The sequence below is a fragment of the Chelonoidis abingdonii genome, chromosome 4, assembly GCF_003597395.2.
Source record: "Chelonoidis abingdonii isolate Lonesome George chromosome 4, CheloAbing_2.0, whole genome shotgun sequence".
Classification (NCBI taxonomy): domain Eukaryota; kingdom Metazoa; phylum Chordata; order Testudines; family Testudinidae; genus Chelonoidis; species Chelonoidis abingdonii.
The window spans coordinates 111,151,414-111,222,645 of NC_133772.1; the positions used below are offsets into that span (position 1 = coordinate 111,151,414).

Here is a 71,232-nt window from a genome sequence, read left to right on the forward strand (position 1 = left end):
AGTTTAGTTGATAAAGGTAATAGTGTTGATGTAATTCTTAGACTTCTGTAAAGCATTTGACTTGGTACTGCTTGAGAATTTGGTTAAGAAACAAGAACAATACAAAATTAACATGGCATGCAATAAATGAATTGAAATCAGGCTAATTCAGATGTGATATTACACATGGATTTTTAACAGTGTGGATAATTAACCATTCCAACATTTTACCAAGAATCAGGGTTAGAACTGAGTCAATAATGCATTTTTTGGTTTGGGAGCCAAACCAAAAAATCCCAGAACACATTTTAGTTTGATATGAATGGAACAATTTTTAAAAATTTTTCATAAAATAGAAACATTCTAAAACGTTCATTTAAAAAATCAACTGAAATGTTTTGAGTCACCTTGAAACAAATGTTTTGTTTTTCAATTTGTGTTGACTCTTTGGAATATTTTTCAACCAAAACCATTTGTCAACTTGGACCCAAATTCAAAGATTAGTTTTGGGTCCCCCACAATGGCTTCATGTCTAGTTGGCAGCCGGTTTCAAGCAGAGTGCCCCAAGGGTTGGTCCTGGGGCCGGTTTTGTTCAATATCTTCATTAATGATCTGGAGGATGGCGTGGACTGCACTCTCAGCAAGTTTGCAGATGACATTAAACTGGGAGGAGTGGTAGGGATAGGATACAGAGGGTCCTAAACAAATTAGAAGATTGGGCCAAAAGAAACCTGATGAGGTTCAACAAGGACAAGGCGGAACAATCCCATTCACTGTTACAGTCTAGGGTCCAAATGGCTAGGAAGCAGTTCTGAAGAAAAGGACCTAGAGGTTACAGTGGATGAGAAGCTGGATATGAGTCAACAGTGTGCCCTTGTTGCCAAGAAGGCTAACAGCATTTGGGGCAGTATAAGTAGAGGCATTGCCAGCAGATTGAGGGATGTGATCATTCCCCTCTATTCAAAATTGGTGAGGCCTCATCTGGAGGAAATTGGAAAGAGCCTAGTGGAGGGCAACAAAAATTATTAGGGGGCTAAGCACATGACTTATGAGGAGAGGCTGAGGGAACTGGGATTGTTTAGTCTGCAGAAGAGAAGAACGAGGGGGGATTTGATAGCTGCTTTCAACTACCTGAAAGGGGGTTCCAAAGAGGATGGTTTTATACTGTTCTCAGTGGTACCCGATGACAGAACAAGGAGTAATGGTCTCAAGTTGCAGTGGGGGAGGTTTAGGTTGGATATTAGGAAAACTTTTTCACTAGGAGAGTGGTGAAGCACTGGAATGGGTTACCTAGGGAGGTGGTGGAATCTCCTTCCTTAGAGGTTTTTAAGGTCAGGCTTGACAAAGCCCTGGCTGGGATGATTTAGTTGGGAATTGGTTCTGCTTTGAGCAGGGGGTTGGACTAGATGACCTCCTGAGGTCCTTCCAACCCTAATATCTATGATTCTATGAAATGCATCTTTTGACAAAAAATCGTTTGATAAAAAAAATGTTGCCCAGCTTTAGTTATGACAAATTCTCTATACTAGCAATTTTTAAATCAAAGCTGGAGGTTTTCTAAATGCTGAAACAGACATTAATCAGGGAAGTTCTATGGCATGTATATATACATGGTCAGACTAGATCGGGATAGGCAACCTATGATACGCGTGACAAAAGTGCACACGAGCTGATTTTCAGTGGCACTCACACTGCTTGGATCCTGGCCACAGGTCCGGGGGGCTCTGCATTTTAATTTAATTTTAAATGAAGCTTCTTAAACATTTTAAAAACCTTATTTACTGTACATACAACAATAGTTTAGTTATAGATTTATAGAGAGAGACCTTCTAAAAATGTTAAAATGTATTACTGGCATGTGAAACCTTAAATTAGAATGAATAAATGAAGACTTGGCACACCACTTCTGAAAGGTTGCTGACCCCTGGATTACATGATGACAGTCCTCCCTTTCTGGCCTTATAGTCTATGAATCTGTGATTCCTTACACGTACATCACTGTTTTGCGTCTCAGATGAAAATCATGGAAGCAGAAAATATCACTTTTTTTCACAAGAGGCTTAGCTGCCAACTTTGGAGCCACTCCTCTGGTGACATTTGTCGCAGGAGTGAGTTCTCTTAAGGGCTGCAGTGCAGGGATGCCTCCCCGTCAGAAAATTGTGATTTTTCTCTCCTCCCTATCCCTCTTCTAATCTTCCCGTAGCGAAGTACACTGCAGAAGCCAGTGTCTGCCACTCCCTCCTCTTCCATTACTACTAGCTCTTCAGTCCTGTCAGCTAGGGAGCAGAGGAAGGCAGCAGGAACCAGTGACATGGATGCTCATCATCCCCATAATCTCTAGAGGAATCCAGCTGCCCCAAGCATCCACCACAGGTACCCCACCACCCTTCCACCCAGTTGCCCCAGGTATTCTAGAACTCACCCAACATCCTATCTCCAGATTGGATCCAGAAGAGTAATTCCTACAGTCAAATGCTCAAATGGTTACTAATCCAATGTTTCTGATGGTGACCAAAGAGTTTGCAGTTAAATGTGGGTGGTGGACAATTCTGGGTGGGAGTGGGACTCTTAAGGATTGAGGAGACTGAGGATTTGGAGCTCAGCAGGAATGGGCCCTTGGGAATCAGGGAAGGGGGTAAACAGACCCTTGAGAACTGAGGGAGAGGAGCCCTTGGGAACTGGGTAATGACAGGCCCTTGGGAGCAATGGGTCCGGCTTTGGGAGAGAGGACAAGGAGTTACCCAGAAGAAAAGGCTTGTGTGTCATGGGAGTGGGATGGGTGCAGTAGATGTGGTGATGAGCAGTTAGGTGGGGCTAAGCAGGAGCGAGAGGGGGACTGGGAACCCCCAAGAGGAGATGGGCTTACAGGAACCTGGGGGGAAGTATCAGAGGGGTAGCCGTGTTAGTCTGGATCTGTAAAAAGCAACAAAGAGTCCTGTGGCACCTTATAGACTAACAGACGTATTGGAGCATAAGCTTTCTTGGGTGAACACCCACTTCATTGAATGCATGTAGTGGAAATTTCCAGAGGCAGGAATAAATATGCAGGCAAGAATCAGAATAGAGATAACGAGGTTAGTTCAATAGGAGGATGAGGCTCTCTTCTAGCAGCTGAGGTGTGAACATCAAGGAAGGAGAAACTGCTTTTGTAGTTGGCAAGCCATTCACAGTCTTTGTTTAATCCTGAGCTGATGGTGTCAAATTTGCAAATGAACTGAAGTTCAGCAGTTTCTCTTTGAAGTCTGGTCCTGAAGCTTTTTTGTCCCAGGATGGCTACCTTTAAATCTGCTATTGTGTGTCCAGGGAGACTGACGTTCTCTCTTACAGGTTTCTGTATACGGCAGTGCCTGATAACAGCACCACAGAGAACACGGGCGGGCGAGATGGGGAGGCCAGTGCGGTGCCGAGGGAGGCTGGCGGCCCTGGAAAGCCCCTCCCCGGGGAGTCAGGCGTCCCCCCCGCGCGGGAGGTGTCTGGGCATCTGAAGGGCAGAAGCCTCACCCCAGTGGCGCAGTCTTCGCCCCTACTCGCCGCGGCGGCCCCTTTAAGGGTGGGCGGGGTTTGGTTGTTAAGGACGCTGGAGGCGGGCCCGGCCTAGCTCGAGCGAGGCCCAGTTGCGCGATGGAGGCCGAGCTGGGGCTGGGCGAGGAGCCGCGCAGGGGGGCAGCCGGGGTAAGAGGGACCCGTCCCCGGGAGGGCAGCCGGCAGAGAGCGTTCAGCCCGCCCCGGGCCCGCGCGGTGGTGCCGTCGCCGGCACAGCGGGGCGCTGGGGATCTCTCCGCGCTTCCCGGGGGGGCAGGGCTGCTCCGCGCTGCTGGCCAGGGCGGGCTGCGAGCGGCTGGGCCCCGCCGAGCCCCGCCCCCATCCGCCGCCCTCTCTCCTCCCGCCGCTCCTTCCCGCCTGCCGGGGGCTCTGCCCCCCCCTTGCCGCCCCCTCCCCCTGCCGGGGGTCTGCCCGTCGCCCGTTCCCTCGCCGGGGATTTTTTCCCTTACTCCGGGGCTCTCCTGTTCCGCCCTGTGTGACCCCACCTGGGGCGTCACTAACCACGTGAGAAGACCCAGTCCCTGTTTGTAATCCCATACAGTCAAAGACGACCGACCCATGGCATCCAAAAGGCTTGGGAGAGAGAAATACAATCCTCTCGTGTACAGCGTTCGTCTACATCTGATTTATCTTGTCCTTATACAAATAAATCTAAGTGTTGGCTCTCCCCAGTTGCCCCCCAGGCTGTTGCCAATTGGCTGTTTTTTTAAATGCCCCTTGCTGCTGAGGTGAGTCTGGAGAAGGGACTTCCAGGAGAGTTTGCTGGCCTTGTAGATCAGTTCAGGGAGTGTGTGCCGTGTAAAGGGGGCCACTTGGAAAATGGTCCAGAGATAGCTGTGAGAGCAGTGAACAAATAATGGTCTTAGTGCTTATATTGTTTTTGTCCTGTTTGTGATTCTTACAGTACAGTGCTAATGTTGCATTAGGGAAATTATTTGGATTCTATTTCTCTCTCTCCGTCATCATGTACTTGCTGCCCTGAAGTTGCTACTGTCAGTAACGGTGCTTTCTGCCCCTCCTCCTCCCCCCACCAGATGGCCAAGATGGGCCGACGAGCCCGAGCTCGCCAGGATTCGTTTCCTGAGGAGAATCGTCTCAGCAGGAAGAATTCCTCTGCCACTTCTACTGGAGAGGTGGGTACCATGGACAGGATAACATTCCTGCAACCCAAGGTGCCACTTAAATCCGACATTGCCCATTACAGAGGATTCTGCATGTCTTGTGGGGTCCTGCTTCACCAGTGTAGGTCTACCCCTGACTAAGTCTTGTTCTTATTGCTGGGGCCCACAATGCCATTCTGTATTTCCCATTACTGTGCTGCTGAATGTCTGAGTGCAGTCCTAGTGTTTTCAACATGTGTAACTGTACTGGGGTGGGGGAGGGCAGACATGGTCTATGATGATTTTCCATGGGAGAGATGTGCATGGTGATATGGAATATGCTGGTATGGGGGAATCTGAGGATCTGCACTGGAGTGCCTCACAAAAAGCAGTGTGATGAATGTAGCTGCTTTCTTTGAGTAATCTTTTTCCACATGGATTCTACTCTTGTTGCTCATGTGCCCCATGCTCACAAGATCAGATTTTTGGCCAGCTGTGTCTGTTGGTCTTGTGTCCTAGTTGCCATCGTGTTCCACCCCAGGACATAAAGGTCTGATGGGTCTCAACTATCCTTCTTTAATCCTTCTTACCATCCATGGCAGTGAGATGGAACCCTTGCAGTGTCTGCCCTTTCTCTGTGCACAGTGCTGGTGTTAGTTAAAAGAAGAGGTAGTGACTTAATATGTTTTTAGTTAGTAAAAGCTATATATAATTTTTTCCTTAAATTTGTTAGACTTGAGTTCCCTCCCCTACCCAGGGTACTAGCATAATAGTAGAAGCTTAAAATCACCAGACTTTAAAACCCATCCTTCATGTGGCACTTGGATGCCTATTAATAATGGACATTCCCAGTACCTACTCTGCTGTTGTATTAATTTTGATGGCCGATATGGGCACAAAGAGTTAAAGGTGTTAACATGATTCTGTCACTGTCCAGCATTAAACAGTTTTACACAAAGTCTGTTGTACAGAGACCTCCGCCTGCTTAGAACCATGGCAAATACACCATTAAAAATCTTTGAAACCTTTTATTAAAGATACTGAAAAGAAGGAAAAACACTTAAAGCCTTTGAAATATAAAGTGTTAAATAAAAATCTTATTTTAACAACATCTCTTGTTCCCTTTCCATTTAGCTGGAGACAGTTTGTGGAAGAAAACTCCCTGCCAGCCCCTTTGACGGTCTTTTAGATGGTATTAAACATAGTAATAACTATTCTTTTTGGGGGGGGAAAGAGAAGTTAGTTGAGATGGGCTGGAGCTCTTGGTGTTAAAGTCCAGTCCTGTTTCCTAGAAGACAAAACAAGACAAACCCACTCAATAGGGGAGAGAAAAGAACAGCAATGATAGAAAATGCAGCTTCTGTCTGTGGCATTGACTTTCACTTGCAACCTCACAGCTAGAAAAACACAGGCACAGCACACAATCTTATCTGAGACCTGGCAACCTTGTACCAGCTTTAGGCTGCTTAGGGCATTGAATTTAGCTGCCTCTTTTTGGTCACATGCTCACAGCAGTTATGCAGAATATACAGCCTTGGCTGGCTAAATCAGACTCTTCTATGAGATAGAAGGCCAAAAGAGAAGAACAGGAAAAAGAAGAAATAAGATGGGGAAGAAAAAGGACATGTGGGAAGGTGACAGTCTCACATCCCAGGTGGTGGTTGGGATTTAGCCAGACCCAGTGGAGGAGATTGTCATCTGGGTCCTTTTCTCTGGCTAGGTCTGGTCAGGACATTTTTCAGGATCAGAACAATGAAGGCCTAATGGGTGATAGCGAATCCTGGGGTCCCAGGAGACAATGCAGGTGGCAGCCATGATGGTGAAGTTCATTCCTTCTGGTCCATCCATCCCTCACCCAGCCACTGTTGTCAGACAGCTTCTGATTTTCTCCACAAAGTCTTCTATTTTAAGGACCCCCAAAGGGGAGTGATGGCCTATCCTTTCATTATTTTGTTTACCAATTAGGCTTAATTTCTGACACGCTAATTTGGGTCCACTGATTTCCAGTACAACACTTTTCATGTTTACCAGGTGTGGTCTTAACACTGTCCTTGAATTGTATTAGTAAGCCTTTTGGTTTGGATTAATTCAGTCTGTCTTGTCTCACTTTTGCACATATTTTTCATTCACATTTGTTATAGGTTATGATGATATTTTATGAACTTTCACTCTTTGTGCTCGCAATGAGGGTAGATTTGTAGGCTCAGTTATTTTAGTACTGCCCTGGAGAAGTGTCCATCCCAGAGCAATGTTCCATTTGTCACTTTTTTTCCAGGTGCAATCTGTGTGAGGGAAGCCAGCCTGAAGCTGTTCCTCCTTGAGAATTCGATGCAAGTCTCCTTGCATACTGAGGAGAAGGCTTCAGCCAGACCTCAGCCATCTGCTAGTGCCTCTCTCTTAGTGCCTCTCTTACTTAGTGCCCTGGTGGGCTGAGATTCCACCCCAAGCTCCTGGGTAACATCTGCTCAGAGCCTCATTTGTCCACTTCTACATCAGTGTTCACAACTTCTGATCAGCAGAAAGGAGCACTGCTCCAGAGATGAGCCAAGATACTGGTCACCATCCCTGGCACCTGAGTCACTAGACTCATATCTTGGGCTCACTTGTTTAAGGGCCATAATCTTAGAAAGGCTTCTTCTGGTGTCCTGGTGCTGACCTCCAAAACAGCAGGTGCAGTGCCCACTCAATTGGCAGACTGGGCTGCTGTTGGTACCCACCCTGGCACTGAATGACTGAGTACCTGTAGCCTGTGGACTCAAAGCTTCAGTATTGTGGACCTCAGTACTGACTAGCTCAGTGATACCCGCTGCTTTGGCAAAGACTAAGACCTTGGCTATGCTTGCGAGTTACAGCGCAATAAAGCAGCCCTGGGTGCCCTAGCTCACTCCCTATCCACACTGGCAAGGCACGTAGAGCACTCTGACTCCACAGCTACAGCACTGTTGGTACTCCACCTTGGCAAGTGGAATAACATTTGCTGCACCTTCATTGGAGCACCGCAGCACTAGTTTGAACGAGGCGTTGCATTACTGCACTGTGATCAGCCTCTGGAAACATCCCATAATCCCCTTAAGTCAAGTGGCCACTCTTGATGTGAAATGCCCTTTCAGAGTTTTGTTTTGGAGAAGCCAGCTGTTTATCAGCTCAGAGAAACAGTAAACATTTACTGTTTGCTTTGAGTGAGTGAGGGAGGGAGAAGGGGGTCTGAACTTACAAGACAGCAGGCTGACACACACTCAGCACCCCAAAACCCACTCTCTCTCTCCTTCCACATTCGCACAACACACTCCCTGTCACACTCCACTTCCCCTACCCCCCCCATTTGAAAAGCGCATTGCTGTCACTTGCATGCTGGGATAGCTGCCCATAATACACCAGTCCCAATGCCGCTGCAAGTGCCACAAATTTGGCTACGCCAGTGCGCTCAAAGCTGTTAGTGTGGACAGACTGCAGCACTTTCCCTACTGTGCTCTATGAAGGTGGGTTTAACTCACAGCGCTCTACGTTTGCAAGTGTAGCCTTGCCCTAAGTGACTGATTGCTGGGCGTGCTAACTGGTCACTTATCCTTGAGAGATTGAAAATAGTGATATCCAAAGCATCTGCTTTGGAATTACCAGTATGCTAGGTTTAAGAGGTATGCCTCATACCAACCTCTCCTATGCTTAGACAGGGCATGTGATATAATGGCCCCTCCCTTGGAGTAGCCAGAAGTGGAATCCATGTGGACAATTGCTCAAAAAAGAAAGGTTACTTACTTTGCAGTAACTGTGGTTCTTAGATGTGATGTTCACATGTAGTCTATGACCTGCTCCCTCTTCCCATTACTATACGAGTCCTATATCACTTGGGTTCCATACTGGCAAAGAAACTGAGGGATGGTTGGGCCTGCTCAGCCTTTTATGCCCTGAGGGGAGTGGGGGGGGGGAGGGTGCAGGAGGGCACCTGGGACACAGACATGGCCCCAATGGACATTGCTAGCTGAAATAATCCAATCTCCTGTGCAGGGTGTGCATGTGTATAACCCACACACCTCCTGGGCATGGTGTTCTCTCCCCTCTAGTAGCACTGAGACCACTTAGGGTTAATGAGTCTGCTACAGCCTTAGCTAAGGGTATGTCTACACTACCTACTGGATCGGCAGGTAGTGATCGATCTATCAGGGAATGATGGTCTAGATGTGATACATTGATCCCCGAACGTGCTCCCCGTTGACTCCAGAACTCCACCAGGGCGAGAGGCGGAAGCGGAGTTGATGGGGGAGCGGCGGCCGTTGATCATGTGCCGCAAGGACGCGAACTAAATCGATCTAAGATGCGTCGACTTCAGCTATGAGAATAGCGTAGCTGAAGTTGCATATCTTAGATCAATATTTCCGCCCCACCCCCAGTGTAGACCAGGCCTAAGGGCCATGTGGCTTGTAGCTCATGCAGTAGAGGCTCATGCATTTAGCTCCAGAAATCCCAGGTTTGATCCCACCTGCCGATGATTGGGGTCTGTCAGTGTTACATGTGCACCAAGAATGAAATCTGTGTGGGTAATATATCATGCAGATCCACAGTTACTGTAGGGGATCTGATCATACTCAGGCTCTAAGATACATAGCTGCAGCCTCCTGCATATATAAATCAGTTGTGTGACTGGGGACCCGCTCTGGTGCTCTTGCAGGTGTATTTATTCTCTAAAACCCCCTTTTCACCACTCTAACCTGCACCTATGTGTGGTTTGGAACCTTTCATTCTTTAGGGAGAAATGACTTTATCTACTCTCTGTTGGCCTTGTTTGTAACTTGGCTTCCTTCTTAGGCAGTCCCTGGACAAGCATCTGGTTTGCGGCAGCCTTCTGCTGTCTTTGCAGTTGAACATGCATGGCCAAACTCTCTCCTGTCTTGGATTGTTGTTCACTGACACCCACACAAAGCAAATGTAAAATATCGCCATTGTGAATGATGGGAGTTGACACACACTCTCTCCGGGTGTGAATGGTTACACGAGGTGTGTGGCAGGGGAGAATCAAGTGCACAGGGTCCTTTAGGTGTTGCTTGTATTCGTTCCAAGCTGAAATTCAGAGACTCGTGTTGGGGGCCTTTAACGGTTTTTCTTTTTTTATAATTTTTCTTTCTCTTTTCCCCCTGCTGATCCTTCTAGGATGAAGACACTGAGGAAAAGGTAGACCTTGTAGGACTAGAGGCTACTGGGTAGATGCTGGCTTCTTCTAGAGAAACTGGCAGAGCTAACCTGTCAATGCAAGTGGAGATTGCCTTGAAAGGGACTTTCACACAGGAGAATAAAATATAGTAGTCTCATGCCTCAGGCTCAATGATTTGCCTGCTTTCCCTTGACTCTTACTGCTATCCTTTGCTTCATAGGGATTTCTCTTCTTCCTAGCTGATGCATCCTACACTAAGGTCACAGTCATGCGTGTTGCCACAGAAATGGTGGGGACATCCGATTCCATGTTGAAGCCAGTGAGAGTGGAGGAGCTGGGAAGGTGCTGTGCCCTCACTGAAAAACATAATATCAGCAATTAGTGACCAAGGTGTCAAACCGGAGACTGGGTTTTCATTTTATCTATGGTATGCTTGGCAGGATGCCCTAGTGTGAAAGCTCCCCTTTAAGAGTCACAGAGTCCTGCTGGTGCCCATCAGGAGGCCAGTCAATAGACAAACTGGGTTCTAGCTAGGACTGTGCCCATTCTGTGATGTTCTTCTGCCCCTGGAATTTGGTTGCACCCCTTGTATTCTCACTGCACCAACTCCTTGGGAAATGTTATCACCGGGAGGGAATCTGGTGAGTTTGGGTTTGTGCTGAGCTCCTGAGTTACATGAAGGGAGCTGCATTTTCAATAGTGCTCTTCTGTATGGATTTACCATAACTAAAAGACATTCATGAAATTTCACAGCATTCATTTAGAAAAGGGAGTCCTGACTGCTGTTCAGGATGTGCTAGAAACTCATCAAATGGGCAGTTGTTTCCTGGGGGAAAGCTTGGAAATGTTTCTGAATTTTCTGGAAAGGTTCTGGGCTACGTGTCTTGTGTAGTTTCTGCCTATGGCAGGAGTTGCTGTTGCCCAGTCCTCCTGGCTAAAGCTGCTTATTGTATATATTAGATACACAAATACTTCTTTTAGCTGAAGAAAGGTAGAGAGGAGAAAGCACCATCCCAATACCCTAGTGGTGGCATGGCATGTCCTAGCTCGTCTTCACTCCCCTCACCAGAAGGAGCTGGAAGTTCTGCAACAGTTGAGCCCTGGAGGGAAGGTGGCGTGGCTCTCCTTTCTTCTCCCTCACTGCCAGCAATACTGCTGAGCTCCAAAGCTTTGAAGAAGTGCTTCCTTTTTCGATCCAAAGGTGAGGAGGAAATGGGTTGCATCCTCTCCAAACAGGAACGTCTTTTTCAGAGCAGATGCAGCTTTCCTCCCAAGGCTTCCCTGAGCTATCTGGTTAAATACGAGCTGGTAAACATGATATCTTATTGGTCTGTGTCATGTGAATCTCTTCCTAAGGCCAGTGCCTCTGGACCTGATCCTACAAGGTGCTGATTGCATTGAAGTCAGTGGGAGTTGAGGGTGTTTAGCAGCTTGGTGTCAAGCCCTCTGCATGTGATGGGAACTACTGTGCATGAGGCAGTTCAACAGAGAAATGACTGTGTCTGCCACCTACCAGGCAGAACACCACCTGTTACCAGGTCCTCAGTTGTCAATTGTCTGCTGAATCAAAGCTATGGGGGATCAGCCCTTTCGGTTTTTATTCCAATCCTATAAAGACTGTATGAGGTCCCATTGTGGAGGGGTTATTATGTGTGAAGGCTAAAGTCCAGGAAGGAGATTCTGCCTCACACCTCATTACTTCTGGCCACAGGGCGTTACTTTCAGTTGGTCTGATGCCTGATGTAGAGAGAGAAACAGCACTGCAATTCACAATTTTCTTTTCATAGTATCATAATAGTTAATGGTAAGATAGATCCACCTAGTTCACCCATTCTCCTGCCAGGTCAGATCAGGATTGTTCCCTATATTAGAAGCCCCAGGGTTGTGTCCCAAGTAGTTTTCGCTGTCTCAAGTGACGGGACTTCCCTTGGGGGATGATTCCACAGACTTTCTTCTTGCTGCTAGGAAGAGAATCAACCTAAATCTTCATCAGGTTAATTCTGTCTGGTTAGATCCAATTGCAGCTCCCTGTATCACCCTAGATCAGCAGTTCCCAAGCCAGTCCTATTGAGCACTTGCTGGGAATCTGGAGAGCTGGTTGGTCACATGGTAGTAGCTCCTCCTGGCTGCTACATTTCATTAAAATAAGCAATATTTTCCTGATGGGACTTTTCCATGTGAGCAGTTGTTGCTACGGAGATGTTGTGTGATGGGAGGGAGAGGCAGTGTCAAAGAGGCGATTGTTCTAGTGAGAAGTGATCATTACTCTGAAATACTTTAGGACCACCTGGCCTAAATCCCTGCCTTCCTCCCTAGGGTTTACACCCTTCAGATACCTGGTCATTCTTTATATTGAGGTTACATTTATAAATAATTTTATAACAGGAAAATAAATGGTTAATTGCTGTAGGGTCTGATGAATCAGTAAGTTGCTTATAATCATCTGTAATGCCTACTACTTGTGTCTATAAAATATTTATGATCTCTATTAATCATTTATTAACCCTTTATAAAACCATTATAAATGGAATCTACTATGAAGTGGGTCCACAGACTTCTGTGGCTACAATACATCCCTCCCTTAGTCATTGCTCAGCCAAGCTGAAATACTTAGCTTCTTTAATCATCTGTTTGAAGTTGGCCCCTCCATTGCCCTGATGACTCATATAGCCCTTCTCTGAACTCTCTTTGGACTGCACTGAGTGTTTATAATCTGGGCTCTTTCTGTATTAGGTATGTTCCCCACTGGGGGTTGAAGATTATTGAACCAGCAGCATTTGTGCTCTTTGTGTGAATGTGCCTGCTGAAGTCCTGCCCTCCATCCATCTGCCTGCTCCAGGATGTGTTCTGCATCCCTTGGCTTAGATTTGAATGCCTGCCAGGTTCAACCAGTCATTGGGCTGCGCTTTCCAAGGCTGCCTACGACACATAGCAAAGGGATGGAAGGGTCAATGGAATAATAAAGTGTCTATTCCTGTATCTCGGCTTTGTGGCAAGGAAGAGAACATAGTTAATCTGGAGAGGCAAAGTGTGTTGGAGTGAGAAAAGGAGTGGGAACCAAGACTCCTGGATTCTGCTCCTGCTCTGCCACAGATTTGGTGTGTGACCTTGGACAAGTTCCTTCTCCAATCTGTGCCTTAATCCCTTTCTGTTAAATGAAGATTGACTAATATTTGTAAAGCAGCTGGAAAAGTGCTATTATTTTATTTAAATTAAGCTGGTCATTTATCAGGAATGCAATCATGATTAATAATGTGAGCTGTTGTTGGAAAAACAGGTGAGGAGAATATAAAGCAAAGTACTTTACATATATAATTTAGTACAGGCCTGATCATGCAGGTGAGGATCTCCATTAAAATCAATAGCATTACTAGTGTGACTGAGGCTTGCTCACCTGGGTAAGACTTTGCCGGATCAGAGAAAGCAGAAAATGAAACAGTATTTTTTCTTCCTCAGTTCTTGTTCAAGCACCTCGCTCTGTATTTGGGTCGATAGCCCTGTTTACATAGTAAGCTCTAATCTGATTCTATTAGCCACTCCCAAACTTTCTCAGAACCTAAATACACCTCTACTCAGATATAATGCTGTCCTCAGGAACCTAAAAATCTTATCGCGTTATAGGTGAAGCCACGTTATATCGAACTTGCTTTGATCCGCTGGAGCGCAGCCCTGCCCCCGGAGCACTGCTTTACCGCGTTGTATTCAAATTTTTGTTATATCAGGTTGCGTTATGTTGGGGTACAGGTGTATTGACCCTATGGCATTCCAGTCTGAGATACAGAAGTTAGAGTAAGATGCTTTTGAGTCCACTGTTGCATATGTCCAGCAGTGGGTTTATCCCAATGGGGGATTATTTATTTATTTTGAGGAAACATCTGCTCTATGCTAGGTGCTTTCCCAGTACCCCCTGCTCTGAGTTTAGAACTGAAGGAGTCCTGTCTTGCTCCAACAAGATACTTCAATCCTTCTTATTAGTTATTATTTGTATAGTGGTAATGCCTAGGAGCCCCGGTCATGGACCAGGACTCCATTGTGCTAGGTGCTGTACAAACAGAACAAAAAACCCCTACCCCACAGATCTAACAGTCTAATTAAGATCTCTTGCTCAGTAGGGTTCTGCTGTCCCCCATGTTGCTTGACTATGGAGGAGCCCTCAGCTAAGGCTAACCCCTCTTGGTATGGGACATGCTACCAAAGCTTTGCATGGTTTGGTGTGGTGTTGGGGGTGGGAGTTAATAGCTCTCGCAGCGAGAGGCATCTCAACAGAGCCTGAGAGAAATAAGTGCCAGCTCCAAGGCTGTATTTCTTGGCGATGTTTTCAGTTGTGAATGCCATCCCAGATTTGCTTGGCAAACATGTTTGTCCTGGACTGGGCTGAACTTACCTGCCATGTCCAGGAGTTTCTGCTGGCTACATGGATCCTGTTATTCTCCTCTATTAGGGGACGCATCATCCACCAGAGGGGAGCCAGTGTTTCGGAAGTCATGGGCTGTTACACCTGTATGCTTTTGAAGTGGACTTGCTTCTCTTTCTATGTGGTTCTCTGTTGCCTGCAGACATGCTGGACTCTCAGCCATTCCTGGGCCTGCTCAGCTGGAAGTTGGCCAGATCCTCCAGGAGGAATCTGAAAAATGCAACTAAACTCATGTTCCCTAATTAGGCCAGCTTCCCCAGTGTGAGCCCCAGCATCATATGGCCTGGTGCTCCCCAAGGCCCTGTATTGCCTCTCTCCCACTCCCCCCTGGACCCCAAGTGGCCAGCCAGCAGGGCAGTTATTTTCAGCCTGTTAAGGTTATCTGTTGGCCTTTCCATGACATCTTCCTTCATTCTCACCAAAATAGCTCTTCTAATCAGCCACATTTCCCAGCCTTTTTTGTAGCATCATCCCTGTTCAGCTGGCCTAACTGTTGTGATGCTCAGCAGCTCCCTGGGTGGGGAGGAGCGACAGACACTGGGAATCACATGGGAAATAGTTTTATTAAAAGATTTTTCCACACATATATTTCATGCTTTGAATGCTTCTATCCTGAGCCCACTAAAGGAGCTGATGGAGGGGTATAGCTGGATGAGAACATTTGCTACCAGTACGTAGCCCTAGGGAGGAGCAAGCTGATTAGAAGGACCTTTTTGTATATAACCAGGATGGGTGGGAAGGGCATTACCATGTAGCCTTGGGGTGAGGAGGGACATTGTTGTGTTACCCCAGGGTTGGAAAGGATAAGCCATTGGGGGTAGTGAATTGATGTATAGGTGTGAGGAGAGAGGGAAGGATATAAGCCACAGGAGGGCAGGGCTGGGTGCCATATGCTTCAGTATATGTACTTTATTGAAAGGACAGAAACATGGGGCTGATTTACGTAGTTGTATATGACCGTTGTTTTACAGCATGAAGTCCTGACAACTGTTGTACAGCATGAGCTGCTGCTGCTTATCCCCTGTGATAGGTGGTAGAGATCTTTTGGGGCTCTAAATGAGGGTACATATACACTACCCGCCGGATCAGTGGGTAGTGATCGATGTATCGGGGATCAATTTATTGTGTCTAATGTGGGCGCAATAAAATCGATCACTCTGCTGTTAACTCCAGAACTCCACCGTGGCGAGAGGCGGAAGCAGAGTTGACGGGGGAGCAGCAGTGGTTGATTCGCCACTGTCCTCATGGCCAGGTAAATCGACCTAAGATACACCGACTTCAGCTACGCTATTCGCGTAGCTAAAGTTGTGTATCTTAGGTCAACGCCCCCTTCCCCCCGCCCCAGTGTAGACCTGAGTTCCTTGCCATCTTGATGCACCTCTGACTCAATTTTCCTAGTAAAGGGAAGTGAGCGTCTACTAGGATAAAAAGGTCCTGGAGAAGTGAAGACGCAGTCCTCCAGGGATTTAGGATACTCCTGGGAACTTCTGGGAGACTGATTTGCTAAAGGCAGCTTTACTGCTTTCTAAGAAAGGCCTGATAAAGAGAGACGGCCCCTAGGGGGTCTGGTAGTGTGGACCACTCTCCGTTATCCTAGGAAGCTAGGGGAGTTGGTTTGGGCAGATCAAGGAATCAGGCCTTCCCCATGTTTTGTTCTGTGTGATGGTTGTACAGACTGGTTTCTTTGTGTGTCTGCTCAGAGGCACTGGGGCTATTTGAGTCAGAATTCTTCTGTTTGGAGATAATTAAAACTAATTCATGAGTCCTTTCTGAGGAGGCAGCTTTTCTTAGCTGTAGAGGAGCCTTGGGTAACTTATTGTGGAGACTGAAACTGAAGCCTAGCCCTTCTTTTGCTCCATTCTGTGGTGGTTGTTAAATGAAAACAAGGCATCTACATGCAATCTCCTTCTGCCACCAGACCGCCACCCCCCAAAGCTACTGCCTGGGACAGGGAGCTGGGCCGTGTGCTTCTATCAGATGTTGGGTAGGAGGTATGAGATACATGGGATGGACCACTGTTGACCTGTCATCATGGCCTCTCAGGTTGGGATTGAGGCCCATGTGCCCTCTGACACACACTGTTGGTGTCGTTTGAGTTCATATTTCCGGCACAGAGTGCTGATGCCTTTCAAGGGGTGTCGTGATGATGAAGGAAAATGAATCCACGTCTCCAGTCCCTTCTGAGAATCTGTTTATGGGAAGGATCCAGAGCATCCATAACCTGCCTCTGTAACACTAATCATCTTCCATTGCCTGTTCCTCAAGTTCCAAAGAGAGGCAGTTGAGGTGCTTCCAGCACCCACAAAGCTCCTTTACCTCTGCTGCTGTAGAAGCACAACTTAATAGGAGTCTGGAACCTCCACCCAGTGACGTAGAGAGCAGAGGAGAAACCACCCTAGAATTACTGCCATCTGAGAAGGAAGAGGAACTAACTGAGAATAGTAGGAAGGAGCCAGTGACCACTAGTTGTTGGAATTCAGCATAGTGAGGAATAGGGGTTCACAGCTCCTAGCAAGGTATGACTAATAGGATTCAAGTAATTATGGGGGGCAATGAGCAACATGCAATGGATTGTATTTAAACTCTACTGGTGAGGAGGGAGGTCTGGGGAATCCTTAAAAGGCACCACCACAAAGACACAGCAGACTGAATCCCTGTAGGGGAAAAAAATTGGTAGTGGCTTGGTTCTTTAATGAGCAAGGGACATTTTCTAGGGACTGAAGGTAAGAGAGCTTCTGGAAATGGGTATCTGAGCAAGAATATATAATTTAGTTAAAACTTGGAAAGAGCTAAGGGCATCAAGAAAACTGAAGTAGGCTAAGTCTGTACTAGAAACGCTATGGCAGCACAGTTGCAGCTGTGCCACTATAGCGTAGACACTTAGTAGAGCAATGAAAGGGGTTCTTCTATCACTGTAGGTAAATCCCCCTGTCCAAGAGGCAGTAGCTTGGTTAATGGAAAAATTCTCCTGTTGACCTAACAGTGTTTACCCCAGGACTTAGGTCAGCTTAATTATGTTGCACAGAGTGTGAAATTTTTTGTAAACCTGGATGATAAACCTTTGTAGTGTAAACCAGCCCCTAATTAATGCAGCCAAAGAAGCTAAAGAGAATAATGCATTTTATAAGCATGCCAAGAAATGGGAAAAGCTAAACTAGAAAGTTGTCCACCAATAAACCAGGGTGACACCCATTGAGAACTACTGGGTGCTCATCATTTTGAAAGCCCATTCATTTATTTAGGCACCTAACTATGAAGTTAGGGGCACAGAGGTCTTGACCACTTTTGGTCATTAAAATCCTTCAGCCCACTCCATAAAAATCGGTTCATCTAGGCTGGAATTTGGCCAGTACACCAGAACTGTATCCCTAAATTCCATGTGAAGTTTCAACTGGACATTACATTCTTTTTAGTTTTGTCTTGAATTCTTATTTAGGGCTGCTTGGGGCAGCCACATCCATTTCAGAAGTGGCTGTATTTTGATGATGTGTGATATGACGCTTGCATTTTAATTTGTAAAACACTTTGAAATTTTTTAGATAAATGATGCTATATAATTAATTAATGATTGCAACAAGGGATATAGTGGATTCACCCTTACTGGAAAAAATTTAATCAAGATTTGATTTTTTTCCCTCTAAAAAATATGAATAATTTTGATTAGGCATTAATTCACAGAAGTCCTATGGCCTGAGTTATACTGGAAGTCAGACTAGATAATCACAGTGGTCCCTTCTGGTCTTAAAAACTTATGAATAAATGTAAATTATTATTTTTAAAAATGTATATGGTACACTAACCTAGTAATGGTACTTTACAGGCAAATAGACAAAGATAAAGCCAATGATCCTCAACTGATTCTTGGCCTGGCCATCACTGTGGCTGAATATTCCTTGTAGGTAATCCTGAAAGAATTACTGGGCTTATTGCAACAGAAATAAAGGAGCTGTGGGAATAGTGGAGGGTTAGTGTTCTGGACATTAAGAACAACATGGTCTGTGTGTTGAGTGGGGAGAGGTTGTAAAGTGGGTGAAGCAGTGGGGTTAAATCCCAATGACACAGTGAAGTCATGTCTTGGTCATAGACCAGGGCGTGTTTTCAGAAGTACCCTCTAGGGTTGGGTGCCTGAGCTCTGAAGCAACCTTGAACCTGAATGTTGACCTTAATAGTTTGGGATTAAAACCCAAGTACTCTGGGAAACACGATTTGGGGCAGAGGCTGGAGGTATTGGATCCTCCCCTTGGTTCTGTCCCCTTGACTCTTTGGCAGCATTCATGTAACTCATTAGACACATGAGGTGTTTTTGAATGTGCCTGTGCAGGGGCTGTGTGTCTGGGGGACATGGGCTGTAGGCTGTCTGTGGGATTGTGTAGAGCTATGGAGGGATCTGAGCAGGAGGGTCAAGGTTGCATGTATGGGGATGGAAGTTGTATGAGGAGATGTAGGGGTGGTGTGTGTGTGTGTGTGTGTAGGGTTTTTTGTATGTGGGCGCACCCATACGTGGTGTGGGTTTTTCCCTTTTTTTTTCTGAGCTCGGGAGCACACAAATCATCTGAATTCAAAATGCTCCTTTTTTGGCACTGCAGCCTCTTCTGTAGTTTGGCATCTTAAGAATCCGGAGGAATCATTTAAAGATCAGAAAACTCCATTCACTTGGGGCCCTGAAGGCTTTGCATTCTGTGACATGGTCATTCCAGTCGACTGAGCTCTGTCCCCTGCGGATGAACCCATATAAGGAGGCCATTTCCTGCATTTCACGTTCTCTGCCTATCCCTCTGCCCTCCCGCGCTCCCTTTGCTGAAGAAAGCCAGTATTTTGGAACTGCAGCTCCCAGCTCATTTCTGTTCCCTGTTTATTTTTAGAGAGTGCCTATTTTTGCTCCTCCCAAAGAGCTATGCAGGGTCATGCCCCCTTCTTACAGCAGGCAGCAGTTGCCCCTGACAGGCTATGTCCATTTCCCACACTCTCAAACAATACTTCTGCTTCTAGAAACAAACAGAGGAGACCCTCTGACTCAGAGTTACCAGCAGCCTTTCCTCATTGAGAAGCTGGAGACCCTTGGCCGGCCTTGTCTCAGAGTTATCCTCCTCCTGCGCCTCTCACTCTGAGACCAGGAAATCTTCAGTATTCACTCATCCCTTTCTCCTTTCTTAACTAAAGTTCAGGAGAATGTCCCCATTCTGCTAACCCTGCCTAAGGGTTGAAGCTCCCTTGGGGTTATTGTGCTGCTCTCCACATTTGGTGCTGTAGTCTTATGAATCTCTCTAGACCACCTGCTTTTGCTGGACAGCATCCTTTCGGGCTATGAAAATCTGAAATTGTTTGACCTGCCCCATCACACACACACTACTGCATGTCATGCAAACTGCTAAGGCCTCTGCTGTATCAGGTACTTCAGTACCCTAGGAAAGGAGAATTGAGCCCAAAGCTGCAGGTGGCATGGGCTGGACACACAGACCAGCGGCCTACTGGCTCCCCTTATGGTCTGGGAAATTCTTATCCCAATTCCTGAGCCACATCCCCACCTGCCTATTACCATGCCCACACAGCATGTCATAGGAAGGAGCAAGATAATAGGAATAATTATCTTCTAAAAGTCCAATTCAGTCTCCTAACGTGCCTTAGTGTGTCTTGTCCTGTCTGTCTGCCTGTCTTGAACAGAGAGCTCCTTAGGGGTAGGGAATGTGTTAATTTGTTGTGCACTTACTATATAAAACAAAAATGAGTGCAGTTTAACAACACTAAACAGCAGATGCACAGAGGGGGCAGCACCCACAGGCTGGACTGCCACCATACCCAGCATGTTTTGGCTAGGTAGCATCTGAGCTTTGTGTATGTGAACTTGAGACTCAGCTAGGTCCCTGGATACAGTGATGCATCCTACGTTGTCTCAGACACTTTAAAACCTGTCTGGCAACATTTCTGTTCCTTTGTTTTGTAAAACACTGTTTTAAAAACAGCACCTCAGTGTTGGACTCAAACTTCTTTCCAGGTAACTCTGTGCAGAGGTCAATATGAGTAAATCTAGTGTGAGGTGGTCTGGTTGGAACTGGGTATAACACATCATCTTTCTTGTGTGTCTCTCTTATTCTTAAAGGGCCCCCCACCTAAACCCCCACGCCGGCAAGGAGGCTGGGCAGATGATCCTGTAATGGCACCTTCCAAGTGAGTACCAGCTTCTTTCTTTCTCCGGGTGGGCTTAGGCATAGATTGTTTGAACATCACCTTTTAGGGCTTGCTGTCACAACCTCTAGGGTTATCTTCCTGAACCTCGTACACTGCCTCTGTCTCTAATGCTATTGTGAGCCAGCCCTCCAGACCTCCATTCTGCTGGGGGCAGCTGACTGACGCTCTTTATGTGCTACTCTACTCAGGCCTCCAGATCTGTGTGAAAACAGTGACAGCATGTCCCTTGCCTGCTGCAGTAACTGGGAAGGGGTGTGGAGATGGTTTTAGAAGCATGTCCAGGAAAATACTCTTCCTGGCTGAGCTCTTTCCACAAGAGGATCCCATTGGTGAATAGTAGAGTCACACTGGCAGCCAGGGCACTCCGCAGAAGAAATCAGGATTTTGTGTCCAGCCTTGGTGGAAGAGTGAAATTGATCAGTGTTTTGTGTGTGTTTGGTTGGGGGAGTGCAATGTCTAGGAATAAGTCCTTATGGAAGGATCCCACATTGCTGGAGGTGGTCAGGGATGGAATTCAGGGAAGAGAGAAATCAGGGAAGGAGGTGGGACTCGGTACAGCTGGAGAGTCCAGGATGGAAGATGTAGGGAATCTAGAGGAAAAGGGAGATCAGGACATGCCAAGAGACGGGGGATCTGGACTAAGGGCAGGTGGATTTGAGGTGAAAACTTCAGGCTACTCACCAAAGGCTGTAAAGTTAAGTGGGCTCTGCCTCACCTGTTGATAGACCTAAAGGGACGGGGCCATTTGTATTAGGCCCAGGTAGGATGTGGGGAGTTGCTTGTATTTCTCAGCACATACCTGAGCGTATCTGCCGGCTTGGTCACCTTACTCTGGGGGCTCTCCAATTTGTGAAAGGACTACATATGCCTCTTCCAGAAGTATGCAAGGTTCCTGGGGCCCTGAGGACAGGATGGAGCATTCAAGGATCCCCTTGGCAGGTCTATATGGCAAAAGTCCCACAAGGCCTAACTGGACCAAATGAAATAGGTGGCCCTCTCCCCAACCTACCTGGAAAAAGTAAGTTTCTGGGGAAGTTACTGGTTGTTATTAGAAGAACATAGTGAGGTAGATCTTCTGGGTTCTGTAGTTGAGGGGAGAGCAGAAGGAAAGTGCACAGCCTGAATGCACCAGCTCAGAGGAGTCTGATGCAGGACACCTGTCGTTATTTCTCTAGCATCCTGAAGTATGCTGAGCACTTCAGAGATTTGATATGACAGGTTCTTGGCCAGGGAAGTGTCCAGTCAAATTCCACACACATCTGACAAAGGAGCAGGACAGAAGATCAAGAGGGATGGCCCATCTCTGTGGGAGACCTGGTTAGCTTGGCATCTCAGGCACCTTCTGGCTTGAGTAACGCTCCAAGACTCAGTGGAAGTGGCCACTTGATGCAAGCCATTATTGATGAGCATTAAGGGCCACAGAAGAAACTTTTTGACCATTTCTGGTAACTGTCAGTTTTAGGGGCATTATTCTGATTTTTTTTAAAACCAAAGATGGGAAAGGAGGCGTTTGGATAATCCCCTGTTGTCATTTGTCTTTTCTTTGTGATTCCAGCTGTGGATTCTTCAAACACTGATTTCTCCATCTGTCTCCATCCCTTCCTTCCAAGATGCCAGTGCTACTAGGGCTGTTTCTACAGCATATCGTGTATTAAATTTTGCTTGTGAAGTGTCTGAGTCATAGGCTGATGTCACACATGTTGATGCAGCTGGGTTGTCTCTATTTTCCCAAGGCTTATCTGTGCACAGCTTTTGTACCAATTTGACTGACTTTATTGGTTTGGCAGGCCATCTAGTTAAATCAGTACAACATGCTTCCCCCCTACCTCTTCCCTCACTGTGTGGTTGCGGTTACACTGTTATTGATGTGCTTACGTTGATATAGCTACTGCCAGTATAAGCACTGATACCAGTTTAACTGTGCCCATGCTAGGAGACTGCATCCTTTAAATATATTTGTTTCTAAACTGGTGGAGTTAAATCAGTGAAAAAACAGTGTGTAGACAAACCCTCAATGACTTTTACTTAGGAAGGGAGGGTTGGAGATAGAGCTGTAGTTAGATTTTTCTCTGTCATGTGCAGGTGTATTGCAAATCAGTTAGTCTATGCATCTATTTATTCAATGGCCTTGTCGCTGTTATTCTGTCCTTTTATGCAGCCTCACCTCTTCGTTCCAGTTCTGACTATGCTGCCTGTTGCACTGGTAGCCTTGTTGATTTATCTGCAGTGGCACTTTAGACTTCTTTCCTGCTACCTTAATAGTTTTCAGAGCCTGTCAGTGTGAGCAAGTCACTTGAAATTGTCCTTCCAGTGTGTGCCCCCTGGTAGTTGTCATGGCAGAATTTCATCTGCCATTTTGTTTTCCATTGTTCCTAGTTTTGCTGGATCCTTCTGGAGCCCCTCACAACTCTCCCTGGTCTTTCTCACCTGGATAACCTTTGTCATTAGCATATATCCCATCTTACTCTTGGCTCTGTCTGACAGATCATTACTACCTCAATCTGTCGCAAGGTGGGGGTAGGTAGCCTCTGGTTCTCCCCATACTCTATTTCATTTTAAAAATACTTTGCATGAATAGGGTCTTTCATCACAAAGGTTCCAAAAGCATCTATAAATCTGTCACTTAATTTCTAGAGGCCACCAAAGTGGCATATTTTTACAAATAAGGTTACAAAGAATCAGGCATGAAAAGGTTAATTAGAACTCTCAGTAGCCCCGTGAAATAGCTATTCTTATTAGTACCTTCACTTTTATAGATGTGGAAGCTGAGACAAAAAGGCTAAGTGGCAGACCTGGGACTCTGCTGTAACCATTATAACACTCGTCACTACTATTGGCCATCATCTGTTTTTCTTCCAATAGGGTGTCCGTGAAGTTGAACTTCCTCTATATGTTTTTAATTCATCTGAAGAGAGAAGGGGAAGAAACAGTTTTTCTTAGTGTCAGCCCCAGTGCTGCTACTTCCAGCCCTAGCACTCTGGTGACAATATAAGTGCCTAGATAGATATTTGGGGCCTAATACTCTGCTATACAAATTAATAGTATATCATTGTTTTGCTGTGAATCTGCTCTTCAACCAGCAGAGGGAACCCAAGCTCTGCTGTGAGAGCTGTGCTTATGCCCTTGATGGCATCATTGCTGACACTCCTGAAAAACAGTAAATGGTTTATTGCCGTGTTGGCTCATGCGTCATAAGAGGCAAAGAGGTGGAAAAGTGTTTACCAGTGGGAAAAGTCCAGGCTTCAGGCAAAGAGAATTTGTTTTTGAGCATCCATACGGATTTTGTAAGTGGAAGTATTTATATATTTAAAAAAAAAAAAAAAACTTGCCAGGGTCCCTTTCAATCAAATAACTAGGGTGACCAGACAGCAAGTGTGAAAAATCGGGACAGGGAGTGGGGGGTAATAGGAGCCTGTAGAAGAAAAAGACCCAAAAATCGGGACTGTCCCTATAAAATCAGGACATCTGGTCACCCTACAAATAATTGCTGTCCTCACCTAAGACATTTTCTTTAAAGTCTTTTCCATTTCTGTCTGTCAGTCTGTTTCTGTCCTTGCTTTGCTGTAAGGACATTTGCATGAAACCTGGGTCTGTTTCCCTTCATTCTCATCAGCCCTTGTGGTTTAGTTCCCACAAGCCTCTCCTCAGCATCTAGTAGTGGTGGTGGTGAACAAATACAGCCACTTCAAGGTGCCTTCGCAAGCAGCTTTCATCAGGACGTCTCCCACAACATGTGCACACATGAATCTGTTGTGCTCTGGTGGACATGGAAGGTCTCTGATGGTGGCATTTTGGGAACAGGTGGCCTTAGGAATAACTGAAGCTGCTTCCTTTGGAGAAATGGTGGCATGTCCTGGAGAGTAGGTGTGGGCCTTGGAGCATGGATATGTTGAAATGTCCTGGGGCAGGAGTGGCAATATAATGCCTTGGAGAGTGCATGTGATAGTAGGGAAGCATTGGTGGACATCTGAGACAGTAGGGGCAGGTGGGATGCACCCTAGAGCATTGCAGTGGTGGTGGCATGACGTAGGTATAGAAGTTGTTTTGGGCTCTGGAGGGTGGGGAGTGGCAGCACTGGCCCCTGGAGCTGGAGGAATGTGATTTATGGGATTAAGAACTTGAATGTATTGAGGGCTCTGGAGATAAGTAAAGTTAAAGCCATCTGTTACAAGAAGATGGGACTTAAAATATGCTCTCTTGTCTGTGTGAAATGGCCCTTGAGAGCAGCTGGTTTATAGAACTCTGGCCGTCCCTGTCTAGCAAGTGGGAATAGTAAAGTGTCTGTGAGATTCTGCATTTGGGCATGGCAAGGTGGGAGGGTGTGTCATTTCTTCCACCCTCTATTCCCAATCCAGTGTTGTTGAAATAAATCTAAGTATGTGCTTCCCTGTGGTGCTGCCATGGTAGGAGCTGAGTAAGGCTCCTGGCTGTGGGGAAGCCTGTAGCAAGGTTCCGTCACCATGTCTCACTGCCACCTGTAGCTGTTCTCAGCAGCGTGGCGAGAGCAGGCAGAGGAGAGCAAGGTGGCCAAGCGAGGGAGCGGAACTTAGAAGGAGAAGGAAGGAAAGGAAGTCTGATTAAGTTTTGTCTTGAAGTGTCTGTTTTTGGGTTTGTCCCTGCATTGATCTGCAAGGGAATGAGGCAAGTAATGGCCCCTTGGGGACCTTCAGGACTTTCCTCTCAATGTCAGCCGTCATTTTCAATCACTCTCTCCCTCCCAGCCATTAATTTTGGCCCAGGATCATGGGGACTTGTCCATCTATCACTCCTAATTGACACTAAATGATCTGTCAGTTTATTGATGAACGGCAGGAGTGGAATTGTCACAATATATTTTACTTTCTAACAACTCCTCCTGACAATTTTACCTTGTCCATCTCACTCTCCTCACATAAATCTCCACAGGCCTCTCGTTCTTTCTCTTGGGCTGTTCTGGTGCCAGCCGCCTCTATGCCATCGGCACGTGTCAAGGACATCAAGATGGCGATAGAGCTGCGGTGTGCAGGCCCACGGTGTGTGTGAGGGCTGCCTTTTTTTTTTTTTTTTTTTAAATAGGCTGTATGTTCTGGGAATGCTACCTGGTTCCCGTCATCTTGTCCCTCCATGTCATTGCCAGGATAGTGTTCTCCTTGCCTCTAGCAACTGGTGGTTATGTTCAGCCCCAGTAAAAGGCAAAAAACAACGGGCAGAAGTCACCCTAAGAGACTCCTAGCAGGGCAGTAGCAAGTGGTGAGAGAAATATTTCCCATTTTAATCCAGCACAGTTCTTGGTTACAGTGGAATTGCCTGTGATGGGGTGATAACTGGACTTTTGCCCTTTTCTGCTTCTTTGCGATGGGTATTGCTGGACTGAAATGGGGTGGGGTTGGGTTTTTTTTTTTTTTTTTTTAAGTAGTGTTTTCTATTTGTGTTTTCTTTATGTTAGACAGGTAGGTCTTCTCTGACCTGTTTTTCCTGATGGACACGCTGCTTGACTGGAGAACCAGTGGGATTATGATATCAGCTAGTGGAGCTGAGAAGGGAATATCTGCAAAAGATTGAGCATCCTAATCTCTTCAACTGGGGGTAAAGAAAGCTCTCTCTCTAGTTCTCTGCTCCTCCAAGGCGTTCTCCAGCAAAACTAGGGGACACAAAGGCCAGACTTAATGTTCCCAATATAACCTCCCTGTGGCCTGCCACTTCCCACAGCTCCCATTGGCTGGGAATGGCGAACCGCAGCCACTAGAAGCCACAAGGGGCCATGCCTCTGGATAGTCAATTAAACAAAATGTCTCACGACCTGCCAGTGAATTACCCTTATGGGCCGCGTCCCGAAGGATGCCAACCCCTGGTCTAGAGTGAGGCAGTAGCATTTGTGCCCAGAAGCAGAAACACAAGTGCCAAGGGAACTTCTACTGCACAACTGTAGGTGTCGAGTACGTTCAGGCACCTACAGGTTAGGTGGCAGCTGAACAGGGCTTTTGTGGATCGTAAGGGTGCCTAAAATGGGATTTAGGTGCCTAAATCTGGGGTTGAAGTGCCGAAGTACCTTTGAGGATCTGCACTCATATCTTTTGAGGCAATCTGTGCTGGGACAAACATGTTTTCAACATTTTTGTATGGATGCAGGCCAGTTTGATTTAGAATTCTTCAGATGTAACCCTTCTCTCTTCTCCCTGTGATGAATCCACTCTCTTAAAATAAAATGTATCTTTGAACATCATGTCTTCCCCTTTTCTTCTTTTCTTTTTAATTTTTTTAGCAAGAGGGCAGCTTGAAGCAGTTTCAGTTAGAGGTGATTCATAAAAGAGAAGTGGCTTAGATGTGCCAGGAAATATGTTAATATGCAGACTGAACCCTCCCCGCAAGTCTGCAAATGCTCCTGCCCTGCATGCGCGCACACACACATCTGCCCTTGTACCTCTCCAATTGGTGAAAGTCAGGTGGAAAAATAAACTTTTTTTTCCTCATTTGGGAGGTATGCTTTCTGCAACACTTTCTCTCTCTCTTTTCCCCCTCCCCCCGAAGGCTATAAGGACTGCAGTGCCACCTGCAGAGAGACTTGGCACAGTCTGATCTGTTTGTTTCTGCAAGATGTCTGGTCCTCCCCAATAACAGCATTATTTCTGAAAGTAGCTCCTCTGAGAGAAAGGTGCCACGTGTTCATGGAGATGTATCTGATATGGTGCCATTGTGATGTTACTGTTCTCCAGGGAGGGAACTGAGCAGAGAAGAATCAAGTGTGGTTATTAGGGCAAGTACCTAAGGAAAAGAGTAGCAGCCACTTTAAAACTATGCTGGACAGAACCCTGGAGAACAGACACAGGGACCAATCCTGCTCTGGCCAGGGGTGAGAACCAGAGCCATTCCATCGGAACTGTGTTGCTTGCAGATCTGTGAGCATCTTATCTAACGTCCTTTCATGGTGGAATACCTGTCTCTTAGGCCTCTCCTTGCTTTCATCCCTGCATTGCATGCAGCTAGATGTGCTCACTGGGAGCACGGCTAGCATGATGCGCAGCCTGAGATGACACAGCTGTTGGCACTGTTGGGAACTCTGCAAGTTGCACATCTGCCTCACCCAGGTACTCGCCTTAGCAACATTCTCAGCCCAGGGTTGGGTTTGGATGCAGCTGCTCACATAAGTGGCATGTGGGGCTTCTAGATCTGTCATCATGCTAAACCATGTCACAGCCTTTTTGAAAGCAAACAATGAGAGTAAGCAAGAGCACAAACAGGAGCCTCAAGGTAAGAGAGAAGCGCATGTCCTCTCCAGACAGGTTATCATGCATTTGATTTTGCACATGCTCTCTGTCACTCTCTGTCTCCACTCTCCCTTCAATAAGCACCAGCTTACATCTCTTGTTCCGTTGTCCCATGAGCTCTCTGCTTAGAGTTTCACCTTGAGCCTGACAGGGAATGTTATTGCAGGTGTGGCCAGCAGGGGGCAAACTTTACACGGGAATAGGCACAACTTCCAGAGCAGCTTGAGTCTTGCTGGTGGAATAGAGCCTGCCAGCATTTTGAGAGGGCTGGCTCGCTTGTTCAGATCTCCTTGGAGTGCTATAGAGAATATGTACAGATAGAAGCTGAGTGCAGCATAGATGTGACATGAGTGGGGAGCAGTCTGGGGAGGGTTGTTTGCTGGGTCCCCAGTGGAGGGAGGGTTGGTCACCAGATATCTTGTTGCATAGGTGCTGCAATTTCCTTGCCCAGGAAGCACAGTCCTGTGGGTATGAGCTGAAAGGTCTGTGCTCTCAGTGCAGAAGGGGAGAAGGCAGAATTGATTTTCCAACAAAAGTGCCGCTGAGCATCAGCCTTTCAGTGTAACTTCTGCTCTTACTCACCTTCACAGCTTTGTGCCTGAGACCCACAGAGGTTACAGCATAGGGGCAATTTGGCGCCAGATCATAATGTTGATGTCTCTTCATTCCTTATCCCTGCTGCTAGCCGTTAGTGCTGATTTCACATTTGTTAAGTGATGGGAGGACAGATCTATTGGATGTTGAGGCAGCTGGGGCTCCGACCTTGCACACGGTCCAAGCCTTGCAAAATGACCACGGCAAACAAATCCGCCCAGGCCCAAGTTCTGCCTGCCCACTCTTTCCTGTAAAGCTGGTGGAAACTTCCAAACCGTATTTTACTTGCCCATCAAATATGTACCCTGGCCACCTGCCCCCAATCATCCCCAGCAGCCCTTCCCATCAGATTCAGATCCGTTCTTTCCTGAACGATGCCTTAGTATACCTGACAGGTCACCATAATCGCTTCCTTTATTCTTACTTGGTTACCCCACCTGCCTGCCTCCCCATGCTAGGGTTACAATGTCTTCCTATGGTCTCTGTGTGCAGAGAGGTCACAGGCTGACCTCTGGTGCTCAGCTGTAGCTCAGGGACATGCTGTCCTGTGGCACAGAAGTTTAACGAGGGCCCTCCATGAGCTGTGGACATTAAAAGATTTCAAGGACATTTCCCCCCATTCATCCCAGCTATGTCCCCTGCTAAAATAGGTTAACGGTGTCTAATTAACCACTGAACATTGTCATGCTGCATAAAGATAGCATCCTTGCTGTTCTCTGAGCCCTGCTACTTTATCTCCATTTAGATCTCCGTGGTATTCCATTAAATGAGAGAGAAAGTGTAACAGAGATGATGTCTACATTAGAACTGCCTTTCACCCTTCAGCACATAGCTTGTAAGAGGCTCCACGGCAACTCAGACACATTTCCATGGGGGTTGAGAGTCACCTGCTCGCCCAATCCCTTGGAGACAGAGGGGTTCTTGCCAGTGATACAGAATGGCTTGGGATAACGAGATATTTGAATAGGAGCAGATTTGGCTCCCCTTCCACAGCAGGTGATGGAACAGGAGATAGAGGGGATGCAGGAGTGTTTAATAAGGGGATCTCAGAACTGTAATGCATCCCTGCCTCCACTTTCTCTTCCATCAACTCCCCTGAAACTCAGGATTGGGATTGATAGCTGTTCTGAGCTGGAGAGACTATTCCAGGGATATTGAGTGAATGTGGGAGTAGCAGCAGCTCCTAATGTGAAGGAGTTTGAGCTGAGCTGGCCAGATGATTAAGCCAGCTCATGCCCTGGTATCCCTGGGAAGGAATTGGTTTGATCAGGAAAAGTTAGAGGGGGAGAAGATGGAGGTGCGGGTGCCCAGGTGCCACAGCATTGAGCAATGTCTAAATTTACCTAGCTGGACAGCTAGAAATGTTGGGAGCTGGTGATTTATGGTGTTTTAATACTCCTGAATGAGACCTAGTTCTGTCTAAATGTTGCCTCACTCGCATCGTTCTGAGTGTCTTTATCTGAATGGGTGAATCTATGGTTACCAATTCTGTATGTGTTTAGTGCCCTCCTTGTGCCATGCTTATTGCTGGAGTGAGGGGAGCTGGTAAGTACAGATTTCTCAGTGCAGGAATCTGCTGGAAATGTAAGATTAAAGGTATCAGAAACCTCCTTAACCATGGTTGGCATGCTTAAACCCAAAGCTTGTCACTTGTCTGCCTTAGCTCATCCATGGAAGGCTGTGTTCTTGTGGTTAATAAGGAGGATGTTGTGCACCCAGAGCATTACATTTTAAGAAGGATTAAATGCTTGTCCCAGCCTGATGCAATGCCACTGAGGAAGAGCCTGTTTTCAGGAGGAGGCACTCTACAGCACCTAAAACAGAAAGATCAAATGCAAATTGCATGTGTGGCTTCCAATGGCAGCTGGAGAGTAAAAGACAAACAGGGATAGTTTCCGTGTGTTTGCTAAGCCTCTGGTGCCAACAGGTCTGGAGGTGGGTCATCCTCTGACAAGGACCCTTGAATTGCATCCCCTACTGCTCCAGCAGAGCCTGTATGTGTTTTTTTTAATCCTCTGTAAGCCGCAGTGGAAGGCTTGTCTTTTCTCTCAGGCTTTTCCTGAGGTGGCAAATGTGTGTTATGTATTTGGGTAGATCCAGTTTTGTTTTTACACATAAATAGTAATAAAAGCATCACATTAGCACCCAGAGGGCCCATTGTATGGGCACTGTACATTGAGGAAGAGGCTTATTTTGTGTTGCCCCTATTTGTATTGTGTCTAGCCCAATGGGGCCATAATTTCTGAATGCAGTCACCAGGTGCTATCACAGTACAAGTACAAAGAATAAATAATAATGGTGCCTGGTCTCTTTCTTCTGTCAGTGTAGCAAGAGACCATTGTGATGGGCACGTTTTATATAATTTTAAAAAATGCCCTTAGATCCATTCCGAGCCCCTTCTTGACTCTTCTATGCGAGGAGGTGGTCTAGTCTTGTGCATTTTCATCCATTTAGTTTTCTTGCAGCCCTAAACCCTTGTTTGGATGTTTGGAACCCACCCTGTTATCCTGGGTATTTATTTATTTTATTGGCACCTTATGCTTTATGTATTTAGCCCTACAAGTCCCTCTCTACAAACTGTTGATTGTCTGCTTCTCCTGGCAGCTGCAAGGGTTTGTGGTGATTCAGTGATTTGATAAGAGGTTAAATGAGCTAGGTCTGTGGTGAGTGGCTGAGGGGACAGAATAGCTCTGTACAAGGATCTGAAGAGTGTAAACCCCAAGGCCATGAAATGGCTGTAACTAGGAGTAATGGGATGAAGCTAAGGAAAGTTTAGAATGAATATCCACAACATTTCCCTGCTGGCTGTGGTACTGTCTCCCACAGGCAAGAGAAAGGCCCCTTACTTGGGATGTTTAATCCTCAAGTGGGCAAAGATAGGCTGGAGGGAGCAGTCCTGCCTAGCCAGAGGAGATGGATAAAATGGGACGTAATTCACCTCTACTTTATCAGATTCTTCCCTCTGAATTCAGATCCTCTAGTCTGAGCTGCTGATGGGCCCTCTGGGCTGATTCCTTGCTCTTTTTGTGTTAGCAGGGGGATGGTTGTATGTATTGGTGCATTGTCCATCTCCATCCCTCTCCTTGTAGGCAGTCACCTCCCCACCAACAGGGCTGTCCTCTAAATGTTATAATCCTGTTGCATTGACTGGCTGCCCTTCAGGCTTGCTGCACAGAAGGGGCTTGGTAAAGACTAAGTTCAAATCTTACTTAAGTTGCTGCAACTCTGGCCACATCAATGGAATTGCACCCACTTGCTTTGGGCCCAAAGTCTCCAGTTCAGCTGCAGTTCTCTCTAATGTCTCTCCGAGTGAAAGCTCCAGCAATGGTGGTGGGGGAGCGACTCTTCCTCTCCATCTCTCTCAGACAGTAACTTTCTCTCGGCTTCCTCTTCTCAGAGATGGGAATCCTGTGTCCCCCGTTGCCTGCCCTCACAGGGGCAGATTAGAGACTCAAGGATAGAGGAGGCTCAGGACCTGTTAGAATGGAGAGCTAGCTGGTTGAAGGGAGAAGCCTTTCCCATCTTACTGACCTACTTTGATAAGGAAAGTGCGAGGGAATGGAAGTGACCGCTGCTTTGTGGTCCTTCTTGGGAGGGGGTGCATGGGAGAAGAAAGCCCCACATATCCCTTGTCACAGTGCCCTGAGCCTAGGAAGAGGGGAGAATATTTATTCCCGGCGCACACAGTTAAAACTTCATTCTGCAAAATGGCCAAAGCAATCAGCGAGTGATGGAGTAGCTGCTAAAAAGAAACCTGGCATTTAATTAACTTCTCAAAGTGCTGGTTCAGCAACCTCCATGTTTTACATTTTGAATATTGAACAAGCATCCCTAATCGGAACTGAATTACTTCTGGGCTTGCTGGGGTGGAGAGCGAGAGAGCTGCCATTTGCCTGCGCCTCCCCCCCATGTTATTATGAACTCCTGTTAACTCAGCCGGATCGGCCCTGATTTGCTGCAGCAACAGCATTTTTTACCTGAATTTGCCAAGGCCTGGGTGAGGCCCCTGGCCTAGAAAGGCAACTAGACAATATTTGTCTGTGGCGAGGGACAGGAGGAATCTACTGGTCTCTCAGAGATGTAGCCCTGAAACTAGCATAACTTATTTCACTCCAGTCCCTCATGTACTGGCCTTTGCCCTTGAGTAGGGGAAGCTTTGCGTGGAGCTCATGGGCAATGGGGACAAAAGAATTGAGGAGAAACTCAAAGAGCAGTGAGTGCTCTTGCTGGTGTTTTGCCAAGCTGCCTCTCTGGACCAAATTGGCTCTAGTTTAACTCTGTGTGCAGTGGGCCAGCACCCACCTGCGTGCACTTTTCAAAGGTGAGGCCTGTTGTATTGTGCATGAAGTGACTTATGTCACCAGGGATGTGTGGAGGCTGCTTTGCAGAATAAGAACAATGTGTTGAAAGATGTGTGTCTGTCTCACCCTATAGCCCTTTCTCAACTTGGGCCTCTTGTCTTACAGATCAGGACGGAAAACTGCAGAAGAAGTAGAAGAGTAAGTTCTCCTTGTTGCTTAAAGACTTGATTCTCTTCTGTTATGGGCCCCTAATTTCCAGTGGGAGTGTTGTGTAGTAGGACATGTGAATGTGGGCACTGGATTTTGGATCTTGCCATGCTCAGCTTCAGGGATGTGAAGCCTTGCCTGAAGGCACATGATATGCCCATTGTCCTGAGCGAGGGGGCTAGTAAGCTGACTTCTTGTTTCCCTAGAGCCAGTGAATGTAGTTGCTCTGTCACTCCATGAGGACAGAAAAAAACAAGTATTTTAGTGAAAAGTATCTCTTTTCCCAGCTGCCCTGGCCCCTGAATCCTCAGGTCCTGCTGTCCACAGATTACACTCTGTGTTCTGAAGAGTCCTTCCAGGTGGCTGCAGAATGAAGCCTTGTGGGAGAGGAGATGAACTGAGAAAATGTGCTTGCTCTTCCCAAGTGTTCTGCAGCACGGGAAAACTGGGGAACTCCTGCCTTAGATTCTGGTGGGGACTGCAGCCCCCAGGCCGAGAGAGGGGACATGAGAATAAACACTTCTGTCTTTGAAATTATTTTCCTATTGTGCTTTGTCATAGTCATCGTCTCAGGCAGCACAGCCTGGAGGGATCAGATGATGGAGGAGGTAAGACTTCATCTTCTTAACTGCTAGAAAAAAAATGTTCTGTGCTCCCTAGGGTTCTCCAGAAGCATGGGCAGAATTGTCCTGGAAGAAGCAACAGGAGAGTGGGTTACATTTGTGAGAGATGCTGGGGTAAAGGTCTCATTGACTCCAGAGCTGGAGAAGGTGTGATGGAGATCAGGAGGGACAGTACTCTAGGGGAAGACGACCAGGGAGGTTACCCATGGACTTAGCCTTGGTCTTGAATAATGTAGAAATGATAAAATATTTTTGGTAAGATGGAGAGATCCTAGAACATATTTGTGTATGTCTGCATAGGGAGGGAGGCTGGAAGGATAGTAGATGGTCAGGGGAAGTGGAAATTGTCACAAGTAGGTCCCCTGTTTCAAATGGTGATAAGCTCCACTGCCAAATCCTTCCTGGGTCTCCTATTAGCACACTCTCTTGTGCCCGTTCAGAACTAGCACTTCTGACACCCTCCTGTGTGCCCCATACCCTGCTCTCCTCAGATGTCAAGTCTTCTACCTCTCTCCATGACCATATTAATGAAGACTTCATGGAATTCTTTTACAAAAATCTCATCACCCTAATCTGGGATTGTGTGTGTATATGTGGGCTGAAGACGTGCACCAGTGAATTACCCCTTTCCAGCAGTGTACTTGCTGCTGCGAGGTACCCCAGATTTTTGGGCAGGCTCTAGCTGTGCTGGATCTTATAGTTAGTGTAGCTGGATCTTATAGTTAGTGTAGCCTGCTCCTCCAACACTGGGCAATTGTGTTATCAGCCAAGAGAAATAGCTGCAAAAATCCACAAGACAGAGTCCTAGACGGACATAAACCCCATATACCACGAGGCCTGGCTGGCACAGACACTTACCCATGGTTCCTAGGAGCTACATCAAACTTCCAGTGGCTGAACTTTTTTACACTGTTTAATTAACCTGTAAAACTGAGGGCCACAAAATATCACTGAGTCAGAGGCCACGTCTACACTACGGGATAAAATCGAATTTGCTAAAATCGGTTTTATAAAACTGATATAATTTCGATTTCTTGCGGCCACACTAGGCACAGTAATTCGGCGTTGTGCGTCCATGCTGCCGCCCAGGCTACGTCGATTTTTCTGAAAGCGTGCATTGTGAGGTTAGCGAACTCCGTAGCTATCCCATAGTTCCGCGCAGTCTCCCCGCTCTTGAATCGTGAATGTTAATGTCCGGGGTTCTGGGTAAATGTCGTCAGTTCATTCCTTCCTCCGAAAACATCACCTGACAAATCCTTTCGCGCGTTTTTTCCCCTGGATTTGCCCTGCGCATGCCATAGCACGGCACCTTGGAGCCCGTTCAAGCTTTTTTTGGGTTGGTCCGGCACAAGATGTTACTGGAGCCGGCGGCGAGAGAGGCGCACTCCAGACTAACACAGCAGCATTCACGTTTGCTTTGGCAGATAGCAGAGATGGGTTATGTGTACTTACGTCTACTGCGAAGAAAATGGCAATGAGATGACGGTTATCTCTCCCTCTCTGTACTGTCCACTGCTATCATGAGTGCCCCCTGGCGGACAATTTTTGAAAGCAACATGGGATTGAACTTCACTTTGGCAATAAGTTCAATTCTCCTTACTGGGGGTTTATCTAAAATAGGGTCGTCCTGCCTAGAATAAATCAGGCCAAGTGTCAATAGAGATCCAGTGTTCAGAGAAGCATACTAGCTGCTCCGGTGTCAGTATTCACAGGGGTGCCCTGCAAGAACGCATATCCCAACCTAGTGAGCTCGTCTTCACTCCCCCTCCCCTTAATCCCTCCTCCCATCACTGCGGGCAATGTTGGCGCGGCGCTTCTGCGCGCTTCATCACACCGCAGCACAAGAACATCATTAGGCGCGGTAAGACAATGGCTCCATCTCTACTGCAATCTTATGCAAATATATGATAAGTGACGAGATGAAGTAGTAAAAGCAAGAAATAGCACAAGAACGAAAGACTGCCACGTGGACTGAAACGACCTTCGCTAGTAACTAGAGATAAGTAATTGTTTAAAGGCGATGGGAAGTAGGAGAGGAGGCCATCTACTTTTTCGCCTGAAAAGGCACGATTGCAGGTATACATAGGGGAGGGCATATAATTGGACCTGTCACACCAAGGGCACTGTGAAACAAGCGTGATCTAGCACCATCAAATAAACAGTTCAACCCAGATACAACACGCAGGAGGTAAAGATGCTGCGAGAGACGCTCGCGATTTACAAAGCAGCATGTTTCCGAATATCCCCTCATTCCAATTACATTGGCCAATATGTCTGGCTACAACCCAAAAATATTAATTAAATATGCAATAGAGGCTACTGCCCCACTAGATCTGCAAAAAACCCCCTCCAGAACACTGGTGCCATGGCTATGCATCGTCATCTGGTATCCCGAGCTCGTGTTAAGCATCGTCGTCACTAATCAACCAATGCTGCAATACTTCAGGGACGACTCAAGTAAAGAGCTGTTTGCGGGGGCCGCATAAGTCCATATACAGGAGCAATTCACCAAATTATAGGCTGGCCCACTTCTAGTTACTGCGAGGCGATACTAAGGGCATTAGGTAGGCCCAGGCACAACAGTTAGGGGCTGGCTGAATCTCCCGAGCACTGGCAGGTTTGAATCTCAGTGGGCTTATTAGGAGGCCCCTCAGATGAAGAGCACGCCCATCCTTCGTTGAAGCCATGCTTGACACCCGCTCTAACACACGGCGCGTGAGAGGTGTAGCGGGCGAGGGGAGTTGTTAAGTACCGGTCATGCCTGCCGAAAGGCTGAATAGAAAATAACACCCATGAGGAGAGATGGGAGCTGGCTCTCTGTCTGTGTAGCCGTGCAGGAAAGTACGAAGACGAAAAGATCACTGAAGATAAAGAGAGTAGATACAGGGAGATAGTATCCACAAATACAGTTTTAAACTAGAGAATTGAGCTAATATCCACAGCTATTTTGAAATAAAGGTCCAAAGTTGGTCGGGGTGTGGAAGAGCGGGCGACACGCGATCTGCAAAGAGAGAGTAATTCATGTTTCCCACCCCAGGATACGCTCTACTGGCGCGTAACGTATTGATCCACCACTTGATGGGTTCGAGCCTGAGCCACCAAAGGGGCACCTTCTAGAGGAAGAGACGAATATTGAAGTACTAGCCCAGTATGTCGATTAAGTATATTAATTTGGTAGACAGACACCTTGCCCCATCAGTGGACTGAGCGAGAGATGGGCATATGGCTCAGTGTGCAAGTGCTATCAGGCCTGCTACGTGAACCAACCCATCACAGTACCAATGAAAGGCGTGCTCCGAATTGGTCTTGAAGGTGTACTGGCATATCTCCCGTTACCAGCCTTGTTCGAGGAAATGTCTTAGTAAGCACACACGGTGCAAATAAAGCCATCTGAATCCTTGTGGATTAGTGTAGAAAAGATCTAGTACCAGAGCAAGGAGGCCATACATATTTCATTGCGGTCAAATGCCACACACTGATAAATAATTCGTGTCTCTGAGGTATATAATAAGAGCGTCTCGAGCCTTCTAAGAGCACAAATCAGTTAATTGTTGTATGAATTTCTCATTCCGCGTATCCAGGCCTAATTCACAGACTAATCATAGTACCATTGGCTAGTGTGGGGATTCCAATAGACCTCGGGCAGCTCTTATTGCAATTTTTGAGCCTGCGCAATACGGGGATGATCGCCGCACACCTGACTCTCTGTGATGTTGGTCACAACCCACATCATGGCAAGGCGAAACTGAAGACGGACCCAACGGCAGCTCATACAGATGTTGAGGCGCCTTTAAGATAGAACCAGCTCGCGGGGCTTTCCCTGTCTTCTACCTGCCCGCCCAATTGGCACTCCGAAGTCGATTGGCCTGTCCCAAGCGGTCCAGTGTTGCCTCTGGCGCCCGGCGCGACACTGGATTCCGAGTATAACATTCGACGTGTTATGTTTACGCTCTACCCCTCTCGTCAGGGTGGAGTACAGAAATCGATTTAAAGAGCCCTTTATTTCGATATAAAGGGCGTTGTAGTGTGGACGGGTACAGCGTTAAATCGATTTAATGGCCATTAAATCGATTTAAACGCGTAGTGTAGACCAGGCCAGAGTTTAGCAGGATTCACTAAGGGATCAGTGTCATGGGGCATGGCCCTCATTGCCAGACTGGCATGGCCTCCTGGTAGTGCTAGGAATTAGCTTGAGGCAGATGCTCACATCTGCGATCTGTACACCAGCACTCTGTTTCTGCTCCCACCTATAGTTCCCCATCTCAACTCCCAGAACTACAGCGTCTTCCTCTCAACTCAGCCCTCTGGCTAGATCATCATCTGTGTTTCCCCCTGGGAGGGGGGGGGGGGGCGTATTATCCAACAGTCCTGCCCCTTCCCCACTGGCAAGGGGGGGAATCTGGGTCCTCCGATTACTCCAGGTCCCAACCCAGGGAACCTGTAAATAGCAGCCTTCTACTGCTCCTCTGTAACCTCTGTCAATGTTGCTCTATTTCCCTGGGACACTTCACCATGGTCCCAGCACGTTCTTTGCCCTCACCTCAGGGCACTCAGCTGCTCAGTTCCAGAAGCCATGCTCTCCTCTGTCCAAGGTGTTTATAGTTCTTTCAGCCCTCTGGGGACACAGTCCTTGCTCCCAGCAGTAATTGACCCTGCTCTGCCCTCCCTGTGCTCTTTTGATATGGGCCTGTGGGGCCCTGATTGGCTGTTCCTTGCAGGCGCTCTCCTGTTGGCTGCTTTCCACACAGCCTCCCCGGGGCTCTATTAACCCCTTCTCTGCCAATGAGGGGCAGATGCCCAATCACAATCAGACTTTTGGATGGGTTATGAAAATATCCACAGTTACATTAGACAAGGTAAATACATAAGGCTTATTCAGATCTTTCAGGGAGATGATGCATTGGATATGTGGCTACCAGTCCTGGTACCTTTTAAGCCCTAGTAGCTACCTCCAGCATAGTCTTAGCTTTCCCCCTAGGAGACTTCCTGAGCTTTCTGAGTTTGACTGTATCATTGAGGCTGAAAGTATTAGCTCCCCATGGTTCAAATACCTGAGATCCCTCATTTTATAGGCTTTCCTCTGAGTATTTGAAGTTTCTTCGCAGACAGCAGAAACTTCCCTTGTCCAATATTTACACCATGTGGCGTGCGGTAGATACAGTATAAGAACTGAGAGAGACTGGGCTCTGGAGATATGTCAAATCACAGTATAATATATCCAAAGCCAAACTGCAACTGGCAGTCATTTGTGTCATTTGGAAGCCAGCATCCAAGACTGTGTTTGTGAGCAACAGTGAGAAAGATCATGATATTCTGGCTAAGATTCCAACCCATACAGGTACCTGGTAGAACAATATAAGATGGCGTAGGTGGGACTACTGTAAACTCTGCACTGAAAACCTCTGAATTATCAATGCCCCAATATTTCTCCATCACTTTCCTACAGTCCTTGTTACGGAAGGAGGTAAAGCATGGAAAGTATATGTGAGAGGGCTCAGGGATCAGAGTCTCTCAGCAATTCCTGGGAAGGAAAGTGGATGATTAAAAACAAAATCCCACCCCAAGTAAAATGACTATGTTGAATAAACAGTCCGGGAAAAATAAACAATACACAGTGTGAAAGTATGGAGCAGTACAGGTATCTAATATAGCCATGCACTGAATTGAGTTACTGCCCCAGACATATTGGGATACCTAATACAAACCTGTACTTTGGCTTATGTCATTCAATACCGCATTATAGCTGGGTCTTCAAACACCCAAAAGTCAAAACATTGGCTTATGGTTCTTCAAGGAATGTGCTATAGTCTTTTTATTCTGCATATGATGTTGGCTTGTTTATACCTTAATGTGAATAGCTAGGGTGGCCTAATAATTGTTGCTGTCGAGCCATACGTTTGAATCTTTTTTTGTTTTTAATGCATTAGAAATCTCAGCCATAAGGTTGCATTAACATTATGTATCTCCCGTGCCACCTTTTCATTAAAATAAAAAACTGCAGACTTAGAACATTTTATGTTCAACAACAATTTTGATGACCAGGTCATTTTACTTCTTATTCATACTGCAGTTGTGCCCAGAGACCCTAGGCAGGATCAGGGCCGCATTGCACTGGATGCTATAAACACAGTCCCTGCCACAAAGAACCTCCAGTCTGGCCTGGGGGAGTGGTGTAGGGGAGAAGGTGATTCAATCAAATAGAAACATTTTGTATATTCAATAGGGTCTGTAATTATATTGATGAAATAAATATGGACCACCCCAACTACCATTTCAGCTAACTATGTAATGTTGGGAAGTGTCATGGCTCAGTTGGATTCTTGAGGAGAGGTTTGAAGTAGAAAATAGTAGCTTCACAGATTAGTTCAGGGTGGGTATACCATGTGTAAAAGGACTGAGTGGAAGGAGGCCAGAGACAGTAGTGGAAGGAGATGGATTGAATGGACATATCTGACTTCAGTGATTCTTTGGAGTTACCTAAAGAAATCCACAGCACAAGTCACACAGACAGTGCAGTAGAAAAGAGTGAAACATTACCAGGAGAGAGAGCTTGTGGAAGACAGGGATGGGTCAGACACTGCAGCTCTTGACGCTGTTTTGGGGTATCTACAGAACTGTGCTAACAATTCATTTTATCTAAACTATATTTCTCAAGCCGTTTTCCAGGTCTCTCTTCCTCAGTGACAACTGGTCTAGGACAAGTGAGATATGATAAAAAGGAGCCATGTTTTTTAAGTTATTGGAGAGCCAAGAAAAGTATCTGACAAAAAGCATCATTTTCCACTCTAACTCCAAATTGGGGGAACTTTTCAAAAAAGTTAGTCACCTGAGAATAGTGGCAGCAACTCCCCAGCTGTAACTAGTGTGTAACCTCTGTGTACCAATGTTGGGGTTTTCTAAAGCAGTGTTTCTCAAAGATGGGTCCCTGGGATCTCCCTGACACCGTTTAGGAAGGCAGCAAGCCAGTCCCTGGTATCAAAAAGGTTGAGAAATACTATTCGAAAGCACACACCACTGAACTATCTGAGCTCTTGTGCAATGCTCTGATGTACAGCCCACACTGGCATATACACATATTTGTACATAAAACGTGGTCTCAGTAAACAGGTCCTGCTCTGTTGCTGGGTTGCAGAGTTCTGCCTGAGCCCTGGTTTGTGGGGCTCTGCTAGGAGAGCTCTGCCTCTCTGCACAGTGGGAAACCTGTTTTAACAGGATTTAATACATTGACAACCTTAGGAATAATAAACCTTCACGAGCAACAAAAAGTGTTTAATTCCTAAAAGACAGGCCTACTTGAGGCCACTTTTGGCCAGGGGCGATTGGGAGCTTAATACTGTGTGTGTAGCAATCTGGGTGATCTGAGAGAGAAGAGTTTAAGGGTAATTGCTCAATTTTCTGTCCATGTCAACAGGGAAAATGGGCAGAAGTGGCTGAGCTCAGCGCAGCAGTGATGCCAGATGAGATGAGAGATGTGAGGCTGTCAGTGGAATTAGAAAAGAGCTATCTGCAGAGCACTGTCTTGTAAATGTCGGCTACTCTGTGCTGGGGCTATGCAAGGGAGGAAAGGGTTATTATAAATAAATTCACAATGAAAGGGGCCCCTTCCCCTGCGGGACAGGCATGGGCTCTATTTTTATCCTGCCTGGTGGTATTTTACTTGTTCGCTTGGCTCTTTCTAAACAATGCAGCATCTGTTTGACTGATGCAGCAATCAAGTGGCCATCTCCTGGATTGGGCAGCTTTTGGGTACTGAATGCCTCTGCCTCTTCTTTCAGGGATGGCACCTCCCTCAACCAGTGAACCTCTTTTTTGCTCTTCAGCTGAGAGTCCCCTCTTTGCACCTTCCCTGCCATGCCCCATCCTACAATGTCTTGGCAGAAATGTCCCCTCAGCCCCACTTCACCCCTTGGAATTCCGTCCTGCTCTGCAGCTCCTTAGCCAGTGATGCAGCTTCAGCTCATTGGCTGAGACTGCTGTCCTTATCCTCCTAGCCATGGCCCCCTACACATACTGCTCCCCCACTTCAGTAATGCCCCACTCTGGTAGCTCTGCTCCCTAAGGGGAGTACAGCTTCTGGAGCAGGGCCACTGTTGGAGGAAGGGGACAATTTATGTGGTTTTGAATGTGGGAAAAGGTGGTATGTGATTTTGGAGCAGGTAGTGCGTGTGAACAAGGGACCTGATTGAAATGAAGGGCTGACTGTGCTGCACAGACAACCCCACACTAACCTGCAGAGGGAGAAGCTGCCAGGAGACAGTGATTAAATCAGTGCTGTCAAGGTGACACCCATTTTCCCCCCTCCCAGGAAGCTTCCCCCTAGGAAGTGATGCTAACTGTGAGACTTCTATATAAAGTGGCAAGCCTTTACAAGGGCTTCTTACCCTTCTGGTGTGTGCAGTCAGCTCCTCTTCATTAGAACAGGAGGGGAGAATATTAAAAGATGAAAAGAAGGAAGTGCCATGGTCACGGAGTCTTTCTGCCTCTGGAGAGCTGGGTGTCTGTCTGTCATGTGATAGCTACCTAGAGCCAGGACTTCACAGCAATACAGTAGTGACCTCTTCTCATGAGCAGCCTCTGAATAAAAGGAATATTGAATAAAATGCCTGGTCTATAAATGGCTTATAGCAGACCTGGGACCACAGTGCAAACCAAGTGAGTTCTGCGCAGCAATCATTAATGATAAAGTATCCTAGTTGCCTTCTTGTCTAGTTAATCTGTGTGGGGAAGGCAAGGAGATGGTAGGTTCCCATGTGATGTAAGAAGGACTCTGCATCAGGCCAAACTCAGTGTGATGGTTTTGTGATGTGGATAAAAATTCTCCAGGGATTGGGGAAGTCCATTAGCATATGTGAGGCTAGTAATGGGCAGGCTGCAAACAGCTGCTGGCTTCAGGTGGGAGATTGGTCAGGGCCAGCTTAACCTCACTTTGACAGCTAACATTACAACCTGGTGTTGCCTTGGTCTCGAGAAGTGTCTATCTTTTCAGTGGGAGTGGAAGGGAAGAGCAGTGTGTGTGTGTATCCCAAAGGATGTGGTGAAAGCCCTGTTTTGATTAATTTAAAATTGGACAAGGCAATGAATAATACAGCTGTTCAGGAACAATCCTGGCCTGTTTGGGGATGAACTTGATGGTTTCTGGTAAGTCTCTTCCATCTCTAAATTCTGTAGTATGTTAGATATGTAGTCACATTGGGCTTATGATTGCTGAGTCCATAAGTGTAGTTGATGGACTAGGTTTACCTAAAAGACCCCGTTAAGAAAAAGCTCTTGAAAGATGATTACAGAATTGAGACTCCATCATTTAAAACTGCCCAAGGCAAACTCCTTTGAACATTGCAGCAGTGGAGGGATAGAAAGAGAACCATGTAGCCCTTGATTGTAGCGTTGTTCCCTCAGGACCCGTCCCTACTCCCCCCTCAGTTTCTCATCTAATATGAGAAAGCAGCAGTAAGACTCTTCATCTGTCTTATGAAAATCTGATTCAGAATGACTGTGATCAAACCCAGCTGGCTGTCAGCAGTGGTGGCCTTGTGCAGAGGGAGGGAGGCTTCTGAGGAGTTTCTGGATGTGGAAATGTCACAGGTGCTGCCGATCAAAGAGGCATTTTTTAATAAATATATATAAGAAAAAATAAAAAAACCTAAGGATTTAGCATAAAAGAAATGTAGTTTGTCTTGTTTTTCCAGTGTAACATGAAGAGGATGAAATAGAATCAGATATGCTTGCTCCCAAACATAATGCCACAGGACTGCTTTGAGAAGCCACTTTCCCTGTCACATTAATGCTCTAAAGCAAAATCACTCATCTCTAGCATTATTGACGAGGGTTTTGTATTTCTGAACTCCCCCCATCCTTCCCTTCCCCCACCCCCCGTGCCACTTGCCCTTCTAGGCTGTGCCCCTGCCAGTGCCTTAATATATTTTAGAAGGAAAAAAAATGAGGAGGGATGTGGACAGAAGCCTTTGAAAGGAGAAAAGTGGAAATCTCCAGGAACTGAGGCAGGCACAGAGTTCAGACAGGAGTGTCCGGAGGTTGGTAGCTGTATGATGATCATGGCTGAATGTTTCCTCCACAGAGAGAGATCTTTGGCAGTTTGAGCCTCGCAAATCAGTGCCTTACTAATGCCAGCTGTACAGTAGCACAGTCTCAATCCTGGTCTCCAGGTTCCTGGTGCTTCTATTGCCAGTGATCAGTCTGGTTGTCCAAAGATCATAGGTGCATAGATTATAAGGTCAGAAGGGAACACTAGATCTTCTAGCCTGACTTCCTGTATAATACAGGCCATAGAATTTCACCCAGCTCCCCCTGTACCACAACACCTTATTGCCCCCTGTACCACAACATCTGTCCTCTCCCTCAAGCATCCCAAGGAAGATGTGTGCAATGATGATTCCAAACTGGGAAGCTACTGTATGTCAGCAGCAACACTGCATAAAGTGGCAGTTTCACTGGATTCCAGCCTGCCCTGGGCCTATCAGACAAAGCTGGAGTCACACCATGGTGAGCATCCTGGGAAAACAAATGCCACAACCTGGTTAGAGTGGTACAGACCTGCGCTGTTCTCTGAGGCTGTCATGGCTCAAGAACCTGAGTGGCCACTTCATCTCCTATCCAGCCCTTTGGCTAGTTGATAATCACTTCATAGCTTGGAAGGCTGAGGAAAAAACAAAACCATTTGCTCTTGTTCTCCACTAATATGGTTGTCTCTGTAAAGCTACTACTTGGCTTTTCAGTGTCAGGGGGCCACTGAGACCTTTCTATAACCTGGGGTTAGAAGGCCCCTTTATTATTGTGACTTTTCACAGCAGCTAGCCCGTGTGGTGCCACCATCGAAGATGCACCATGGTTCTCAGGGAGATGGACTCTTGTGCTGTTTTTCCTTAGTTTCTTCTCTCAGATTTCCAGAGCCACACCCCAGCAGTCATGGTAGCTACCTGATTCTCTCCAGCCCTCTGCTTTCATCCTCCCACTGGTGACAGGCATGGTTCCTGATCAGCCATCAGATTGACAGCAGGTCAGGTATGATCCTGGGGTATGCATCCCAGTCAGATGGAGTGGCCAGGGGTCCAGAGAGCTATTCTTTGCCCTCCCTGCTTGCTTGCTGCTCTCACCTTCCAAGAGGCTTTGAGCTCGTTTGTGTGTTCAGTAGAAGCTGTCTCTGCTCCTTGTTCTTTGTGGGGGGTTTTTAAGCCTGTTGCTTTCCACTTTTTTTTTTCTTCTTCTCCATTTTTTCCATTTAGAGGGGGAAAAAATATTTATTGGATTGAGATGCTCTAATTAAAGCCATTTTCTGGTATTTGGTTAATGGAGTGTTTGATGTCTCTCTGACAAGACCATGAAATGCACGGAGTGTCCACAGGGACAGAATTTGCTGAACACGGTGCTTTGTAAATGAGGGGACACAGTGTCGCAGCAGCTCATGAATATGAAACGCCCATGATGCTACCTCGGTGGACTTGGGAACACAGATGAATCCTGTCATGTGCTAAATGAGACCAATTTCTTTCACTTAACTTCATCTTCAATCAGACCTTCTTCCATTTACCTGTTTTAAATTCCCCAAACGTGATGCAGAAGGTAAAAGCATTCAGTAAAATAAAGTTTTGCAGCAGCAGAGAAATTATAATTATCCCTGGTTTAAGTTGCATGCTCATAAAATGTAAAATTAAGTTAGTTTCTGTCATTCTTTAAGTGAGGAGCCTGTAATTCTGCTGCACTGAGGATAAACAAACCTGCTTTGAAGGGGTCAGTTTGCCCCCAAAGCTGCCACCCTCTGGGTAGCCTGCACTGTAATCTCAGTAGCAGCAAAGGTGTGCAGGGCATTGTGTGGTCATTGAAGACACCTGCATCGCTGCTGTATGGAGCTTCCACTCTGAACTGGCCATTGAAAATGTCATGTGACTAGGGGGAGAAAATCCTCAATAAGCATGAATCACAAGATTTTTAGTGTGACTCTCCGCACTTGGAGTTGTGACTCCAGAGAGAATGGCTGTGCAGCTCTAGGGGTCCTAAATTAAAAGGGGAGCGTTAATGGGTGTAAAAGGTGGACTTTAACTGAATCAGTGTTGGCACTGTACTGGCACCCAGGACACAGAGCTTCCAATCCCAGCTCTGCCTGACCTGCTGTCTGCCCTTGGGCAAGCCACTTTTCTCTAAATTTGTGTTCCCTCCATCCACTCTGTCATGTCAATGTAGCCTGTAAACTCTTTGGGACAGGGACTGCTTCACTGCTGCTTGTACAGCACCTAGCACAGTGGGGCCTTGGTCTCATTTGGGGCCTCTAGGTGTTGCTGTAATCCAAATAACAAGTAGGTGTGACTTGCATGTGGAGGAGAGAGGTGCAGCAGGAAAAGCAACTGCCAAGAGTGCGGCGGCTGTAAGGTAAAGTGGGTTCTTACCCCTCCTGGCAGTTGCTTTTCCTGCTTCTACCTCTCCATCCAGCTCCTCTGCAGATCAGTTACCTGTGTAAGAGGCAAAAAGGGAGATGGTCACAGGTACCCAGCCTGGACTACTGCCATCACTAGTGTCTCTTGTTTGTTTATGTCTTAAAAAACACTCTCCCCTGCTAATCATTCAAGTACCCAGTCTGAGTAAGCATGTGTTCTTCTTCCCTTTCGACCTCCTGCCACTTCTTCCTTACACCAGCTTGCCTCACCATAACTTAGATGAGATGTTTTTTAGGGCATGGATTGTTTTTTATTCTTTGTATGGCCAGTGCCTAGCCCACTACAGCCCTGACCAGACAGGGGTCTTTGATGCTCTTGTCATAGAGATGATAATATACCGTCTTAGCTATTAACAAGAACATAGGCACCTATTTCTCCTGGAGCCAGTGAGTGCTCGCACCCCCCCTGCCCCGCCCCCATTCCAACCCCTTCCCCAAAGTTCCTGTTCCTCCCCTCTCCCTCCCACGGCTTGTTATGCTGCGAAACAGCTGTTTTGCGGTGGCAAGTGCAGGGAGGAGAAGGGGGGATGCAGCACGCTCAGGGAAGGAGGCGGAGGTGAGCTGGGGGGGGCGGGGAGCTTGGCTGCCAGTGGGTGCTAAGCACCCACCAATTTTTCCCGGTGGGTGCTCCAGCCCCAGAACACCCACAGAGTCAGCATCTGTGAACAAGACTGCCACATTTGGTCTAGGAAATTATAACTTAGCTGTTAACTATCACTTGGGGCTTAGTGCCACAGGAGTTCTGGGTTTGATGAGCTTAGTTTGAATTAGCTCCCAGCTCCTTGGGACATTAAAATCAGACTAGATGTAGGCGTGGAGAATAGACCATAGGAAACAGTTCTGTGTTGGCCAGCATGGGCCTAAAATATTTTTTTTCTGTCTCTGCCTTGGTTGATTCCTGGGCTTAGGCTGACATGGTCTGAGGAAGAGGATGCCAAGGGAAAATGCTTTATGTTACTATTTGATCCCCTTTAACCAAACTGAGGTCTGAAGATGAGTCCCATTTAGGTTTCCTTAAGGTCACCCTGGGAGTATGGGGAGCCTTGAGTTGTTTTCCCTGACTTACAGAAACCCATTTCTTCTGTGTTCTGTCTGTAAAACATTACCTAACATACACCTCTTCTGCCCCTCTTCCTCTGGCTTCACTGATTTTACCAGGAGGAAAACTGGGTGTATTTTAACTAAAAAAAAATAAGTGCTCCTTTAAGAGCTGGGTATACTCGGAACAGCCTTTCCATGGTATTACAAAACTGATACCAGAGGAACTCTGATGGAGGCTGTGGTTGAGGGTAGACCTGCATGAGTTACACTAAAGGAGCTCAGGATCTAGTTGGGAGACCAAGTGCTAAGAGAAGGCAGGGAAGGGTGTGCTATAGGGGGGAGGGAAATCCCCTGCTGGAGCAATTCCATCTGGGCTATCACATGGCTAGTGTAGTCCCCACCCAGCTGTGAAGACTTGTCTGCAATATTTTATTGAAATTGGCAGATGTTAGAGATGATCAGGAAACTGCCCTTCCTTCTAAAACACAGCTATGCATTGTGAATCTGTTTGTTTCCAGATTGTGGTGCTATCCTTTGTTCTCTGCTTCATTTTACAATGTGCAGAGCCTTCAGCGGCATCATTGCAATGATGATGTTTGTGTGTTTGATAAGATGTTCCCAATTCCCATATGCACATACTGAAATGCGATTCCCAGCTGCTCTTCAATGTATATAGACGTTATGAAGCCATGTATGAGGCTCATATGCAAGGGCCCTGAATTCAGAGAGATTATAATGTGGACAGAAAATGTTACAGCAAGAATCCACGTGGAAAAATCAAAGTTAATTGATTTGGTGGAAAAGATCTGAAATATAGACATCTATAGGAGGTAGGGCCCAGAGAATCAGGGATAGTTGAGAGTGACCAGGGTGATATGGGCAATACACTATCTGGGAGATTTGCAGCTACTGAAGTAAGGCCAATGCAGTTTCTGGCTGTGTGCGCATGGGTACTGCATTGTAGGACAGAGAGGACATAGTCCTGCAAAGATTTACTTACGTGTTTGACTTAACATGTGAGTAGTTTCATCGAAGTCCATGTGACTGCTTAAAGTTAGCATGTGTTTGCACGCCGTGGCTGTGCTGTGACTGCTACTAGAATATTGCAATAACTTCTCAGCAGAGCACTACTAGAAAGATACTGCAAAAAACAGGAGTAAGATCTTCGAAGAGCAACAAAAATGATCAGGAGGGTGGATGGCTTGAGAAAAAAGATGCTTGGCTAACTGATGTCAAAGGAAACTCTGTGATGGTTTACAAATGTGCAAAGAGTGTGAACAGAAAGAAGGGAGAAGAATTATTTAGAGTGGCACAACAGGGATGGGATAGGAGAGGAAGAAATTACAAGTAGTGTGTTAAAAGCAACACGGAGTCCTTTGCCACCTTAAAGACTAACAGATGTATTGGAGCTGGGTGAATACCCACTTTGTCAGACGCAAATAGAGTGTTGAATTTTTAAAAAAGAAATTTTATACTGAATAGCATTTAAATCTTCTTGCAAGTGAGGTCTGTTAGCCTGGGAGCTGGGGACATGACCCTACATGGCATACAATAGGGAACAATCCTGCACTGGCCACCATAGGATGGGCTGGTGGGAAACTAATAGAGCTCTTCCATTTATGTCTAAATTCTACTGTCTAAGATTCTCTCAAAGTTCCTATGTGGTGTTGGAGCCTTGAATTCCTTGAGAGAGAGAGTTTCTACCTGGTAAATTCACTGGCTTTCCAGAGCCCATTTTTTGAGAATGCTGTGTGGCTGCAATGCTCGGGAAGGGCTCATTCCATGCCAGTTGCAGCCTGTGGGAGTCTTTCCATGCAATTCAATGGAAGCCAGATTTGACCCTGTGTCAGCAAGTCCAGCAGCAGGATATCCACTTTGTAAAAGTCTTTAGGATCCTGCAGGGTGAAAGATCCATCACTGATCTGGATCCCATCTGCAAGAAAAAGGGAGCAACAAAGCCCAAAGGAATCCAAGAGAGCGAGACCCAACAGGCGAATGAATCAAAATTAAATAATGAAAGGAGAAACTAGGCTGTTGGTTAGCTGATATAGGGAAGGATCGTGCAGGGGTTCAAACACCCTCAAATCCACTGGACTCAAAGACGAATGAGGACACTCAACTCCCTGCAGAACTGGATCCCTTCTGCATGTGACACCGAGTGTTGCTCAGTAAAGGAGCATAGAAATGCTCCCAGTTTGTTTTACATTAATTTCTATTAGCAGAGGAACATTTTTGTCATCAGTGTAATATCCAGTTCCAGTCTCTGCCTATAGAGATGTGTGGATCTGTGCAAATGTCTGTAGCAAAGACTAGACTAACTTTCAAACATCTTTGAAAGCCTCTCGCTCCCCTTAACCACTGAACTGCTGAGCAGCACTTCAGACAATCTGAGAAATTAGAGACCCAAAAGACCCCCCAGGGCCCCTCTAGTCTGGCCATCTCCTTGCTTCTGCCCATGCAGCAATGTTCCCTAATCCGTACAGTCACCCTCCAGGCCCTTGGCCAGTCCTGCTTTTAAATGACTCCAGCCATGGGAATCTCACATCTTCTGATGGGCAGTTAGAAATGTCTCCTTAGTCCATTTTGCCTGTGAGTCAACAAAATGTGTTTTCTTTGCTCAGCTTCATCTCCTTACTTGTGAGATAATCCCCTCAAACCAGCCTACACAATCTCTCTCCTCCCTACTCTTTGCCCCTTATCCACAATGACTCTGCCCCCCGCATAGCTATCACTGAGCTGAGCCACACATATTCAGCTCTTATAATCTCTCCCTCTAAGTCAGTCACTCCATCAGCTGAATCACTTCTGTTCTTTTGTCGCTTCATTGCACTTTGCCAGCAGCTGGGAGCCCCTGCTGGGAAGAATCAGTTGCGATGGCAGCTTCTCCTGTCAGAGCAGTCAGGGCTCCACAGCAAGCAGAACAGTGACAGGCCATTGACTGAGTGCTATGGAATCGCCAGCTCTTGCCTTCCTCTGTCTCAAGGATGGATCAGGCCAAGTCGCTGCAGTTTCCCTGCAAAGGTCCTTATGAAGTCTGCTGTAGCCTGAAAGCTGCTCCATAGGCACCTGTTTGTTGGGCAGTTGGGGAGCTGGATGGCACGGCTCTGCTGAGATTGTCCAAGCTGTCACTGCCTCTCACCTTGGCCTGCCTCTCGCTGCAGCCTCTATCCTGCTCAGCCTTTTCAGCGGGTAGCCAATTAGAGAGAAATCCCACTGTGTGGCTAGCTCCAAACAGCCACCTCGCCAAGATCTGGGCTGACCCAGGCTCTGCTGCAGATGGGCCAGTGTTGCCTCCTCTGGCCAGAGATGGGGGGAAGGGGAGCTGGGGAGCCTGTGGAGATGTGGAGTGGACATGAGGCAGGAACAGTGCCATTTGGAGCTGTGGGAGGCTGCACAGCACTGACAGGAGGCAGGAGGAAGAAGCTGCTAAGGAAGGCCCTGTCTTGAGCCCCAAACTCTTCAGATGGGGCTGTCTTTCCAACTCCTGAATATTTATCTCAGCCTTGGATGCAAACAGGGTAGAGCTAGGAACAGCCAACTGCTGAGTTCCAACAATATAATAGAAGTGCTACAGATGGAGCTAGGAGCAGCCTGAGTGCTCCAGCCCCTGGGATGCCTGCTTCATTCAGATGCCAACTGGGTGAAGAATCTCCAGAGAGCTGAGCCATGCAGCTCCTCTGCTGCCTAAGGAACAGGGGTGCCTGGAGCAGCCTTCTGGTGAACCTTAGGCCTTTAAAGGGACACCACACTAAAGCCTGGTCTCCACTACTGCAGTAACTCAATCTAACTTACGCAACGTCAGTTACGTGAATAATATAACTGACGTTGACATAGTTAGATCCACTTACCACGGTGGCTACACTGCACTGTGTCGACGGGAGACGCTCTCCTGTTGACTTTCCTTTTGCTTCTCAGGGATGTGGAGTACACTTCTCTCTCCCTCCTTCCTTTCTTCTCTCCCTTCCCTCCCAGCTGGAGTAGCTGTGACCCTAGTCCAGGGAGTGGGCTGGAGACAGACCCATAGCCTCGGCCAGCTACAGCAGACTCACATTCAAAATCATAAATAGATTCCAACCAGGGCTGGCTCTAGCTTTTTGCTGCCTCAAGCAAACCCCCCTCCCCTTTTTTTTTTTTTTTGCTCTTACATGTTTGTATTTTGCAATGGTTTTTGTTTTGGACTGTTTAAAATTTAAAAAAAAATGAAACCAGAGAATTTTGTAATTAGTGAAATAAAACAATTTCATACTAGTGTACTCATTTACTCACTGGGCTGGCCAAGGAATGAGTTGGGCTGCATCTGCTTGGGCAGAGTTGGGCTGCCCCTGCGCCAGAGGCCTTGGCATAGGCAGGGGGCGGCTCTAGCTTTTTTGCCGCCCCAAGCACGGTAGGCAGGCAGCCTTTGGCGGCTTGCCTGCAGGAGGTCCCCGGTTCCGCAGATTTGGTGGCATGCCTGCAGGAGGTCCGCCAGTCCCGCAGCTTCAGTGTACCCGCTGCTGAAACCGCAGGACTGGCAGACCTCCTGCAGGCAAGCCACCTGACTGCTGCCCTCGTAGGGACCGGCAGGGCGCCCCCCGCGACTTGCTGCCCCAGGTACGAGCTTGGAGCACTGGTGCCTAGAGCTGCTGCTGGGCATAGGCAGGATGTCAGCGCCAACCCCAGGGCTCATGTGGTCCGTGCGGGTCGGATCAAATCATGCTGCCAGTGGGCTACCCAGCCTGGCCGTCGCTGCTGAGTAGCCAGAGGGGCCTGGAGCTGCGTGGGAGACACCAAACAGCTCTGCCTCCTGTCTCTCCTTTCCCGTGAAGCACGCTGGGGCTTGGCGCTGCCCTCTGGAACTGGGTGTCACAGCCCTGTGCTGGCAGGAGCAAGTAGTGGGCGTTGGAGGGAGCTGCCCGGTCCCTCCAGCCAGGGCACAATAACCTCTGCTCCCCTGGCGCCAATCCCAGTCTGAAATGGCCGTAGCAGCCCTGCCTACGGTCCCACATCTTGCTATGCAGCGTGGGGAGGGGAGGAGGCTCTGAGAACAGAGCTGCGGCCCGGCTCCCATCTTGGCCTAGGGCACCCATGGCTGGAGGGGCAGTGGACCCTAGGGAGCCTCGCTTGGAGCAGCCTCAGCAACACCCCAGAGTCCCGGACGCTCACCCTGCAGCATGGCTGGGGATAGAGCCAACTGGGCGGGGGGCATCGCCTGTAGCTCTCACGCAGAGCGAGCTGGGGCGGCTGCGGGGTTTGGCTGCCGGGGCCCAGGGCAGAGCAGCTGGTGGCTGGTGATCTCAGAGTAGCATGTCCAGGCCTTCCGCTCCCCAGGACCTGCATGAGTTGGCCACGGGCTCAGCCTGCGCAGTGGCACGAGTTCGGCTCAGCCTGGGCTGCCGGTCCTCTCTCCTGGCAGGAGGCAGCACAGGGGGGAGGGGGAGGAGGAGGCAGAGGCAGGGACAAGCCAAGGAGGAGCCCACAGCTGGTGCTGGAGGAATGGCCGTCCCGGCCACCATTTTCCGCCACCACCCTCTGCGCTCTGCAACTGGGACAGGGTTGTGTTACTAGCTCCTGCCTGAGGGGGCCTGGCTGCTGCCCATGGGAGAGTGGCAGGGGCACACTCCCCACTGAGCCAGCTCCCCCTGCCCTGCCCTGCCCTGCCCTTTCGCACAGCCCTGGCGGCACCCGGTTAGAGAACAAAGGGCGATCAGGATCCAGTCCAGGACACTGCCTCAGGTTGGAGCTGCGGCCCCAGCATTATGCCGCCCCTGGTAATTTGTTGCCCCAAGCACCTGCTTGTTTTGCTGGTGCCTAGAGCCGCCCCTGGTTCCAACTCAGTGTGTCTGCCAGGTCACCTTGGGATTATTTCCTACCTGAGTTTATATAAAGCTAGGTGAACACTGCAGTGGAATATCTGCAACAGGAAGTTTTCCATGCTCTTCAACCTGATCTCCTCTCCTCTTCTGGCCCTCCCCCATTTCGCCTCCAGCAGTGCAGTCTATGTGTGGTCAGTGCTGGTCAGTGCTGGAGCACTTCAGTGAGGTTCAGACTTGTCTGGACTGTGGGCTTCTCAGAGCAGGAAGGGTCTGGTACAGGGCTAAACCTACTGACAGCCCATAACTCACTACTGTTGGCTAGGCATCTGGCAACTCTGGTATGCTTTGCTTTCTGTTCAAATTATTTTGGGCTGAGTGCATCTCTCTACCTGATTGGGGGGTGCATCTCATTGCTGGACCTGCGGCAGGATGCACCATAGTCACTGGCATCCTGGGCTACAACCAAACAAACCTTTGTCCACCTGTGGCTTCACTGTCATGTCCTTGCCGTTGCTGTGCGGGAGAGCCCCTCCTGATGAAATAGAGAAACTGCATCCACCATGCTGACCATCCTCCTTTGCAAATGGGAGATGGGATCTGGGGAGAGAGGGTACTGAAAATACTCAAGAGAAAGACAGAAAAACCCAGGGAAGAGCCTGAAATTGGGTACAGATGAAGAGTTAATTGCTTCTGAGAGAGAAGGGGACAAGTGCCAGAAAAGTCAAGGTCCAGGGATCAGAACGAGATTTGCTGCTGCAGCGTGAGACACGTCCGGAGAATCGTGCCCTTTGGGAGGAGGAATCCACTTTGAAACTTCTTTATTTTTGGCATTTGGGGCTTCATTAAACATTTTCCCCCTTAATTTAAATGACAGTTTTCTGAGGGAAATCTGATATTTTTCATCTCAATAAAATGTGAACCTGAGTTGAACAAGTAGTGATTCTTGTGTGAAGGGAATTCTTGCCCTGCTTATGGGATGATAGCAAGCATGCAGCAGCTCTGTGTTTGAGGCTTGCAGCAGCCAACCAGGATTCAAACCTCAAAAGGTTCAAGGTTATTCCAAATGGAGAATCCATGACTGTTGAGCAAGTCCTAATGCAGCACAAATTTGTTTCCCTCTTTGGATTTATTTTGCCTCCAGGTTTCAGTTTTATTGGCTTGTTTTATTATTAAACTATACATTTTTTTAATCATTGCAAATAAACTGCCATTGTTTTCCTGTCATGAGGGCTGTGAATGCATTCACACCCCGTGTAGCATGGGGAGTGGGATTTCTGACCTCTCTCTCTCCCAAGTGAGAGGAAAGCTCAGTATTGCATCATCTTCATGCTGCTTCTGCCTCTTCCTGTTGCAGATATTCCAGTGATCCCAGACTTGGAGGAAGTACAGGAAGAAGATCTCGCCATGCAAGTGGCAGCTCCGCCCAGGTAACAGCACAGCCACATGATCACAAGTCTAGAGTCACTGCCCACTGCTGCGGATCGGCGGTGAGAAATGGCTGCTGAAATTAAATCCTGCATTACCTTGTGTTCTGCAGAGATCAGTGGTTGTCCCATTCAGTAAGATTTGATGCCATGCACTATGATAGTGAGTCTCCAGGATAGTAAGGTTCCATTGTGTTGTTTCCAAATACAAAGAGAAAATAATTACAGCATATTCTATACACATACAAAAAGAACACGATTGAGCTTGCAAAGTGAAACCTTGAAAAATTAGGAAATGCCCAATTTAAGGTTGCCTGTGCAACATTAACACTGCCTTTTTGTGCATATGTATTATTGCACACTGTTTACTTACGTGATCATAAATTGTTTCCCCCCAGATGATGTCTGCCTCATTCAAGTGCCTAGTTAATTTGCATAGTGCAAATCCTATTGGTTAAAAGTGCTAGTCAAACTAGTTCTGGATATATCTCAAAGGTGACTAGCACAGGGAAAAATAAAATGAAAAAAATTATTAATCTTAGAAATATCAAGGAAGGGCAAGTCTGCTCTATCTTGTTTTGTTGGAGTGATTTCTTGGATCATATCGATTGGGAGCTTTTGTGGCCCTTAATTGTAGAGAAAGGGTGCCTGAATCCTGAACAAAGATGTCTTTTCTCCCAAATGTTTATTGGACATTGAGATTAAATAGCTGTTATCAAAAACAAATTAAAAACACTTTTAACAGTTTGACTAAAAATCACTTTGTTTCTCAATCAGATTTTACTTCATTGTTTTCTATCATGTTATGATCTTATCAGTTCTCTGAACATCCATGGAGTCTTTGGATATGTTACTAGCTTTCTCCCATAACTCTGACTTTAAAGCAGCCATGAAAACTCAGAGACCCCCAGTATGCTGGAAGCTGCATGGTAGGACTGGTTAGGAGCCAGGAGGTGGAACAATCAGACTGCTTTTCTCCAATTTTTGCTGTTAGGCTTCCTACAAATACAGCATCTACTGCTCACAGGATGGCAAGTTCTGGGGCTTCCCTCACATTCATGGTACATTAAATAATATTCCATGTCTAAATCATTGTTCTATCTGGTATGGAAACAGCACTCAAGAGGCTTGTGCCCAGATTCCTCTCCACTCATGTATTTCTTTTCTCTTGGAGACATGGATACTGACGCTGGATGCTCCCAGACTCCCATTCATGTGCCATGGCTCTCTAGAGGAGCATGAGCTGTTCCCACACTTAGCTAGTTTTGTTTCTTGCCCCTCCCTCTTCCAGTATCCAGGTGAACAGAGTGCTGACGTTCCGTGACCTGGACAATGACCTCATGAAGTATGCTGCCTTCCAAACCCTGGTGAGTGGGTGCCCTTATGTAGTGGCCAGCATAATTCCCTCTGCACTTCCCTCATGTTGTCCTCCAGAAAAACAGATATTTGGGTCCAGCTGATACCTAACACAACCCCTGTCTCCCCAAGGTTTCAAGGACTTGTTCCCCATTTGTTATGGGGCCCTAATGTATATGGGAACACTAAGTCAACAGTGCCCATTGCTCTTGTGGGGCCTCTGACACTGGATATAAACGTCTCCCTGGCATCTTTGCTTGGCATCCACTTGGAAATCTTACTCCAGTGGCCATTTATTTACATAGAATATTCTTGAGTTTTCCCTCAAGTTTTCTGTTGGTCCAATAAAAGATATTGCTTCACCCACCTTGTCTCTCTAACATCCTGTGACTAACACGGCTCCAGCAACACTACATATATCCCTGGAACACATTTCCTACCCATGTTTTACTATGCTCTGCCCCTTTCCCTGGTCCTGGGACACCCACAGCACTGCTGTTTCCCCTGGCATCCAGCACTGCTCCTCCTCCCTCAGCCAGGGTCATCCATGGTGCTGCCCTTTCTTGTGGTGCCTGAGGCACATGCAACCCTGCCCCCGGTGTCTGGGCTGCTGGTTCTGGGTATAGGAGTTCTTCATGCTGCTGTAGCCCAAAGAGCCATTTCCAAGCAGGAAGGGAAGTTTCCAAAGCTGTTCCTGAGAAGCACAAACCCAAATGGTGACGGGCCATGATTTCGTGTCTCCTTGGGGACTGCCATATTGCCAACCCTAAGAATTCAAAATCATGAGTCAGAACCCCAAAATCATGAGGTTTTTTTTTAATTGACATTGGTTTTGGTCTGGCTGCTGGTTTTTGAGCACCCTCTTCTTGCCTTACACTGTTTGTGTGACACAGACGCAAAACGTGTACACACAGAAGTGCAGGCCCTGACTCCCTTGTGCATTTGCTGGGCAATATTCCCCTCTCGTCCCCTCCATCTACACTCACTGGTTCACACAGCCCATTCCCTGTGTCCCAGCAGCCTCCCCTGGCTGGTGCCGTAGCTGGCATCTGTCTCCAGTCAGCAGCGGAGGGAGCTTCCCCAGACTCTTAATTTAATTTAACTCTCCTGGGCTGCAGTGGAGGGTGGTGGTAGGGAGGGAGGGTTTTTTTTTCTGGGCTCTGCCCCACTCAGAGCTCATGGAATCCCAGGGAGGTGCAGGCAGCTTCTATGGGATGGCTGCAGGCCAGCTCCCTATAGTGGTTGAAGCAGGAAACTGCAGCCAGCTCAGGTAAAATTCCTGCACCCCGAGTTCAGCCAGAAATCACAGCAGTTGCAATTGCATTGTGAGTGTTGCAACACTGGGATTGATCTCAAGTGCTCCTTCCCCTCCCTCTGAGCTGCCCACATCCAGTCACCACCTGCTAATCCTCTCCCATAAGAAGCCATTGGTCCCCAAAGAGGCAAGAATGTAGCTGTGTCACCAGCAACATCCTGTTCCTGGCTAAGGGGTGGGGTGCCTTTTCTCTGTGCCTGGTCTGTTGGAGTACATCTGTGACCTGCTTTGTGTTTACAGGATGGAGAGATTGACCTGAAGCTTCTCACCAAGGTTCTGGCCCCAGAACAGGAAGTACGAGAGGTGAGCCTGTCCTGAGGCAGAAACTAGTAGAGCTGCTCGCATGGACCTGCAAGTCCCTCAATCAGGCTGTACATGATACCCATGGCCTTATTAATGGGGGGGAAGGGGAACGGGATAGACTTGTCTCAGCTGGATAAAGTCTGAAGGGATTTGGATTTCAGAGGTTTTTGGGGCCCAGAATGTGATATACTTAGGGTGCCAGAGCTTGTGGCGCTGCTTCCAAATGGGCCATCCCTTGCAAAGGAATTATTGGGGACTGTCTCTGACCGGGGACTGGGGCTCCTGACACACTCACCGTTCTAATGAATTCTGCCTCTAAGAGCCACCTCCAGCTCCACTGAGGGACAAAGGCAGACAGGGGAATGGGGACAGTCCAAGTCTGGAACCAACAGGTCAGGACAGAGGAGCACCAGCAGAACTGGGGGAGCCCAGGACTGGAATAGCAGGGTTTCTGCAGGTTAGGCAGAGCTGAATTGGTAGAGTTGTGTAGGGGTGGAGATTTCACAGATCCTCCCTGCACTGTGCCTGGTTCAATCTATAACTTGCTATTTTGGTGAATTTTAAAAACACAACTCGATCTGTCAAAATCTATAAATTGTGGCAGGGATTCAAACCGCCTTTTTCTTGGGATTTCTAGTGCTCCTAATGGAATCTAGGGCCCTGCCCTAATTCCCCCTCTGTGCACAGAGTGGTAGCTCTCAGCCTATTACAGCTTCTCTCTAGGGCTGCTCGCCTGGCCATTTAATAGCATTCAGAGACCTGTAGCAATTCAGTATTTTTCTTTCTTTCCTCATGGTAGGAGGATGTCTGCTGGGACTGGGACCATCTCTACATGGAGGTGTCTTCAGAACTCGTGACTGAGTGGGACGTGGTACAGTCTGAGAGAGATGAACCCTTGAGTCAGCCCAAGAATATCTGAGCTCTGGTCAGCTCAGCACACAGGCTCAGACAGCTGCAAATAGCACTAGTTTTTTTTTTTTTTTAAATCAACTCTTGTATTTGAGAAAATATTCCAGATCTGAAAGTAAAGGAGGTGGGAACACGATACCTGGGAGTGAAGCCCACTTTCCTGTTTTGTAACAAGAATATTTATTTGTTCTCAAAATGTTACACTGAATAATTTCAAATACAAAAAAGCATTTGTTTAAACAATCGCTTCCATTTCACTAGCTCTTCATCCCAAGATGTTTTACAAGTTACTGCAGGAATCTTGTCCGCTGCTCATGCAGTGCACCCAGTTCTGGGGTGGAAACATGGCAGCTGTTTAACAGCCACACTGCACAACAGGGTAGGACAGGAAATGAAGAAGAACATGGCTTCCTATTGAGGCTGCAAAGAGAGTTTAGGTTGAATTTGCCCACGACACTGAGGTTACCATCCTCTCACAACAGATGCCACAAGTGGTCCAAGCCGCAGTTTTATATCCCATCCAGAGGTAATACCTCCAGCAACCCACTGTCCTATAGCCCTGTGCTTAGAATAATAGCTCGAGTCAGAGGGAAGAGCACCATCTACTAAACTGTCAGCATTACTTCTTGCAGCACCTGCTTTTTTCCCCTGTGGTCTCCCAAAGCTAACCCTGCTTAGCTTGTCAACACAGAGGAATGCATAGCCCAAGCTGAGATGGTTTAAGGTGATAGGTAGCTTGTAAAGAAAATGCTGTTTATACCACACATGTGAATGTATCACAGCAGCAGTCCTGGCACTTACAACCTGCTTGGGGTTTCTTTAGTACCTGGCATCCCTCTTTCATTGCTACCTAGAAAAATCCATTTAGCTATTTTTAATGCATCCACCCCTATAGTATCAGTGGTCATTGTTTGCAGGGAGCTAGTTACCCTCTAGAGCTTTGTGCTGCTGGAGCTTTTGACTGTGATCTCTCCCATGTGGAGCAAGTGTAAACACTCTTCGGTGTGGTGCAGATGGCTGGGGGAGGACGATGCTGCTGGCTTTGTTAGCAGGCTTTGTACTTGGTTAGTATATCTTCATCGTGCTCTGTTCTTACTGCTGTGCTAAGAGCACAACAGGTCCAGTTACCCCTCTGAATGCAGCACAAGCTAAATCATAACATCAGGGCCCACTGAGAGATGATGCTGAAGGCAAAAGAGGAACAGGATTGATCCCTGCACCATGGCCTTAGGGGTGAAGGACATGGTATCATCTTGGACAATGGTGCTATGCACCATGGGCTTGGGGTGGGAACAGCAGAATGGCTGATTCCTGAAAAATGAAGCTGGGATAAATGCTTCGCTGGGCAAAGTGTCTTTTTCCAGCTCTCTGAAGTGGTTGCAATAAAATGGATCCTCAGAAACCTTGGGGCTGCAAAACTCTTCATGCGTGTAATTGGAGAGACCCCCATGCACTCCTGATGATGATTCCAGTGGGTAGAGGAGCCACTGGGCTTTAGGAGACTTTTGTTCCCCTTGCACTTCTGGCACACACACAGCTGCAATATCCACCCACCCTCAGGCTTGAGGCCAGCTTCCAGAATCTCTGGGCTTTTGATCATGGGCAACACAGGTGACCTTACTGTGAAAGCAACAGTGAGCAGAAAAGAGAGCTGCTTAGGCTGTGAAGATGAGCAGTGCCCTTGCCCTCTCTCACAGACTCACTTAAACTCAGGGAGATGTTAATTTTTTAATCAAGAAGTCCCTCAGATGACTGAGAAATTGAGGTAGGGGAAGGGAGGGAGATTGGGAGTGCCTATATGCAGACAACAGGCAAATGTTTGGAGGATGAGGCCAAACTCTTTGCTGGAGTGGAGAAGCCTGTTTTATATGAGCTGTTCCTCACCGAGACTTCCCAGCTGTACCACCTTCTCTCTCTGTCTTTCAATGAGGTCCACACAGGCTCATTGGCCAGAGAGAACACAGGGTGCTTCCCACATCCCACTGGAAAACTTTGCATTAAAATTCAGCAAAACAAAGCAGCTCAGAAGACCAGATATACACCTTGGAAGGTGAAGGGGGAAGACCTGCCTCCCTCCCCCAGAGATCTACACACAGAGAAGAGTTTCTTTCCTTTTAATTATAAGCTGTAGGACTTACTGGTGTTGGGATCCTCTCTCCTGTCCATGTAAGATCAGACTCTAGTGTACACTACTCCTCTGGTGAGCTGATAGCTCACTGCTGCTATCTGCCATCCCTGAATCCCAGCATCTCTGAAACCTGAAGGACATGTATCTATACCTCAGCCCTGGGAATGAAAGAGGAAGGTTCTGTAGCCTCTGGAATGGACTCAATGCAGGCCTCCCAGTGCCCTCCACGTAGGCATGTGTCTCTGCAACATGCAGGCCGCTGTATTCCCCTAAGTTGTCCCTCTGTGTCTTCAACTCTAAACTGCTATAGCACAAAAACAACTCAAATTGAAAGAGAAAAATGATGAAGGAGTGGGAGGGGAGAACAAGCACTGCAAGGGAGTGGACATGCTGTGGTGCTGATACCATCCACAGCTGGAAGACTGGTCCTCAGATCTTCAGACACTGTCACAAAGAACTGTGGGTCTCTCCTCCTAGCAGTTTGTTGTCCACATCACAAAACTACTCCACAGTTTGTGATGGCTGGAGTAGCTAAAATTGCCCCAGGACTAGGGCACATAGGCAGAAAGTACTGTGAATTACGTGGTAAGTGGGGTGAAGCTAGGCCTGCAATATTAGGGTATTATGCTTCGGGCAGAGGTGGGGACACCAATATCACAAGGACCCGCAAGGATTTCTGGGAATTTTGTGCTGCCATATACAAGGGCTTGAAGCAGCTGCCCAGCAGGCAGAGGTCTGAGTTGTTTGGTGCAGAGGTTTTTCCCCTCTCCCACCACAGGGTGGCACTCTCCTGACTTCAGAGTGAGAGACAGCAAGTTGCACCCAAAGCTGCATCCCTCCTGTGGTTCCCATGTTGAGTGACTCAGGACAAGGCTTTCATTTTGCTGACTAATTTGTTTCTGTGTAATATGGACTCTGCGCTCACTTGGTGCAGGCCTCATTTTAGGTGTGGGGGAAGGCACATCTCCCTCCCGGCTGAAGGCCAGGTGGGAGAGCCAGTGCTGTGTTTTTTCCTCATAATGTTCAGCCTCTAGTACTCAGTGAGGGCTGCGGTGCAGACTCTTGCCTTGAGGTTGCTCTACTCTTTCTGGGCTGGCAGCATCCTGCTTGCCAGTTCAACTCAGACCATAAAAAAGGGTAGTCCAGCTGGGCTGTGAGGACCTGACAGGCCTCCAGAGAAAAGCCAGGCCTGAGAAGAGTTCAGGTGGGGAGGAGAGGAGCTGGGGAGACACTGCCTAAAGGGGGACCTTGGGAGGAAGCATTGGGGGAGTCTGGAGGGGAGAATGAGTGGTCTGGGTGAGGAGGTTTGGGAACAGAGGGAAAAGAAAAGGCCCCTCAGGAAGGGGGGAGGAGGGGATGGGGAGGAGACTCAAGGCATTTCAAAGAAGGTTAAAGGAAGGGAGCCTTTGAGGGGGGAGTTTCTGAAGGGTCTGGAGAGGATCCAGGGAGACTGGGTTACCTGGGTCAGGGAGAGAGTGAGGCAGGACTGGGCTGGGGATGAGGGCAGCTGGAGAGAGCCTGGAGAAGGGAAAGGCAGGCCAGAAGCGAGGTGGGGGAGGCAGGGGGGAGGTTTGGAGGCCAGGTAGGAAAGCAAGGGATGGGAGGAGGGTGAAGTGGCAGAGAGATGGGAGTTTGGAGGACAGGGAGGGTCTCACTGGAGAGGTAGGAAAGAAGGGAAGGGAGGAGCGTATGAAGGGAAAGAATGAAGGGGTTTGTGGGAAGGGAGTAGAGAGGTGTTTGGAGGCAGAGGGGGGAATTCAGAAGTGTGCTGTGGCCACTATGCCAGCAGAGCTGTGTGCACCAGCCTGAAGTTGGCCCTGTGGAATTCCCTCAGGGGAGGGACCCTCCTTGGGAGGTACAGAGTTGTCTGCCCCCTCACCAGAGCTCTGACACAGGCATTCTGGAGTTAGAGGGGTGTGGCCAGGGCCATCCTATGCCCTGGCTAGTCCCTGGCTACTGACTGGCCCCTAGGAGTTCTGGATAGCTGGGTACAGTTTTACTGTACAGCATGTTTGAAGAGTCATAGATTCACATATCTCAAGGCAAGAAGAGACAACCGTGATCATTGACCACCTGTGTAATACAGGCCTGCTGGAGCCCAGTGATGGGTGGTTGAGCTAGAGCATGTCTTGTACAATGTACAAAGACTCCTTGTGTTGGAGAACCTACCACATCCTTAGGTAAGTTATTCCAATGGTTAATTATCCACAGTGTTACTAATTTTTGCTTTATTTCACGTTTAAATTTTTCTAGCTTCAACATCCAACCATTGGGTCTTCTTATGCCTTTGTCTGTCTGAGTAAAAGCATGTCCAATATCCTCTCCCTGGTTTAGATATTTATACAGTATAGGCTGTGATCAAGTTGTCCTTCTACCCTTCTTCAGTGAGCCAAATAGATTGAGCCCTGTTTTCATACCCCTCTGATTTCTTTCCAGAGTTGGGAAAGGGAGCTGGGATTGTCTGACCGCAGTCCTTCAGTCAGCATGTTGTTCCTGTCTTTCACAATCCTATTTTGGTTGCATTGTGACACCCGAAATGTGACTGAGAACTGCTGCTTCTCCTTTCACAGGGGCGGTGCTGTCATAGGATGAACTGCTCATTACTGTATTAGACAAGTGGAAACAATGCAGTGTATTTGCAGGCCAGGGCTGGCCAGTTCTTGGCTGGACTGGAATGTACCCAGGTATGCTGGCTGGGACAGAGCTTCATTGTGAGTTCTGATTTATAAAACGCTGTGTGGAAAGTATCTAGCCGTGTTGAAAAGTCTGGAGCAAAATGTACTTTGTAACTGATCTGGGTGACACCATAGTTCAGCCTCAGGTGATTTCTATTTCCACTAGGGTTGAGGCCACTTCTCAGAAGCATCAGCCCAACCTACACCAGTGAGATAGAATCAGTGCCATGGATTGATGCTTAACTGAGGACACTGCAGTTGTCCTGGTAGAATGGAGCAATAATAGTTCTCTGCATTCCTCTAGCAGCTTCCCTCCAAGGAACTCAATAACTTCATGCACATGGATGAATATAGGTGCCCAACTGTCTCGGGGTAGGACAGTATTGCTATTCCCATTTTACAAATGAAGAAACTGAGGCATGGAAAGGAGAAATGACGTGCCCAAGGTCACACAATGACACAGTGGCAAAATTGGGATTAGAACCCAGGGTCCCTAGCTCTGAGAGGGAGACTGTACACCCTCTCAGAGCTGAGAATTGAATCCAGAAGTGTTGAGTCCCAGTCCCTTATTTGACCCTAGAGATTGCACTTTTAATGCAGTGGTCTGACACGGCTGGTGTCCTGACCACTACTTGTTCTTTTCTGCTTGACTGGAGAAGAGCTGAACACCTGTCAAAGTGTATCATAAAGAGCTAGGTTAATATACTTAGCCAGTTATTGGTGCCTCACTCTACCTGGTTTTACTGGGAGTCTGCCCAGGTGTAAGGATCTATCCACACATATCCAGTTGCAGGATCAGAATTCAATAGACTATACAGAGGAAATGGTGAGACTGACTGTAGACAAAGTGATTCAAATGCACAAGAAAAACTGAATTGTAATTTCTTCCACTTCTAGGGATCTTAGGTGTCACTTTTAACAGTAGCAGGTACAATATTTGTAGGTGGAAACTGGCCATTTGAGTAGATTATAATTTGTCATTCAGGAGGACCTGGTGGTGAGACCACACATGCAGTGCCGTAAAATAAATAATCTTGATAATTAAAGCTGAAAATTAGGCATTAAAGTAGATTACCCAGAAACTTTTCATACAGAAGTCTATTTGCCAGCTAGGAGCCTCTTAAAGGGACTCTGCCCAGCTGCCTTATTAAATGAGACAAAGTGACGGCGGGAGGAAGGGGAAAGCGGCTATATTAATCAGTTGGAAAGGTACTGCTGTTCCTGTTGCTGGAGTATCTCAGGGAAAGCGGAATTAATTCATCACATATGCTCTTAGCATCTGCTGCAGTGACCTGGAGTTGTGGGATCACAGAAAGAAAGAGTAAGAGCCAAAGCTCAGCATTCCCCCACTATTCCCTCGTCCTCACTCAGGCCTGTATTCACCTCCTGCGCAATGACTGCCTGTGAGAGAGGGAGATACTTCCATTCCCACTGAATTGCAAGGTACCTAGCAGAGAATCCTGTGGCACCTTATAGACTAACAGACGTTTTGGAGCGTGAGCTTTCGTGGGTGAATACCCACTTCGTCAGACGCAGGTAGTGGAAATATCCAGGGGCAGGTATATATATGCTAGCAAGCAAGCTAGAGATAACGAGGTTAGTTCAGTCAGGGAGGGTGAGGCGTGTTGCGTAAGGGTGTGACCACAGGGAGAGGAAAATGGTTCTGTACATTGCCAGCCATTCACGGTCTTTGTTGAGTCCGAGCTGATGTGTCAATTTGGCAATGAATGAAGTCGGCAGTTTTTCTTTGAGTTGGTCCTGAAGTTTTTTTGCTGCAGGCTGCCACTTAGGTCTGCTTAGTGTGGCCAGGGGTTGTGCGTTCTCCTAGCGTTTTTTGTATTGCCTTCCTGTATCTGATTTGTGTCCTTATCCTTTTCGTAGTGATTGTCCGTTTGGGGCGATGTACATAGCAGAGGGGCTTGCTGGAATGTGGCGTATTTACATTGGGACGTGGGTATTCCCCACCGTCACGCTCCCAAAGTCTGTTCGTCTATAGGTGCACAGTTCTCTGCTCTTTTACTATCGCTTCACGCACCCTCTGATCCAAGTACTGCACCACTCCGCTGTGTTCTGTGAGAGGTGCGTGAGTCTGTTACAGAGCGGGGTTGGTTTTCCCTCCTGACCGAGATTACATGCCGGGGAAAAACATGATAATAGGGGACCTCTCCCCAGAAGTTCAACCCCTGGCCTCCCCGAACAAGTCCCCGCTCTCTTGCTGCACTGCTGGTAGCATCGACTCTGTGGCTTCTTGCCCCCTCCTCTTGTCACCACCGGTGGCGCCGGGTTTTTGGCGCCTAGGAAGGGCCGGCTCTAGCATTTCGCCCCAGCCGGGGCGGCGCGCGTGGGGGTGCTCTGCCGCTCGTCGGTCCCGCGGCTCCGGTGGTCTCCGAGGCATTCTGGGAGGGCTCATCGGTCCCGCGCGCTCCGTGGACTGCCGCGCTGCTGGGATGCTCCACCGGAGCCGCGGGACCAGCGGACCCTCTGTAGGCACGCCTGCAGGAGGTGCACCGGAGCAGCCTGGTGCCCTAGGCAACCGCCTAGGTCGCCTAAATGGAAGCGCCGGCCCTGGTCAGCACCATTGAATATTTCCCCAACAAGAGGACAAGTTTGCAGTTTGGAGCTGTTTCCTTGCACCAACCCAGGGGGGCCCCCAGGGAGTCTCTCCCCTGCACTCCTACTGTGTTGCTCCTTGGGAAAACAGGGCATGGAGATGCCTCAGTGTGTCTCAGCACTACATATGCTGCCTAAATCCAGCCTTTTCTTCTCTGAAAATTGGTTCCCTCAAAGCAATCCTACCCTTCCCCATCTTGCTTCCTCTTCCCTCATAAGATACACTGGGCCCAAGGGCCATATCCAGCCCTGGCTTAAATGGGTGCAACTCATTGACTCCAGAAGGTATTGCTGGACTGTATTGGGCATGTCTTTGTATGCACTCTGCTCTGTTGGACTGTGCCTTTCTTGGATGAGGGGTTCAGGCTTTGAGTTGTGGGGCTACCTACCTGTCTGCTGTTTCTGGCCATGATCTGAAAACCATCCCTACATTGGCTTCTCCTTCTTGGGTCATGCCATTTTACCCCCTTGTACAGACATGTGGAAAACAGGACATCTTTCCACCAGGCTGGGAGTGTTGCTAGGAGTAGCTTCTGCTGAGGCGAATGCCAGTAGCATTTCGTGGGTCTAGTGGCCTGGGGATGGGGCAAGGTGGAGGTTATTTCACAGTAATTTCTACTCTACCTCCCTTATTATTGTTTTATTTAACATGTTTGTTAGGGTGGAACTTAAGAGCCAACCAAGAATGGGGTCTCATTGTGCTAGGCACTGTATGAACATGGAGCCCTGAAGTGCTAAAACTCTAAATAGACAAGACAGACTGCAGGTGGGGGAAGGAGCAGAACACAAGGAGAGCAAACGATAGTATGGCAAAACATGGCATGTTCGTTCCACAATGTTTGTATTTGGGGAAGGGGGTTATATAAGAGTGGGTAAGCTGGAAGGAAGGCAAGAGGGAGAGGCCCGGGGGTGCAGGAAGGGGAGGGATGGAATGAACCAGAGGTGAACAGACTCTGAGGGAGGAGGACAGGGAAAGGGAGGGTTGGGCCAAAGAGCCAATGAGCACAGAGCAGAGAAAGTCCACTCCCAACTGTGGACAGGTCTCCAAATATCCAGAAGTCCCTGCCTTGGCTGCTGCTCCCCCTCCCCGCTACAGTTTCTGGTTGGCTCCTCTTTGCAGTTTTCTCCCAAGCCCAGAAGGGGGGAGGCACGACCTGGGTCCTACTGCCCCCAGAGTGTGTGGGGGAGTTTTCCCTACATGGTTGTGTGTCCAGAAGGATACTGGGGGGAGGGCTGGTCCTGGCTGGGCCTCATTTTACTCCTTCCAGTGCAGCAGTCCCTGCTTTGGCTGCTTCTGCCCAGCTAGCCTTACCCTGAAACCAGAGCATCCTGAGAGTCAGCATGTGCCATCTCCACTCACTTGTGTTTCTCACAAGGTGTTGGACTCTAAATCTCCACCTTGGGGCTCTAACTCTGCTGTGCCAGGCTGGCCACAAGGCAGGTGTCCCAGCTACAGCTGCCCCATATGTTTCATTCACAGTATGAAGCTGCATGCAGACTGTGTTCCCTGTTCTGCTGGTGTCAGTAACAGTCCTTCCAGGAAATATGGGCCCCGGTGACTCCAGTTCCACTGATCATGACATTTCTTCCTTATTTTACAAACATTTTAATATAAACATTAAAAATAAATAGTTGAAACCCAGACCCCCAACCCATGTCCCTTTGGCCAGAGGTTGCTAGTGCATAGCCAAGTTGGAGTCTTGTCTTTACCAGAGATGCAGATGGTTACATAGTGAGATCATTTGGGCTACTCAGCTGACACTGACCTATCTCTGTCCTGCTGTCATCTGTCTCTGAGTCTGGCAAACTGTCTCTCTGTGGAGCCTCCTGCCTCCCTGTGAAGTTGGGCATTGGATAGTTCTCAGTTTATCCATTCTGAGTGCTGTGTCTGCTGGCTTGTGACTCATTCCTTTGGATCACTTGCCCTTCTTGCATCATCATCTCATATTACCTGGGTGCCACTTCACCCCTCATGACTCCTGTAGAGAGGCTGGATCCTCACAGAAGAGCCTGTCTCCAGGGCCAGTGGGTCCATGGCTGACTTGTGCTGGCTTTCTCTGACTGGGGCCATCTCCATCCTTCCAGCTACAATAGATTTCCCATCACCGGCAGCAGGCTCTGGCTTGTTCTGGCATCCCAGCGATGACGTATTCCTGTGTGCCAAAAATGCTAACAAGAAGAAAAAGAAGAAACAGCCATGTATAACAGTCTTACCTGTTTCCACAGCTGATTCCACCTTGCCATTACTCTGTGGTATGCTGGGGAGTTGGTGTGATGGTCAAATTGCTATTCGCATGCAAATTCCTTGAATTCTTCCAAGGCAAATTGGGGTCTATTGTTGGTGAATACAGTGCCTGGAATGCCATATCTCACAAAGTGGGCCTTCAGTTTGCCAATCACTCACTTACTTTTTGTATTAAACAGGGGATCAACTTCCCAAAAATGTGAGTAGTAGTCCATAATGATCAAGGACTGCTTTTCACTGAAGGAAAATAACTCCACTCCCACCTTTTCTCATGGTCAGGTGGGCAGCTCATTTGGTACCTGTGTCTCTTTCTGCTGGCAATTATCGCATAACCCCAGCATCACACCTTTCTCTCAAGGAGTGCAGTTGTGTATTCTTTAGTGGCCAGTAAACACACCCTTGAGCCTATCTAAGACAGCTGTGAATGCCCAGGTGTGAGGCATGTATTTTTCACATGGCATCCTTATGTAATGAGGTGGAGACAACAGCTCTGTCCTTGAAATATAATTCCATCCTGCACACTCAGCTCATCTTTTATTTGAAAATATGGTTCTGCTCCTATCAGCACTTGGCTTTTGTATCCTCACCACCCTGCTAGTATCATTCACTTGACTCCTCTGTACTTGGATGTCTTTTTCCACAGTCCCTTTGATTTCCATCAGCTTTGCTGTTGTAACTGGGAGATAGTGCAGCATGTTAATGGATTCAGTGTCCTGATCCCCTTCTTCCAACTTGCTGATGCTAGGTATATATGCCCGGCTCATGGTGTCAGCTAGCACCAGTAATTGTCCTGGACAATATCTGGTCTCTCTACCTGGTAATAATATATGGAGATATACCTATCCTGTAGAACTGGAAGGGACCCCAAAGGGTCATTGAGTCCAGCCCTCTGCCTTCACTAGCAGGACAAAGTACTGATTTTGCCCCAGGTCCTCAAGGATTGAGCTCACAACCCTGGGTTTAGCAGGCCAGTGCTCAAACCGCTGAGCTATCCCTCCTCCCATGATGGAAGTGTATCAACATGCTCTGCAATTGCTTTGGAGCACTAAAAAGGGGCTTTGCCATGATTGGCTCTAAGGATTTGTGGCCTAATTGTGCTATTACTAGGTGTCCTTAGGTGTACTGATGGAGTCACTCTACTGCAAATACCATAGCCAGAAGCATTCTTTCTATTTGGGTGTACTCCTGTTCGGCCTCTAACAGGGCTCTGTTGGTATAAGCAGTGATTGCTCCTAGTTTTCTCTGATGCATCATGCTGGAGTGTCAGTGGTTCTCCTGGCTGGTAGTTTTGAGTTATTATTTGTTTCAGCATGTCAAATGCTTAGTGTTGGGATCTTGCTCCATCTCATTCAACATCCTGCCATGTAAGCTGATGTATAGGCAGGTGTGGACAGAACTTGGACAAAAAATGTATCATTCTTATGAATCGCTGTACCCTTTTCACATCCACTGGAACTGGCTTGTCTCTGACTGCCTTGGTCTTGTTGGGATCTGCCTTCAGTCGCTATGCTATGAGCAGAGATACAGTGTATGTCACTTCACGCTGTTTAAGTCACATTTTTCTGGTTTGAGGATTATGTTCTTGGTCCTGCATTGCTATAGAAGAGCTTGTAGTTTTCTCATGTTCTCATTCAGCTTCTGTATCATTACTTCCTTCACCTACAATGAGGATATTATCTTCACCCCAAGCCGTCCTTCCAGCACTTGGGTGGGTCTTCTCTGGACCCCTCTGGTGCTGGCCTCATGCCCATCAGCATGTGCAGCCATCTGTGGTGACCAAATGGTGTTGCAAAGATTGTCAGCATGCTGGACTCTTTATCAAGGGTTATACGGAAAACCTGTTCCTCACATCACACACCATAAAAATTCTGGCTTTGGAAGGTTCTACCAAGATGTCATCTAACGTGGGCAGTGGATAGTGACATCTTTTCAGTGCCTGGTTCATTGGTGTTGGGTGTGTACAGAGGTGTAATGTGCCTGATGGCTTCTTTATCACCACCATGCTTCCTACCCACGCTGTACTGGCCTCTACAGGTGCTACGAAACCCCTGCTCTGCAGATGTTCAAACTCTTTGCTTACTGGATTATGTAGTGCCACTGGAATTTTCCTTTGTAGTAAGCACACAAGTTCCATTATGGGGCCTACATCCAGTTGCATTTTTCCTTTGAGGCACCAGTCCCCTTTGAAAACATCCCCATACATTTTTAAAATTATCTCCTTTGTTCATGGGACTCCCCCTTTTGCTTCTTGCACTGAAGCTATAAAAATCGTATGCTGCACCCTGGTAGGATCCATCAAGTACAATTCCATTACAAGAGGCCCCATTATCCAGCTGAAATCAGACAGGGCATATCCCTCTTAACATTGTTGCATGAATCAAGGTTGATATTATCCCTTTCCTGTTCCAACAGCCTGAACCTGATAGGCTCTTGGACTCCAGCAGAGAGTGATCATGTCATCACTGCTGTCTGAAGTGCCATGCGCCTCTTGTACAAGTGTGATGGAATCTTTCTGAGACCTTCCTCTGCTCTGTTGTGCCACTGGCACTTAAGACTTCCTCTTGAGATTTCCACTGCACGTCCCACGTGTAAGCATCTGTTTAATGTGAGATCACCTTCCTGGAGCAGCGGCTCTTGCAGATCCCATTGCTCCCACCCTGCTGAAGAGTGAAGCTGAATGCAGGTTACTGTTCAATAAGTGGAAATCCTGTACACTGCTCTGTCCATGTGGATGAGTTGCTTCCAGCCTAACTCCCCTTGTTCCACTGGTGTGCCATCAATAACAATCTCTCCAGGGAACATAGGTCCTCTAACTTCAGTCCCACTAGTCATGATACACAAGTGGTTTCTTGTGATGTGATGAATCCCAGCTCCTTAATACGGGATCTCAATGACTCTCCCATGATTCTGGCCTGAGTGGAAACTGATCGGGTAATTGCTGGGGAGTGGGTTTGTGTTTAAGTTCTGAATTGAACAATGATTCTGAAACAGGAACTGGGATGGCAGCAACTTGCAATGGTGGAGTTCAAATGGTCTGATATTAACTGGAGTGACTGCAAGGAGCAGAGATTAGCTATTTAAAGGGTTTGCAGACATTAACTTACTACTCTTCACAACACCTCTAGCTCAGTATCATTATCCCATTTTACAGATAGGGAAGTGAGGTACACAGAAAGAAAGGGTCTTGCACACAGAGGAGGAGCCAGTGTCAGAACCCAGTAGTTCTGGGCTCCCAGCCCAGTGCTCAGCACAATGCTCAGACCCATCTTTCATTGCTTCCTGATATTTACAACTAATCTTTTTTTCCTCTCAATTTTCTTCCATTCTTCCCAGTTATGCCCTAGAACTTAAATGAAGGCTCTGGGGAAAGGGGAAACTGGAATACCAGGAGGGAGGAGAAAGGCCAGAGAAGAAGCCACCAATGGAGTGTATGTGACACCTTGGGCAGGAGTAGAGTTCCACCTTTCTTTTATTCACACTGCAGCCCCTGGCTAAAACCAACCTCTGAGAAGAGCGCCTAAGGAGAAATGGATGATTTATCCCAGGGCAAGTCTTCAAGTGATGCAAAGAGCCACAAGAGACTGCCAGTCATCTAAAGACTGGAGCTCCCTGTATATCTCTCATCAGCACCCTCATGGTATGAGGGTGTGAC

At 47.4% G+C, this 71,232-nt stretch overlaps 1 protein-coding gene across 2 annotated transcripts; it reads left to right on the plus strand.

The window, feature by feature from the left end:
- The first annotated feature begins 3,544 nt into the window (after positions 1-3,544).
- On the plus strand, positions 3,545-58,058 carry IFT43 (intraflagellar transport 43). Of its 2 annotated transcripts, XM_032801941.1 has the most exons (10): positions 3,545-3,651; positions 4,557-4,655; positions 9,768-9,788; positions 20,280-20,347; positions 32,673-32,705; positions 33,276-33,322; positions 53,970-54,042; positions 55,331-55,406; positions 56,951-57,013; positions 57,813-58,058. In XM_032801941.1, the coding sequence occupies exons 1-10, from the start codon at positions 3,601-3,603 to the stop codon at positions 57,930-57,932; spliced, it is 651 nt and encodes a 216-aa protein (XP_032657832.1). In that variant the 5' UTR covers positions 3,545-3,600; the 3' UTR covers positions 57,933-58,058. The 2 variants fall into 2 exon arrangements, with proteins under 2 accessions (XP_032657832.1, XP_032657833.1); XM_032801942.1 differs by lacking the exon at positions 9,768-9,788.
- The last annotated feature ends 13,174 nt before the right edge of the window (positions 58,059-71,232 follow it).

Coding starts and splice junctions, on each gene's coding strand:
- IFT43 (XM_032801941.1), top strand. CDS start 3,601: ATGGAGGCCGAGCTGGGGCTGGGCGAGGAGCCGCGCAGGGGGGCAGCC. Junction 3,652..4,556: donor CGCGCAGGGGGGCAGCCGGG/GTAAGAGGGACC, acceptor TCCCCCCACCAG/ATGGCCAAGATGGGCCGACG. Junction 54,043..55,330: donor CAAGTGGCAGCTCCGCCCAG/GTAACAGCACAG, acceptor TCCCTCTTCCAG/TATCCAGGTGAACAGAGTGC.